Genomic DNA, 72,089 nt, shown 5'->3' on the forward strand with positions numbered 1-72,089 from the left:
CTCAGTGTATACCATGTCTGTGTCTGCTTGCACTATCTGTCCCTATGCCTACAGCCCTCCATCTTCTATCATCAGTGTGTACCATGTCTGTGTGTGTGTGCACTATCTGAGTCTCTGCTTGAACCATCTCACCCTCTCTCTGCGCCATCTTTTCTGTGACTGCACCATTTGTCCCTCTGCCTGCAGCCCTACACCATCAACGCTCTGTGTGTACCATGTCTGTGTCTGCTTGCACTAACTGACCCTCTGCCTACAGCACTCCACCATCTATCCTCTGTAGTTTCAATATTCTTTATTTCGTTGCAATTGCACCATAAAAGATATACAAAATACATAATAAACATGACCACATTATTATCAACAGATGTACAAAAAATATACACAGTCAAGAAAAGTGCTGGTGCATAACCAAATAATTACCGTAACCCTACACAGATAAATCGTGAGTTGGGGCTTGAAACACACTTCAATAAATATGGTTAAAAAGATTGTTAAAATATTTACAATGTTAAAAAAAAGCATTAAATTGAATTATAACAGCCAGTTAACAATTCTCACTAGATACGCTTAAAATGGCAGAGACAATTTTTGTCTAATGAATTTTACAGCCAAGAGAAATCTACTGATGCCAAACACAATTACTTGACTAGTGTCCGTCATTAATATTCTACCAGCTTCCTTATACGAAGTTGATCCGATATTACGGCACAATGGCACTATCCAGTTCCTTCTTGTTTCTATATAGCATGAACCAAAAAATAGAATGTGAAAAATGTCTTCTCTTGCATTATTTGTGCATAAAGTGCATTTATCGTTGCTAATTTCCCCCCATTTTGTCTCGGTTTCCCGAGTTCTTAGTATGCCATACCTATATTTTAGATACAAGGTTTTCGCCAATGGTGGCCGAATCTCATCAAGAAACATTTCAAACTGGGCCACATTTTTTACAATTAAATTTTTTTCAGTTATGGGGCCATGCGCTCCAACGTATACTGCGTCATGGCTCACAAGGGCCCAAAAAGAAAGTTTGACTATTTTCTTTGAGGACACGGTCAAAGATTCTGGCTGGCTCCAAAAATGGGATAGACCCAATTTTGTTAACCATGTTTTGACATGTTTAAACCAAGAAATCTTATTACCATTATCTAATTTCAGAACTTCAACCAGTCCATTTTTATATTCAATTAACTCAGGGGTAATCCACAACCTGACCCATAACAATAACGGTCTTAATATTGCATGTAGATCAGTGCGTCGTATGTTCATATCGAGGAGTAGGGGTAGTAATGGAGTGTTATTAGGAACCTTTAGTAATCCCCTTATGAACTTGTTCTCCAAGATTTCAAAAGTCTTTCTACACACTGGTCCCCAGAGTTCTGCCCCGTACAAAACTGCTGACTGGACCTTGCATCTAAAGAGCTCTAATGCTGGGGTAACTGCCTTATTTGCACATTTATTATGTCTTTTCAGTATCGGAAGACAATTTTGTTTGAACACAATTTTTGATTTTCTAATTGGGGTCTCCAATTTAATGATGAATCTAATAGTACCCCCAAATAAGTAAAACTTTGTTCATAATCAAGCTTTTCTCCATTCAGCGTTAGGTTTTTTTTGAAACTTTTATGAGGATTAAGAGCCATATATTTAGTCTTTTTTATATTAATTGCTAACCCTTTTGTGATACAATACTGCTGGAACCTATCTAATAGGATCTGTAGGCCCCGTGGGGTTTGTGAAATGAGAATCGTGTCATCCGCAAAGAGGAGGGACGGAACTCGTTCCCCCCCCAGGCGAGGTGAGTCGTTGTCACAATTCTCCATATAAACTGCAATATCGTTAACAAAAAGGGAAAAGAGTGTAGGCGCCAGCACGCACCCTTGGCACACTCCTCTCTTGATAGGGATTGGATCTGTGAGTTCACCATTTGGGCCCCATCTTACCCTAGCATAGTTATTCTGGTGTAACCCAATCACTAGTTTCAATAGGTCACCTGGGAACCCCTGCTTTTTCAGTGATTTCCACAGTAAATCACGAGGAATAAGGTCAAATGCTGCTCGTAGATCTACAAAGGTAACATATAAATTACCTCTGCGTATGATTACATATTTCCAATACAGGCAGCATAGCCTTAATACCTGATCGATGGTCCCTGTCTTTTCCCTGAACCCTGCCTGATACTTAGATAAAACCGAGTTTTCCTCCAGCCACGTATTTACGCGGTTTAGAATGTGCCTGGCATACATTTTCTGTGTTATATCTAAAAGACTAATGGGGTGATAGTTCGCTGGCTCATCTCTATCCCCCTTTTTAAAAATAGTGATAATTTCTGCCCCGTCCCATGTATCAGGGATATGGTCACCAGCTGCGACGACATTAAACAAATGATTTAAGTAAGGTGCCCAGATATCAGTATTATGCTTATAAAGATCACCAGGGATCTTATCCAGACCAGGGGCCTTCCCTTGCTTAACAGAAGCAATTGCTGTTTCAGTCTCTTGTATATCAAAGATAACCAATGGGTATTCCTCATTCTCTACCTGGGTTTGTATTTGATTTGGGTTTTCTGGGAGCTTTTCCTCTATAATTTGGGCTGCATATAATGATGTAAAGTGATCAACCCATATGGCTTCGTTTAAGAAAACCTCCCTCGAACCTTTATCTGGTTTGTTCCCATTGGCTACTAACTCCCAGAACTGCCTGTGATCTTTTGTTTTTGCAGCTAATAACATACTGGACCATAAATCCTCATCCCAGGATGCTTTGGCTGCAGCTATTATCTTATTGTAGCTTTTCCTTTTTGCTTTGAGTTCTACAGAGCCTTTACTTTTTACTGCATTAATCAGGTCGGTTTTGACAGCTCGGCATTCCCTGTTAAACCAGGGTTTGCCTACAGGTTTTGCATTCACCAACCCGCTCCCTTTCCTAGGTTTTTTAGTGATAAGGTCTAACAGTTTTTTACAAAAGGATTTATGCAGTCCAATGAATTCACCAGGAGTACATTCATCCACATTATAAGATTCGAATATATTCACAAATGTGGAATAAATGTTAGCCAACAGATCTTCTCTTTCAAGAATGTATGCCCATTTGACGGCCCTTCGATTATTGCTTAATACGACATTGTCGCAAATTAACGGGGCTACTGGGCTAAGTATACCCTCAGTAACACCTTGTTCATTCAGCATACTAGACAAAAAACTCATTTCCAACGGAAAGTGATCGCTCTCAAAGCGTTCTCTAACCTTTAAGTCATTTGTACATGGCCACAAATTAAAAGAAACAGAAACATAATCTATCTTGCTCCTACAATTCCCCCTACTAAAGGTAAATGCTTTCGGGGAGTCTGATGGCATGCGCCCATTACAAGCCCTTAGACCATGGCCTGTGAGCAGCCTTGTGATCTGGAGGGCTAATGTGGTCCCAGGAACAGTTCCATTAATCAGTACTGGTATCCCATTAGCAACATCCTCATCCTCGTACAATTTAACCATCCCCACAATTGGCTCAAAATTGCAATTCAGATCACCACATAAAATGATACTTCCATCTTGATCTAGAGTGTCCATAAACATTTCCAATTTCTCAATACATGGTGATTCCCTATTGGCGGGACATGGTCTGTTGTACACATCTATGAGGTTTATCACCCTCTTATCTATTGTTGTTAGTTTCAGTCCAAGTATATCTAAGGAATCGGTATTTAACATTTTTACCCCCACATCAATGGTTGTACTGATCCATATTACCAACCCTCCTGAGGCTCGCCCTCTTACTGAAGGGACGGCCGCCACTTGGTAGGTTCTATATCCTATTCTATGGACCTGGTCCGTGGCCCAGGTTTCCTGTAGCACACAGATATCAAATGTGTTCATATAGATGTTCCAATCAGGGTCACACATTTTTGTACCAACTCCAGCGATATTCCACGAAACTAATGTTATCAATGGGGGTCCCTCTTTTAAACAATGGGTACTAGATTTAATAATGGGGAGTAGATTTTCGTCAACGATAGTACAGATATTCACGTACCTATCCACTAATAGCTCGCTATTTTCACTATCTCCTTTCTTCAAATCACATGGCCTCATGGTTTCTTCGTGCCCATTCCCTACCAAGTTATTGCTATTGCAGACTTTTCCGCAGCCAATATCCTGGTGATTAAGTGGTATATTGACCCCCCACTCTCCTTAGAAAATGCTACACTAAGTTTGGGAATTACATAATGTAATGAAGATACCTCAGGTGTGATGGTCGATGGAATTACCTGTAGTCAATCGACAGACTCAAGACAATCAAACTGATTATGGGAGAAGAAATCATGAGGATGATGTGTTTGTCCTAACCAACCTCCTCCTTGGTGCCTCCTGCCACGGTGTCTTACCATGGTCCACCCATCAGTCCTAGAGTGAAAGTAACCGGGTGGGTAAAAGTATGTTAGTTTGAGTGGTTGTATGGTGGTGGCTGGGTCTGGGTTGGGATACTTCCAATTACAGATGTAATTGACTATTCTTGGATTGTCAAAATTAATAACTATGCTATCACCTTCTATGTCTTTCGCCAAGTAGCCCACCCAGGGTGCTCTCCTGATGCTTAGGATGTTACCCATCAGGCCAGGGGGTAACGGCCTATTAATATTTAGCCATTGAGTCACCCTTTTCCAGAGGAAAGTTGAGCTTTCCAACTCCTGTTTGCCTAGCTCTGGAACTCCAGTCAGGATTGCCACAAATGACAGACCTCCGGGGGAAGATTAAATACATCCTTTGCCTGGTCTTTACTTGGTCTATTTCCATTTCCATTTACCACCCCCTTACTACCTATTGCTGTGCTTGGTGCACTTTGCTCTTGTGGTTTATTAGTGGATACCTCTCTAGATGTCATGGGGTCCCCCACATTTGGTTTAGGTGTTGCTATTTCATTAGGCACTAGTATTACATCTGGGGTTTTTGCAGACATAGCTTTTGGCAATGTTAGTTGCGGATTAGTACTAGACTTCTTCTGTGGGTTATCTAATATCCCCTTTATGTCCCTTTCTATACGTTTTAAAAATATCTCTACTTTACACAATCTCTCCTCTAGTGGGCGAAGTAGGTGCCTTAGTGCTTCAAGTATGACAGTAGAAGCAGAATCCCCCCCTTCTGCACCAATCCCTGCTGGCAGCAATCCCCCTGGAACCTGTACCAGGGGCCCATGGTCTGCTATATCCTTGTTTTTACCAACAGCCGCTATGTCCAAACTAGTATTAGGTGATGCGGGCTGCTTAGGACCCTTCTTCCTCTTACCACCAATATTAGTGGTAGGCCCTTGCTTATTTTTTTTAATTGCCCCTGGGTTCACCCCTTTCTGCTGCCTAGTATTGTATACTTTAGCTGACTCAACGGGTACCGGTGCAGTACGAGCATTAGGTAAATTATTAGGTGATTGCAATATAGATTCTGAGACATTTAGAGAACTACCCTCAGAGACATTCAGTGTATCATTATAAGTATTTGTATCCACAATGATTTCATTACTTAGGGAATCATTAGTCTCTCCTGCTATTTTAATTCTGTCTTTGGGAGCAGGTGTTTGAACATGTGCCATTAGTCCAAGGAAAGATCTCCTCGCGATGACCAATTCCTGCGAAACCCTCCTTTCCATAATATTTATACTTTCATCCACCACGCAGTTCATTCTTTTAATAAATTGATCCATAGATCCCGTAAAAGCAACAGTGTCGCTCTTCCCTTTACTTTCCTTTGGAGGCATTATGCCAATGGTAGTGGGGTTTGTAAGAGCCGGTAAACAAGTTAAAAACTAATTAAATTGAAAAAGTACTCACGAAATAAAGTAAACTAAAGACAAGGGGGTTGCCCGCCCGGCCACTGCTGTCCACTGAGGGCCACAGAGGGCCCGCCCTTTGCCCGGGCTTAGCCCCGGCCGCTCCCGCGCGCGACTCGCGGGGCGATAGGGGTGTCAGCCTTTTGAGGAGCTGCCACCTGGCGCTCCGAGCGCGTCACGGGCGCGCCGCCCCTGGTGCTTCTGGGGCTTGTAGTGCCTGGTGCCAAGTTGGGATGTCTCTCGGCACTTCCCCTGTGCCCGTCGGTCCTGCCGTTTCCCTCACGGCGCTGCGGTAGGTTTACTTGCAGTTTAAGTGGTGTACCATGTCTGTGTCTGTTTGCACTATCTGACTCTCTGCTTGAACCATCTCCCCCTTCTTTCTGAACCATCTTTTCTGTGACTGCACCATCTGTCCCTCTGCCTGCAGCCCTACACCATCTACCCTCTGTGTGTACCATGTCTGTATCTCCTTGCACTATCTGCCCCTCTGCCTACAGCCCTCTATCTTCTATCCTCTGTGTGTACCATGTCTGTGTCTGCTTGTACTATCTGAGTCTCTGCTTGAACCATCTCACCCTCTCTCTGCACCATCTTTTCTGTGACTGCACCATCTGCCCCTCTGCCTGCAGCCCTACACCATCAACGCTGTGTGTACCATCTCTGTGTCTGCTTCCATTATCTGTCCCTCTGCCTGAAACCCTATTACATCTATTCTCTGTGTGTACCATGTCTGTGTCTGCTTCCACTATCTCTCACTCTGCCTGCAGCCCTATACCATCTATTCTCTGTGTGTACCATCTCTGTGTCTGCTTCCACTATCTCTCCCTCTGCCTGCAGCCCTATACCATCTATTCTCTGTGTGTACCATCTCTGTGTCTGCTTTCACTATCTCTCCCTCTGCCTGCAGCCCTATACCATCTAATCTCTGTGTGTACGATCTCTGTGTCTGCTTCCACTATCTGTCCCTCTGCCTGCAGTCCTATACCATCGATTCTCTGTGTGTACCATCTCTGTGTCTACTTCCACTATCTGTGTCTCTGGCTGCACCATATCTCTTCCGTGTGTACCATCTCTGTGTCTGCTTCCACTATCTGTCCCTCTGCCTGCAGTCCTATACCATCTATTCTCTGTGTGTACCATCTCTGTGTCTGCTTCCACTATCTGTGTCTCTGCCTACACCATCTTTCTTCTGTGTGTACCATCTCTGTGTCTGCTTCCACTATCTGTGTCTCTGCCTTTACCATCTCTCTTCCGTGTGTACCATCTCTGTGTCTGCTCCCACTATCTGTGTCTCTGCCTGCACCATCTATTCTCTGTGTGTACCATCTCTGTGTCTGCTTCCACTATCTGTACCTCTGCCTGCACAATCTATCTACTGTGTGTACCATCTCTGTGTCTGCTTCCACTATCTGTGTCTCTGCCTGCACCATCTATCCTCTGCGTGTACCATCTCTGTGTCTGCTTCCACTATCTGTGTCTCTGCCTGCACAATCTATTCTCTGTGTGTACCATCTCTATGTCTGCTTCCACTATCTCTCCCTCTGCCTGCACCATCTATCCTCTGTGTGTACCATCTCTGTGTCTGCTTCCCCTATCTGTGTCTCTGCCTGCACCATCTCTCTTCTGTGTGTACCATCTCTATGTCTGCTCCCACTATCTGTGTCTCTGCCTGCACCATCTATCCTCTGTGTGTACTATCTCTGTGTCTGGTTCCACTATCTGTGTCTCTGCCTGCACCATCTATTCTCTGTGTGTACCATCTCTATGTCTGCTTCCACTATCTCTCCCTCTGCCTGCACTATCTATCCTCTGTGTGTACCATCTCTGTGTCTGCTTCCACTATCTGTCTCTGCCTACACCATCTCTCTTCTGTGTGTACCATCTCTGTGTCTGCTTCCACTATCTCTCCCTCTGTCTGCACCATCTATCCTCTATGTGTACCATCTCTGTGTCTGCTTCCACTATCTGTCCCTCTGCCTGAAACCCTATACCATCTATTCTCTGTGTGTACCATGTCTGTGTCTGCTTCCACTATCTCTCCCTCTGCCTGCAGCCCTATTCCAGCTATTCTCTGTGTGTACCATCTCTGTGTCTGCTTCCACTATCTGTGCCTCTGCCTGCAGTCCTATACCATCTATTCTCTGTGTGTACCATCTCTGTGTCTCCTTCTACTATCTGTGTCTCTGCCTGCACCATCTCTCTTCCGTGTGTACCATCTCTGTGTCTGCTCCTACTATCTGTTTCTCTGCATGCACCATCTATCCTCTGTGTATACCATGTCTGTGTCTGCTTCCACTATCTGTGTCTATGCCTGCACCATCTATTCTCTGTATATACCATCTCTGTGTCTGCTTCCACTATCTGTGTCTCTGCCTGCACCATCTATCCTCTGTGTGTACCATCTCTGTGTATGCTTCCGTTATCTGTGTCTCTGCCTGCACCATCTATTCTCTGTGTGTACCATCTCTGTGTCTGCTTCCACTATCTGTGTCTCTGCCTCCACCATCTGTTCTCTGTGTGTACCATCTCCCTGTCTGCTTCCACTATCTATGTCTCAGCCTGCACCATCTATCATCTGTGTGTGCCATCTCTGTGTCTGCTTCCACTATCTATGTCTCTGCCTGCAATCCTATCCCATCTATTCTTCCACTATCTGTGACACTATCTTTGTCTCTGCCTGCACCATCTATTCTCTGTGTGTACCATCTCTGTGTCTGCTAAACCTAACTCATTTCATAAATACATTTCAAATATCAACCATTCGTTTTTTGCCAGCATTTCATCCAAACATGAGACATAATACAGGAACAAAAAGTCCCAATATGCTTGTAAATCTGCCCATAGTGAATACAGCACTCTATATATATTACGTTGGTCATTGCAAAAAAGAGATCTAAAAAAACAGAGAGTATTACTAAGAAAGCAGAGGAAGAAGTATAAAATGAAAACAGAACATTAGGGGATAGTAAAAACAACAACAACAAAGGAAACACAAAAAACTATTTAAAAAAAATAGAACTCTCAAAAAAGAAAAGAAAATATAAGGAAAGAGTGGAAATTCCAGAAAATAAAGTACACTATATGCAGAGAGAGGTACACTATGATGAGAGACAGGGGCGATTATAGAAAAAAATGCAAATATAATTCTTTAATTTACACAGACACTCAGTGTGATCCAGGACAAAAAGTTTAAAACCAAACTATTTTCCAAAACACATTTACCACACGAAAAAGTTTAGGAGACAGAACACAGCCTATCTATTTCAGCAGTACAATACAGTGCAGAAACCTGAGTCATTTTTAAAATACATTTCCAATTTGCAGCATTACTTTTTGCCAGAATTACATCCGAACAAAAGACAAAATATTTTCATGAAATAAAACAGTATAACCAGAGAGAGGTAGACTGTGAGAAGAGACAGGGGAGATTATAGTAAAAGGTGCAAATAAAATTCTTTAATTTACACAGACACTCTGTGTGATCCTGGACAAAAAGTTTAAAACCAAAATTTTTACCAAAACACATTTACCACACGAAAAAGTTTAGGAGACAAAACACAGCCTCTCTATTTCACCACTACAATACAATGCAGAAACCTGTGTCATTTTCAAAATACATTTCCAAATTGCAGCATTACTTTTTGCCAGCATTACATCCAAACATAAGACACAATATTTTCATGAAAGAAAGCAGTATAAACAGAGGGAGGTAGACTGTGAGAAGAGACAGGAGAGATTATATTAAAAGGTACAAATATAATTCTTTAATTTACACAGACACTCAGTGTGATCCTGGACAAAAAGTTTAAAACCAAACCTTTTACCAAAACACATTTACCACACTAAAACGATTAAGAGACAGAACACATCCTATCTATTTCTGCGCTACAATATAGTGCAGAAACCTGAGTCAATTTCAAAATACATTTCCAATTTGCAGAATTACTCTTTTGCCAGCATTATATCCAAACATGAGACTCACACTGTGACCTTAGACACATAACAGAAATCCTTGCAATTCAGTCAAATAATTACTACAGTGAAAGGGGGAGGGGGAAGACGTTCTTCCTAGTAGTGTTCTATAAAGAGAGCAAAGGTGAGGAAGACAAAAAGAGAGAGACAATGAGAGCGAAAAAATAAACAAAAGAAATTAAATCAGATGGTCAGAGAGAATTACAAAAACAGGAGTAAAGGAAAGGGATAATGATAGTGAAGAAAAAAAAGGGTCAGGAAAGGAGAGTGAGAGAAAAAAAACATATTAAGAAAAAGGCAAAAGGTGTAAGTAAAACACAAGGATTTATAGAGAAACAAGAGAAGGAAAAAGAACACTGTTGGACAGAAAGGAAGACAGTGAGAGACAGTGAAAGAGCGGGAGAGAAAGTACCTTCCACATTGCAACTCATTTTTATTATTAAAGTAAAATACACAACATATATTCCCTCACAAATTAATAACTCACCTTTAAAAATGCTTTTGAAGATTGAGAACAGTGCCAAAACACACCAGATTTTCTTCAGCAGAATTTCTGAAATGTACCTCAGACACTGCAACCACAAATGGCCCTGATTCCCTCTCATTAAACACACATATCTCTGTACATACCCAATGAAATTTCTTCCCACACAAATTCAAAACCAAACTAACATTTTAATTGGTTGTACATTTCAACACTTTCAAACTCACATAATGTTCAACCTTCCCCCACTGCTCTCTCTGCCTGTTACCATGGCAACTCTCCATAGAACACCTATCTGAACTCAAAAGGTTAAAAGTTAATCTCTCAATGTTGCAAACCAAACCAGCAAGTGTGTTTGACTTCTCAATATTCCAGCTTATCCTGTGCAATGTTCTTTTCAATGACTTTTTCTAAACCAATAGTATTATTACTTTAAAAAAACAGTAGGATGCACCCTAGTTTTCAATCTTAAATTATCAGAAACCACCAATCATTTCTTCTTTTTCAAGTGCACTGAATCTTAACCACTTTTTTTTCTAAACTCCTACTTTCAAACTGCCATTTCATTTCCACAACCCATCTGAGTACAACCACATCTGCCTTCAAGATGCTGAAAGTCTGGATAGTAGGACATAGCTATATTTTCTGGAGTGAAAGGCATGTAGCAAATAGATGCTTTCACAACCTTGATTTACCAAATGTGGATATTATGTGGATTGGCCAGAGAGGATTGAGATGTCACCAATTAATGCCATTGGTAAAATCCTTTATGCATCTACCACACCCTGGTCTCATAATTGTGCCCTGTGGTGGCAATGACCTGGGCACTTTGACTGGGGTTGGTATGGAAAGGCTTTTAAAGGACACCTTTGGGCAATTGATGTCACTTTTTCCAAAAACTGCCTCGGTATATTCTAATATATGCCAAAGGGAAAAATGGAACTGGTCCAACCAATTTTGTCCACAGATTGAGAAAGCAAGGAAACATGTGAATAAGTCTGTTTCTGCTTTCCTCAGAGACTATGGTGTGGGTTCTATATACCACAACAACTTGCGTTACAACATGCAAGGCATCTATAGGAGAGATGGTGTACATTTTACAGATGAGGGGAATATAGTCTTCCTTTTAAACTTTAGACTCTGTATCGGTACTTACCTGTAGGTACAAAAAACACCCAATGAACACAACGGCTCTTTTTAGAGCCAACCAACATCTAAACACTCTAACTTATTATTTCACTGTATTTTTTTACATTTTTCTTTCTGACGTGCGCGTACGGTGCGCGCACCTCGCGATTTTAAAAAATAAAATAAAAAATGTTTTTGTCCTTCGGGGTCCTTCAGGGACCCCCTATGTAGGCCTAGGGGGTCAGGAAGACTCTACCCTGCCCCCTTTTCACGTTCTCCACTTTTATTCCTCACTCTGTTTTAAAACTACACAAAATGGTGGCTATGGGGTGCGCGCACCAAGCGCACGCCCCGCGATTTTTTCGGAAAAAAAAAAAACAATTGGCCATTTGGGGTCCTTTAGGGACCCCCTGACACGGCCTAGGGGGTCAGGGATACTCCACCCTGGCCCTTTTCATGTTTCCCACTTTTTTTTTAGGCTCCCTTCTGCCTCGAAAACAAGATGGCGGCCAACACTTCCTGATTTCTACTGATTCGAATGTTGACAGACATCCAACAGCAAATCAAAATTCAGCTCGCGCACGGGAAGGTGCGCACACCCGTGCGCGCACCGGTGCGCGCACGGTACGCGCCTATATATATATAATTTTTTTCAAATACAATTTTCTAAAAAACTACTGGAAGAATTTACACCATTTAAACAAAAGACCGTACTGCATACCAGTCCCTACCATTTTGCCAAGTTTGGTGTAATTCCGTTCAGCCGTTCAGACTGTAGCCGTGTCTAATCGTCCTATGGAAAATAACATGGGGAAAACACGTTTTGGGACCCCCCTTTTTTCTCAGCCCCCACTTGACAAATCCACCCAAAACTTTCAAGGAAGGAGCGGAATGGAGCGGGCCATCTTCTTAGAAAAATTTGCGAAGATTCATCAACCGGCGCCAAATTTATTCCCAATGGAATGTTGCAGATTTCCTATGGAAACTAGGTCCTAACCGCCAGTAGGTAATATATATATATATATATATATATATATATATATATATATATATATATATATATATATATATATATATATATATATATCACCACACTCCTTCTCTTTTGGAAAAGAATTCGGGCGCACTCCCTTGGAAATTCCACAAATTAATTTATTTAGCTCCGTTTAAGCATGGAAAAGCAGTCGATCTACGCGTTTCGACGCTGCAAGCGTCTTGCTCACGATAAGCTTCCTGCAATTTTTTCAATACATTTAAGGCATTCAATTAGATGTTACGTCATTTCCTTGGCTTAATTACAAGTCATTGTGGGTATTGTAGTTTAAATTAAAAAGAGTCTTTGAAGGAATGAGTAAATGTTCAATTTTTCGAGAAAATAATAACCCTTATTTTCTTTTAACATCATTGAGTCCCATTCTTTTTATATTTCATTTTACGTTTTTTATTCCTATTTATTGTTTAATACCCTCTGGTGGGTTTAGTCCTTTCTTTCAGGTGCATAGTAACTCAATGTTCGTTTTGATTCCCACTAGTGGGATTATTCCTGGTTGCTGTTTTTTTGCCGTTCCTTTTCTTTCACAGTTATTTTGTTTTTCTCTTTCCTTTATTATTTAATGCCCTCCGGTGGGTTTAGTCCTTTCTTATCTTTCAGTTGCATGGCAAATGGGTATTTGCTTTGATTCCCACTAGTGGGAAGGGTTTCTTGGTTGTTATTTTTTTTCTCACAATTCCTCTTATTTTACAGTTTTCTTTTTTTCATTTTCCTCTTTCTTGATATTTCCTGTTTCAGTTTCCCTTCATGATTTTCTCATTTCTGAATTATTTCATTTTTATAAGTGAATATATAACTCCTCCGATTGGTTCAAGCCGTGCGGACTTAACGATCTGAAGTTTATAATGTGACGTGACTCTCTTCGTCTCAATGATTTCTCCCGGTCACCCCCTCGGACATGTTTCGGGATTGTCTCTATCCCAAAGAACTTTAGTTTCAGCCAGTCTCCATTATGTGTCTGCTCCATGTGCTTAGCAACAGCATTTGCCTGATCTTTATGCGTAGCTGCTCTCGCATGTTCCATAATGCGTTTCTTCAGTTCCCCCTTGGTGCTTCCCACATACAACAGTGGGCAGGGGCATTCAATTCCATACACAGTGTATTCTGTTTTGCAGGTAATTAGTTGTCTTATTTCGCACTTTTTGTTGTTTGGCATCTTAACTTCTTTTGTAGGTTTTGCAATTTGGCACATTTTGCAGTCATAACATTTTATGAATCCCGTGGTTTTGAGCCAATCCTTTTTGCTGTCTTTTTTTGTTGTTTTGAAGTGGCTGTGAATTAGACGGTCCTTTAAGTTTGGTGCTCTTCGGTAGGTTACCACCGGATGTTTTCCCACCAATTTTCCAACCGTATCATCCAAATGCAATATTTTCCAGTTTTTTCTTAGGATATCGATGAATTCCTTGCTGCCTTCCGAAAAGTCAGTGATTAGTCTGATTGGTTCATGTTCATTTTCAGTTCTAATTTTCCGTTGTAGGCATTCAGCTCTGGGTTTTGTGTTTGCTCTTCTCCAGCAGTTTTCCACATTTTCTTGATTGTATTTGCGATTTATAAATCTATTTTTGTTTCCATGCTGTGTTTTTGCCATTCCGTTTCTTCACTACATATTCTTTTGATCCGGAGGAACTCTCCATAAGGAATGCTTGAAAATAATGACCTTTGGTGAAAGCTTGTTGCTTCCAAAGTAGCGTTGGTTGCTGTGGTTTTTCTATGTAGCGTTGACTGAATGTGATTGTCCTTGATATAGATGTGCGTGTCAAGGAAAATTATTTCTTTGTTGCTGATTTCATACGTTAATTTCAGCCCTGTCATGCTTCCATTGATGATCTTGTGGTATCCCCCAAATTATTCCGAGGATCCATCCCAGATGATAAAAAGGTCATCCATGAACCTTATCCAGCATATGATTTTGCTGGTCATGTGATCATTTTCAGGTGCCCAGGCAATTTCTTTTTCCCAATAGCCCATGGTCAAGCATGCATAGTTTGGGCTAAAAGAAAAACCCACAGCGGTTCCATTGTTTTGTCTGTACAGTTCCTCTCCGAATAAAAAGATATTTTGTGACAGACATAATGAGATCATTTCCTGCAGCATTTGATTGTGATTTTTATATTGGATATTCCTCTCTTGCAAAAAATAATTGCATGCCTTTATCCCCGTTTCGTTGTTAATGTTCGTATATAGGGATACGACATCCATTGTGACTAGTTGGTAGTTTTGCTGCCATGGTGTGTTCTCCAATCTTCTCAACAAGTCATTGGTATCTTGGATGTAGGAACTTAATTGGATCACATAGGGATGCAAAAAGTGGTCTATGTAATTCGAGACCGGTTCCAATAATGAGCCTTTTGCAGATAGGTTTGGTCTGCCCGGAGGGTTCTTTCGATCTTTATGAACCTTTGGCAGGAAATAGATTGTGGCTGTAATTGGGTGACTTACTGTTAAATACTTTAGTTCTTCCTCATTGATTAGGTTTTTCAGTTTCCATTGTTTTAGATTATTGTCCAGTTTGTTTTTACCTCCATAACTGGGTTTATTTTCAATTTCTCATAATATTTAGTGTCTTTCAGTTGGCGGTGGGCCTCAATGATGTAGGCACTCTTTTCCCACACCTCTATATTTCCCCCTTTGTCTGCCATTTTTATTTCAATCTGATCATCGTTGGTTAGATTTTTTAACGCTTCTCGTTCTATTGCAGTTAGGTTGTCTTTATAATTGGAACCCTTGATTTTGTGGAGGTCTTGTATCACTGCTTCTTGGAAAATATACACCTTATTTCCCGGGGGTAATTTTGGATAAAATGTTGACTTTGGTTTTTTCTTACTTAACCCTGCCCCAGCTTGTGTAATTGCCTGGCTTAGGGTTATTTCATCTTCAATTTCCGTATCAAGATTGATTAATGTGGTCAATGCAGTAGCATCCCTTGCACTTATGTTTGGGGTTGTTTCTTCATTTAGTTGTAATTTTTTGTTGTTTTTTCCTTTGTTTTCTTCAAAGAATTTGGCCAATTAAATTTTTCTGATATATAGATAGAAATCTATTCGTGCTTGAGCCATATCCATTTTCTTTTTGGGACAGAAGCTGATTCCTCTTTTGAGCAGTGAGATTTCTGTTTCTGTGATTGGTCTTTTTGATAAGTTGATGATTTGTAATTCATTATTTATTTCCCCCTCTTCTGATGCATGCTCCGTGTTTCCGTTCCCACTTGCGGGGTTGTTTCGTTTGCTCCTTTTACCCCTTCTTGTCTTTTTTTGTTTATTGCCCATTGTCGCCCCCGTCCTCTTCCTCTTTGAGTTACTATGCACCTGAAAGAAACAAAAGACAAAATTTTATCCACAATTCCCCCCGGGAAATAAGGTGGATATTTTCCAAGAAGCAGTGATACAAGACCTCCACAAAATCAAGGGTTCCAATTATAAAGACAACCTAACTGCAAAAGAACGGGAAGCGTTAAAAAATCTAACCAACGATGATCAGATTGAAATAAAAATGGCGGACAAAGGGGGAAATATAGTGGTGTGGGAAAAGAGTGCCTACATCATTGAGGCCCACAGCCAACCCTTGATTTTGTGGAGGTCTTGTATCACTGCTTCTTGGAAAATATCCACCTTATTTCCCGGGGGTAATTGTGGATAATGGGCAATAAACAAAAAAAGACAAGAAGGGGTAAAAGGAGCAAACGAAACAACCCCGCAAGTGGGAACGGAAACACGGAGCATGCGTCAGAAGAGGGGGAAATAAATAATGAATTACAAATCATCAACTTATCAAAAAGACCAATCACAGAAACAGAAATCTCACTGCTCAAAAGAGGAATCAACTTCTGTCCCAAAAAGAAAATGGATATGGCTCAAGCACGAATAGATTTCTGTCTATATATCAGAAAAATTAAATTGGCCAAATTCTTTGAAGAAAACAAAGGAAAAAACAACAAAAATTTACAACTAAATGAAGAAACAACCCCAAACATAAGTGCAAGGGATGCTACTGCATACACCACATTAATCAATCTTGATACGGAAATTGAAGATGAAATAACCCTAAGCCAGGCAATTACACAAGCTGGGGCAGGGTTAAGTAAGAAAAAACCAAAGTCAAAATGTTATCCAAAATTACCCCCGGGAAATAAGGTGTATATTTTCCAAGAAGCAGTGATACAAGACCTCCACAAAATCAAGGGTTCCAATTATAAAGACAACCTAACTGCAAAAGAACGAGAAGCGTTAAAAAATCTAACCAACAATGATCAGATTGAAATAAAAATGGCGGACAAAGGGGGAAATATAGAGGTGTGGGAAAAGAGTGCCTACATCATTGAGGCCCACCGCCAACTGAAAGACACTAAATATTATGAGAAATTGAAAATAAACCCAGTTATGGAGGTAAAAACAAACTGGACAATAATCTAAAACAATGGAAACTGAAAAACCTAATCAATGAGGAAGAACTAAAGTATTTAACAGTAAGTCACCCAATTACAGCCACAATCTATTTCCTGCCAAAGGTTCATAAAGATCGAAAGAACCCTCCGGGCAGACCAATCCTATCTGCAAAAGGCTCATTATTGGAACCGGTCTCGAATTACATAGACCACTTTTTGCATCCCTATGTGATCCAATTAAGTTCCTACATCCAAGATACCAATAACTTGTTGAGAAGATTCGAGAACACACTGTGGCAGCAAAACTACCAACTAGTCACAATGGATGTCGTATCCCTATATACGAACATTAACAACGAAACGGGGATAAAAGCATGCAATTATTTTTTGCAAGAGAGGAATATCCAATATAAAAATCACAATCAAATGCTGCAGGAAATGATCTCATTATGTCTGTCGCAAAATATCTTTTTATTCGGAGAGGAACTGTACAGACAAAACAATGAAACCGCTATGGGTTTTTCTTTTAGCCCGAACTATGCATGCTTGACCATGGGCTATTGGGAAATAGAAATTGCCCTGACTGGATATTCTCGCCTCAGTGCCTGTTCTGATCATGGGTCCCACGCTGCAACTCTGGGCAATAGCTTGCTTAGTCTCCACAACGGCCCCAAAAGCGCTGGGATGCCTGGCTGCACCTGGGGGGTGCCCAGGAGTGGACATTTCCCAGGAAAGCCAGGAAGGGTTCCTAAGCAGTATACAGACAGCGCCGGGACACCTCCGGTGGAGGTAGCTGTGCGCTTTACAAATTCCGACATTTACATTTTTTTTTACATTTAATAAATAAAATATTTAAATATAAGCAGTAAAAAAACTGTAGAAAATCAGTACCAAAAAAATACTTATAACTAATATTACATTTAAAAATTATCATTAAAAACCCTTGAAATTCACTGAAAAAACCATAGGTTTCAGACATGTTATAGTGAGGAATTAGCATTTAAAAAACCTGTACGCAACGCTTGCGCGGTGACGGGTTCCGCGTGACGTCATATACATGTTGGGCACGGTAGGTGCGCGGCTCCCGTGATTTTTTTTTATGTCTAAAGTGATATATATATATATATGTCTTTAATATACATATTAGGGCAAGACATTATCTAAGGTATTCATAAAAATATTATATTTTTACTTGTACTAAATATATTACTTTTAAATGCACTTTCACGAAGTCGCGTAGGGTGCGTGCTGCGTGTTTGCACGGTCCGCTGATCCCATGTGACCTAAAAAAAAAAGATTTGATTTGTTCATTACATTTTCCATTGTAACTATTGAAGGACCCCACCCATTTCAATCATTCTTCTTGAAGCATCTTTGGAGAGTCATCTCTGTGCTTTGAAGAACCCTAATTTCACAATTTTTCGGGGTGTTTTAAAAAAAAAAGAAGAGCCTTGCTCAGGACAGCAGCAACAGGAGGAGGAACATTCTTCAGAAGAAGAATTTTTGCCAGAAGCTCCACGTCATCAAAGGCCAGAGTTAGTGGTATGGAAATTCTTCACCTTTCCACCAGGACAGAAGAAAGTGAATGCCACGAAGGTCACCTGCCGTATTTGTGAGCGAGTATTATCTAGAGGCAGTAGTGAGAAGTAGTATTCCTGTGGTACTGCTTCGATGTATAAACATCTAAAGACCATTCATCCGGTGACTCTGGCTCGGGAGGAGTGTAGACGAGCGGAAAGCAACCCCCCACTGCAGTTCCAAATACTTCTGGGACATCAACTGCTACATCTCCACCAGGCATATGCCCAGAGTTAGCTTTCCTTGAGCAGCACTGCGTCAAGTGCAAGAAACGTATTTGTTTTGGGGAACAGTCTGTAGAAGCAGTTGTGCTGCACAACAGAATCATCGTTGCTAGTTTTTTGTTTGCTTTGTTTTTTCAGAATGCAAAACAATTCCTGAAATTGTTCAAAAAAATATATAAAAGAAAAAAAGAAGAGAAAAGTTAATCTCAGAACGAACTTCTCTGGTTAAAGAAAGAACTATATTTGTATGATAATGTGTGAAAGTTTGGTTGAATATATGTGTAGAGCATAATTGACTGAAAGAATGCATTAGTAGTGCATGGTGAATGTATAAGTGCAGAAGTATAAGGAAGTGCTGCAGCGTGACACTGTAAGCTCTTTAGCTGCACTGTGCTGTGGTACTTCCGAAGCAGAGGGGTGTGACATATGTACATAAATATGTTGCAAGTCTATGCTTCCCTCTGCACTGCTGCACAAACTGTAGACATACAGTGACACAGGCATCCATGCACTGTGGTGCAAGGATGTTTGTGTTGTGGGGAGATTGTTTTTGTGCAGGACACCTTCCTGCACAAAAACAATCAGTAAAGGCATTTTCCTCTTTCGATGTATGCTGTGCAATGCAGCATACATTGAAAGAGGAAAAATGAGGAGAAATGAAAACAATTCTCCTTGTTGTGCCTTGCTACACCAATTGGAGGATGGTGCAGCATTCACACACATCTCCAGATTCATGATTTATGATACATCTGGAGATGTGTCTTGGTCTATGAGTGTTGCGTGGGAACACCCACAGCAACACTAATGGAACGCCTTCTCAATGCAATGTGCTATGTATGAAGAGGTCGTATTTACAAGGAGAAGAAAAGCTACGCAGGGTGCCTCTTCCTCTCCTTGTAAATATGAAGGAGTGCCTGGCGCCATCAGTATTTTGTTACAAAAATTGACATATTGGTGGTACAGGGTCCTTCTAAATCTGCCCCATAAGTGCTTAGGTATTGGCAGACTGATACAATAAGAACATATTGCTGGTTGGTTGATTGAAGAATTGCATGAGAGTGACAGGAGGTATCATACACTGTATAGGTAGTACTTCAGTATTTAATTAAGTGGACCAATAATATGTATCTGTTTAGAGATTTGCAAGGATTATGCACAAAATACTGCATCTGTACTTGTGTTGGTGCCTAGGTTATTTTATGAGAATACCACTAGTAGTTGATAGTGTTTGCATTACTTAATCTTACCTTGACAGTAGTACATATAAAAAAATGCTTAACATTTTTTTACTTTTTTTTTTACGATTTAAATTTCTTAAAATTTCGTACTTTATAATTAGGATCTATGAAAGAGAAGAAAAAGATACAGCTATAATATATGATATATTTTTTTACAACATAATATAATGTTAACAATATGTAAATTATTTTGTTTGACTTTTTTGCTGTTGTCAGAATATATTGCATTTCACTACAGATAGTGATTTCAATGTTGCTCAACACATAACAGCGGGCAAAAAAAACAATCAATAAGATTGTTTTAATAAACCCAATTATGTGTCAAAAATATTTTCAATATAGTCAACTATTTCTGCACATTCAATGAAAACAGCATCCTCAATAACATACCATATAATACAAATCACACACATATAAAATGTTTCTTTCTAAGAGAATGTTCTTACTTCAATATGAAAGAACTGAAATAATACTTCAATGAACAATTCTATACAATTTCCATATACTAAAAATGATTTTCTTCAAAAATATATGCTGTGAGAATGTCCAAGAAAAGTCCCTAATTGCAATTAATACCTTTCCTCTAGGCCACATGGTATTCCTGAAATCCTTTATACTGAAATTGTCCAATAGTAATCGTATTAACACATTTTAACATATTTCCAATAGGCCGAATTATGTTCTTAAAACTTTGGCTTTAAAAACATTAGGTATGAATTTGGTAATTCATGAGGCAAATGATGTTTAAAAACCAAATGTGCATCATTACAATATGTCTATCCTTTATTGTATTTCAAATAGACAGTGTAATGTCCAGATGATGTAGAAGGACCATCGTGAAAAATTATTGCTACTGCTACAAAAGTTCTTCCTGATATTGATAGTTGACTTGCTCCAAAATGTTTGATGAAAGTGTCCAATTTTCTTCCATCAGCTATACAACATTGTATCATTAAAATTATATATTGTCCAAATCTTTGTAAAAATAATGTTGATAACATTGCTGATTTACATTGGCAACACCCCCTGTTCTGATTTGTTGCTTTAACTAGTTTGTTGAAAGACACTGTTTTACAGTCTGGTAATGTAAAAAATAGAAATCTTTCAGCGCCTATGTTAGTGCTAGATGTAAACGTACAATTTTCACAATGATGTTCTCATTTATAACTAAGGCCAAAAATATTTTCTATTTCTACATCTTCATTTTCCAATATGGTAAGCATATACATTAGAAATTGTTGAGCATCTTGTTGGATATTTTGCGTAAATTGTGTAGATCCAGAACATACATCCAAAACATTACGAACATCAGAAACACTTTGTATTTTACTTGTACCAGTTCTCAATTTTTCATCAACAGAATGCAACCAGGAACAAAATCTTTTTTCCCGATTCTCCAAAATTTGCTGTTGCAAACCTTCAAGAAAAAAAACAACATTGACCACTATATTAGCATAGCAGTTGACACCTGAACTATTTTCAAACTGATAACCAACAATATCTTCAACAGTGTCCTTTTTCCTTTTGCTTGCAAGGACAACATTATCTTGTTTTTTTCTCTTTTCTACACCTTCAGTACAGATATTCTCATACCTTCCTTTTCAACCTACTGCACGCTTTTCAAATACAGGACATTGACCTAAATTGGGAGCATATGTTCTTCTTAACCTATTATACTCTTTTACAAAGTTTGCATCTGCAGTAACCTTTGTGTCGTCAAAATCAATCAAAAACAAACCAGATAATGTTCTGTCTCGCGACAAAGCAACATATGCCATACCCTCTTTGAACACAGTATTTCCAATGTTCACCAAAGCACTGTCAACACTTAAACCTTGAGATTTATGAATAGTCACTGCATATGCCAGAGAAAGTGGAAACTGTTTTCTGCAGACATATAAATCTTCAACAAGCAAAAAACAAACTGAACAACAACCAATTTGTTTAACTTCTTCAATCTGATCAAATTAAATTTTTGAGAATTCAATACAATCTTTATTCTGATAATTAACAAAATCCACAACTTTGCCCATTGCTCCATTAACTAAACCTTTTTTCTACATCCAAATTACGCCTTAAAATTACCCGACAATTTTTACTTACATATAGATTCTTTTCTAAACCAGCAGCTTTAGATATCGATGTTTCTAAAGAATCCAATTTTGACTGCAATTTTTCTGTCGAAATAATTGTGATTCCTTCATGCGCTATTTTATCGATGGCTCCCATTTTTATTATTTCTTCATTTTCCAGTTTCAAAAGTTGTTCGTTGAATATAGACCACTCGCGCAGTGTTGGCATTAAGCAGATGACAGATTTATTTTCTGCAATTTCCATGTATATTTTCTCAGGAACTACATTTTCATTTGGAAACAAATTGGAAAGTAATCGACTCTGCAAAGCTTGTTTGCCATGTTCTGTCAGTAGTCCAATTTTTATATCTTGGAGAAAAATTCTATAATCAACATAATTTGCCTGTTCCATATTTGTAATGAGTTCTTTGTATTCAAAATATGACCAAATGTTCACGTTTTCAACACTACACAGAGAGTTTCTGGTGTCTTCATGCGCAAGTGTTTTAAATACTGGTTGACCTTTTACAGGAGTAAGTTGCAGTAGATCTCCAAAAACGATGACGTGTTTTCCTCCAAATAACACGTTGTACTCTGTTTTAAGAATTTGCTGCATTCTGAAATGCACAAAAGCAAGCATTAAGTTTGAGACCATGTTTACCACTTAAATAATGAGATGCTTTTTTTCAGAACTCTTGAAACTTCACAACAAGCTTCGCCAGATAGCTTGTGGTATTCCAATTTGTTTTCATGCTCCATAGGTAGCATTAGTAGACGATGTAAAGTAATTCCTTTAATGTTGTGTGCTGCCAACCCAGTTGAAGCAGTGACAACACAAGACAAATGTGACTCAGTTGTTTTCTGTAAATAACTTGTAATTACTTTAATTAAGAAACTTTTTCCTGTTCCAGCTTGCCAACTCACATACATTCAGATAGGTTGAAATGATGTGCATGAGAACTCTTTCTTTTCATTAAGTAATCCATGGTCAATCTGTTGTCTCACTTGCTGATATATTTGTTTCTGTTCAACATTTAGCTATTCTTCCAAGTTTGCTAAGTTCGTTACCTCTTCTTGAGCTTGATGCATTGCTGTTTCCACCTCATTCATGGTGATTGCTGCTTCATTTTCAACAATTGGTTGTCCTAATGGATCTTGACTCAGCGCAGCAGAACTTTGATTGTCTTGAGAACTGTCTCTAGCAATCTCAGCTGCAATTGTAGCTTCTTGATCTATTTCACCGTTCAACATTTTCACATAATTTGCAAAAAATACTGCATTGTATGCTATCTTTGCAAGCATTAAAGGAATCTTCATAGCTCTGGAAATCTCCAAGTAATTCCAGTTCTGAATGCAATGGTTTAAACAGTTGCAAAAGGGCTAAATAGTAAAATTCCCTTTTATCAGTAGAGTCACGACTCCGCTTCCTGTGATTAATCAAATTTCCTTTAGTTAGTTTCACCAAACATCCTTCGAAAAAGGAAAAATCTGAATGTAAAACTTTTGAGCGTAAATGGAGAAAAAACTATTCATTGGCATCTAAAATAATCTATAAAAGTAAATTAGCCAAATACCACTCCCTTTGTAATAAAGCACGAACCAACCATGTGTGCTCCACCATCTCGGAAGCTCTAAATCAATCCAAAACCTTATTTAAGATGGTGAAAGAACTAGCAGGATCAAAAAACGTAGCCACACCACCAGACCTAAACAAACAGCAATGCGATTTGCTGGCCACCTATTTTGTACACAAAGTAGATAAGATCTACCAAGGTATTGCAGCCGCCCAAAGCAATGGCCCTTCAGCAGTAGAAATTCCACAATGCCCTATCATGCACACCTTTACTGATAACTCTGATATGCATGTTCCTCAGCGTTCCAGAGGCACTCTGATTAGTTGGCCCAAGATCAACACAGATACTTTCCTCAAACTACTTAATGTCATAAAATCTGGATCCCTAAAAACCCTATTCTCTGTGACAAAAAAAACTTGGCCCGTTATCTCTGGACATTATTATGGACCTTCTGAATACCTCCTTAAAAGAAGAGACGGTTCCAGCTGAATGGAAACACGCAATGATTCACCCCTTGTTAAAAAAGGCTGGAACTGACCCTGATGAACCATCTAACTTCCGGCCCATCTCCTTACTCCCGGTGTTTTAAAAAATCCTGGAAAAACATGTTCACCATTCTCTTACCGAATTTGTTGCCGCACACAATCTGCTGCCCTCTGGCCAATCAGGTTTTAGAACTGCTTTTTCAACAGAAACCACCCTGCTAGGAGTTACCGAAAGCATTCGAGGCCAGCTGGACAGGGGTGAGACAGTGGCCCTTGTACTGTTGGACTTGAGTGCTGCATTTGATACGGTGTCACATACTGTATTCATTAAAACACTGAGTTCCTTAGGCATTCGTGACTCAGCTCTCAACTGGCTCATCTCCTTTTTGACTGATCATACTTTCCAAGTTTTTTCCCAATCAGCCTGCTCAGATACACATGTTTTTAAACATGGTGTTCCTCAGGGCTCTATACTCAGTCCATTACTATTCAACTTGTACATGAGCCCTCTGGCCAAAGTGGTGGAAGATTCTGGCCTTTTGATGTATTCATATGCAGATGATTCCCAGTTGATTTTCTCCCTTTCCTCTGAGAACAATACTACCTCCTCCATACTCAAAGAAGGCCTCATCAACATAGCAGGTTGGATGAAGGATAACCTTCTTAAATTAAACGGAGAAAAAAACGAAGTTATCATTCTCTGCAAAGATAAGCACCTATGGGGACCTCATCATTGGCCTCAGGAAATGGGCATTTGCCCTATCCCAGTCTCACAAGCACGCAACCTCGGCATCATCATTCATGATTCCCTTAATATGCAAAAGCAAGTTGTAAAAACTGCAGCTACGTGCTTTAACATTCTTAGATGACTAAAAAAGTGCTGCTGGATGCTGCCTGAATCCACAAAGAAAACAGTAGTCAATGCCTTGATTACTTCCAGGATCGACTACGGTAATGTGCTCTATTTGGGCTCAAATAAAGCAACCCTCCGTAAGCTACTGGTAATTCAAAATTCAGCTGTGAGATTGATCTGCAAAATCCCTAGATCCACTCCAACTACTCGTTACCTTCAAAATCTCCACTGGCTTAAAGTTGAGAACCGAATCAAATTTAAAACACTCTGTTTCATGCACAAAATCTATGCTAGCAAAGCCCCAAAATATCTTCATTCACTTGTCACCCCTTACCACCCTGCCCGCACTCTCCGTTCCTCCACATCAAAAAAATGTGTGATCCCCAAAATTAAACTCTCACGTATGGGTGGCAGATCCTTTTCATACTTAGGGCCTTCTTTATGGAACTCCCTGCCTTTTGAAATACGAAATGAGACGAACTACATGAGCTTCCGTAAAACCTTAAAAACTTGGCTATTTACCATCTAGCAACATTTTCTCTCCCTCCCTACTTACATAAACTCCGCAATTCGCGTCGGGAAACCCTTTGTGGGTAGCTGCTGCGCGTTACAAATGCAATAAATAAATAAATAAATAAATAAACCAATGACTCCATATTTTCCATCATTGATGTTCTCTGTAGTATTCCGTTTAAAAGTTTAGTTTTGCAGCTCTTCATAAAGACACATGTCCTCAAGATGATGACTTCTGTTTGGGTAATATGTGTCCAACATATTCGTTTTCAAAATATCTGTACTTTCTGGATCTTTTTCTGCTAAATATTCAAGTTCTTGAACAGATTTCAGTACCCGATTTCACATTTCTGCAAGACCATGACTCAGCCAAATGATTCTTCTATATTGGAGTATAGACTTGCAGAATATAACCGATCTGAGCATTCATATGCTCCGATTTCTCGATGCGATAACATCTTCAAACTGAAACTGTATAATTTCTTACTTAGAGTCTTCTCGTGAGAAATCTCTTCCCACATTTCCTTCAATTCCGTCTTTTCTGATTTCGTAATATAGGACATTATATATCGAGCAACAGTAATGGAATTGTCCGCAACGTACTGAATATGCATGTTAGCATTCCACATGGACAGAATAACTGGGTTGTAGTCATTTATATATTTTGACTCTTTATTTCTTCTTAAGTTGTAGGTATTTTTGGGAGATTTTCTTGTGATGGTATGTCACAAAGATGACATAAAACTGTTCACTCTTCCTTTGGATATTACAGGACATGGAAATGCAAAACGACATTTGGTGTAGAACTTATCCTTAAATGTGTAATTTCGTTGACAGTATTTTCCACATTGGTGGCTTTGGAATTGTAAGACTTGTTCTCATAAGTTGTTTTCTTCTTTGCTTTTGGGTACAGTACATGTGGCATATTGTTCAATGAAAGACAAAACTGTATCATCCGCATCTGTTCCAAATTTGGGGGCGTCCTTGAGCCATAACAGCATATGTATATGAGGAGCACCTCTTGCTTGATACTCATTTCTCCAAAAGAAATCCACAACTTCTCCAAGAGGAGGATTTTTTTCTTGCAGATAAAAATAAATCTATGATATTTTTTATATTGGAATTTGCCTCTCGAAGAAATTCAAGTAAATCATCCCAAGCGTACTCAGCACAGCTTAGGGTAAGGAACCATGTAGGAGTTCCTAAGTTCCGTAGCATACATTTCAGTTCTCCATAATGATGGTACTAATATTCATTAGTTCCACGCTGACATGCCATCAGATTAATAAGCTGAGATTCTAAATGATCATCTCTCTGGTGCACTTTATCCATAAAATATTTTGCAGATACATTTTGCAGATGTATTCCAGTTTTTAAAATGTGATTGACTGCATATGAAAGTCCAGACAAGCCACTTTCAAACAAAAGATGAAATATATAAGGGATACCATGTCGAAATCTTGGATCTTCTGCATATAATCTTGTTGTCTGATATTCAGATGCATGAATCTGCACAGGACGTTCATTATATTGTCCTCCATTTCCAGTTGGGAACAACTGCGGAAAACAATGAGCTTCCAAGCTCTCTTCCCATACACTCATGGGACTTCCTTTTGGTTTTTTCATTTGGAACAACTCAATAGTGTTCCCCATCACTTCTTTTGAATGAAGTGGATGCACACTGTAATGTTCATGGATGTCTTCACATAACATAGCCACTTTTTCGATTTGTCCACTTGACGTTTCAGTATCTTCTGTTAAAAGTATTTCTTCTTCTCCCATAAAAACATTTTTATAGTATGTATTGTATTTTTATCAAATACAAAGTTACCTTCTGTACTTTCCTAACATCAACTAACTCCTTCTAGATTTTCTTATTCTTAGTCGGCACACCATTAACAAGAGTAACTAGTGGTTCCCTATCTACACTCGCCACACCAATAGTTTCAATATTATAGCCTTATAGCCCGCCGTAGCTGGCTATACCGGCTATTAAAGGACCTCTCCCACCTTCAACAAGGGAATAGGAATTCAATAGCCGGTATAGCCCAACTACGAAGGGCTATAAGGCTATTAGAACATTCTGCCACTAGAGAGCAGAATGTTCTAACAAATAAAACAAAGCCTTCAGGGAGCGCGAGGATTGAAATTCCGTCAGGCTCCCTGAAGCCTGTGGTCACAGCCAGAGCTGTGAACAAAGAAACATTGGAATGTTGGAGCTCCCGGCTGATACCAGCCATTATAAGCACGTAGCACTCCATTGTTTTCAATGGAACTACCAACATTCCAATGTTCTACTTTTCTTTAAATCTAACGGTAAATACACAACTCTTCCTTTTAATCCTCTTTGTGAATCTGAAGGAGGCAATTTACCTGTTTTATGCTCCATTCGAACAATAGCCTGAAATGGGTGCACACATTGAATGAGAATAGACTCATAGGTGTTTAAATCTATCAATTCTGGAGGAATAGCAACTAACTCTAAATTATTATGCACAGCTCTAGCGGGCATTTTATTCTCATCTAATTTGTTATAACAATATTTACAAATACGCTGATCAGAACCCAAATCAAAAAAATACTCTACCAACAAACAAGTTGCAAATTCCTTCCATTTATCATTATTTTCTTTTTCACTTTTTAAATACAGATCAACACTCCTAGTCTGATTTTTATAATAAGTTCACCGACAACAAATACAAGAAAAATGTGGCCTTTCACCTGAAATAACCTTAAACTTTGTAATTTCACTTTAAACATTTTTGTACAACTATGTTCAACATTTTCTACAACATTTTCTTCTGTTAATGTCTGACTCAATATCATCACAAACCTTTTTCACATCTGATACTGACCCACGCAAAAGAGCACTGTTCAACTCATTTAACTTTTTGCATAATAATACAATCTTCTCACTAACTTCCACATTTGAGTATGATGTACTACTGCCAACATCCTGAAATGGGGAAAAACAATTTGACATACTTTCTTAGAAAGACAAGCCAGAGAATGCCCTTGCAAACCAGTATTTTTTCTCACTCTGTAAGGGTCTAGTCCTTGCAACACCTTAATCTTTTGTTTAACACTTGTTTTACTATATGCTTATAAGAAATTGCATAATTTATCAATAGATTCTTGTCGTACCCTACAAATACTACTGCAAACCCAAGTGTACACTGGGGCTTTAGGACGTCTGCCTAGAACTTCATCATCTATCACTTCTTCTGCATTTCTGGGAACCATTTTCTCTTTGTCAATTGGACAACCATTTCTAACCTCATAAGCTCAACCACTGGTGTCAACTACATGCAATAAATCATTGGTCTGAAAATAACTCTCTTCATTAAAAAAGGCTCAGAACTTGAACTGTGTTTCCATTCCCCTACAAAAATATCACAAAACTTACTTCTGTTAATTACTCTTTTCCTCTTACTTTTGGCCTTCATTAGATGGATTGGTTTATCTAGTGATCGAATTCTGTTTAATACTAAAATGAATAGTTTCCTTTTTACTTTAAAAGCGTTTTCAACAATGGATTGGATATGCTTCTTCTTTTTATAAAATAGTGTTCTCTTTTTATATTTCTTTGTATCTTTCATCAAATTATGTACTACTCTGTTGTAAAATAATTTTTGGCGGATTTCTTTATACTGATTTTCTCTTCTTTTACCATACATCGTGTCCTTTGACTGTCCATTTGCTTTTTTTCCTTTCCTATTTTTTTGACTATTTTCTCTAGTTGAAGCATTGTCAGTAGTTTCAGCGTTCTGTACATTCTGTCTGCCCTACAAACATTTTTAATAAATTGCTTTGTGGTCTTACCAGAAGTTTTTATCTTTTTAGCCACATTATGTCGGACATCCAATACTTGTGGTTGAGTTTTCTTCAAGTAACTGTCCTTTTCCTGTTCTTTTCTTTGTCTTATTTTGTCTGGCATGATAACTTTATTTTAATGATGATAAATAATCATAAATAAATGTATATTAATAACTTTATAAATTATACTTTTCTATTACTATACAAACACATTTTATATAAATTCTGAATAAGAAATTGTAGGCCTGAAGCACAAGTGTGAAGGTGGTTAGACCGCTACATGCATAGTGCATAGCAGTTTGAAGCACTCCATACCCTAAAGCCTGGCTCACTGCATTAGTACCTGCTTACTGACTGAATGTTGATAGTACTATAAGGAGAGACACTGGGTGAATTCATAATTGGTTGAGTTTTACTTTAGTGAATAGATTACTATATGGCACAGAAAGAGTCAGTATGGGATTGCAACAGCAGTATCAGTGTGTTTGCTGGAGTGTATGGATAGTGACTGGGGAATTGTAGGCCTGAAGCAGAAGTGTAAAGGTGCGTAGACCACTACATGCATAGTGCATAGCAGTTTGAGGCACTTCATGCCCTAAAGCCTCGCTCACTGCATATGTACATGCTTACTGACTGAATGATTACAGTACTATAGGGAGAGACACTGGGTGAATTTATACTTGGTTGAGTTTTACTTTGGTGAATGCATTACTACATGGTACTGAAAGAGTCACTATAGGAATACAAGAGCACTCACAGGGTGTTTGCAGAGTGTATGGATACTAACTGGGGAATTGTAGGCCTTAAACACAAGTGTGGAGGTGGTTAGACTTATTCATGCATAGTGCATATGAGTTTCAAGCACTCTCTATCCTAAATCCTGGCTCACTGCATGAGTACATGCATACTGACTGAATAATTACAGTAGTATAAGAACAGACAGTGGGTCAATTCATAATTGATTGTGTTTTACTTTACTAAAAGGATTACTACATGGTACTGAAAGAGTCATTATGGGATTGCAAGAGCAGTCACAAGGTATTTGTTGGAGTGTATGGATACTGACTGGGGAATTGTAGGCCTAAACAGAAGTGTGAAGGTGGTTAGGCCAGTACATGCATAGTGCATAGGAGTTTCAAGTACTGTGTGCCTTAAAACACATCATGCAACCAAATGATTCTCTCTCAGATTTCCCAAATGCACACTAACTCACAGTGTGATTCTAGACAAATAAAAGTATCCCTTGCACTTACTGAAAGGATTACTACATGCTACTGAAAGAGTCACTATGGTTTTGCAAGAGCACGCACAGGGTGTTTTCTGGAGTGTATCAATACTAACTGGGGAATTGTAGGCCTGAAACACAAGTTTGAAGGTGATTAGACTACTCCATGCATAGTGCATAGGATTTTCAAGTACTACGTGCTCTAAAGCCTAGCTCACTGCATGAGTACATGTACTTATGTGTCTGCAAACACATCAAGCAACCAAATGATTTTCTCTCAGTTTTCCTAAATGCACACTGGCTCACAGTGTGATTCTAGACAAATAACAGTATCCCTTGCACTTTCCTGAAAGGATTACTACATGCTACTGAAAGAGTCTCTATAGGATTACAAGTGCACTCACAGGGTGTTTGCTGGAATGTAAAGATACTAACTGGGGAATTGTAGGCCTGAAACACAAGTGTGGAGGTGGTTAGACTACTACATGCATAGTGCATAGGAGTTTCAAGTACTCTCTATCCTAAATCCTGGCTCACTGCATGAGTACATGCATACTGACTGAAAAATTACAGTAGTATAAGAACAGACAGTGGGTGAATTCATAATTGGTTGAGTTTTACTTTAGTGAATAGATTACTATATGGCACAGAAAGAGTCAGTATGGGATTGCAACAGCAGTATCAGTGTGTTTGCTGGAGTGTATGGATAGTGACTGGGGAATTGTAGGCCTGAAGCAGAAGTGTAAAGGTGCGTAGACCACTACATGCATAGTGCATAGCAGTTTGAGGCACTTCATGCCCTAAAGCCTCGCTCACTGCATATGTACATGCTTACTGACTGAATGATTACAGTACTATAGGGAGAGACACTGGGTGAATTTATACTTGGTTGAGTTTTACTTTGGTGAATGCATTACTACATGGTACTGAAAGAGTCACTATAGGAATACAAGAGCACTCACAGGGTGTTTGCAGAGTGTATGGATACTAACTGGGGAATTGTAGGCCTTAAACACAAGTGTGGAGGTGGTTAGACTTATTCATGCATAGTGCATATGAGTTTCAAGCACTCTCTATCCTAAATCCTGGCTCACTGCATGAGTACATGCATACTGACTGAATAATTACAGTAGTATAAGAACAGACAGTGGGTCAATTCATAATTGATTGTGTTTTACTTTACTAAAAGGATTACTACATGGTACTGAAAGAGTCATTATGGGATTGCAAGAGCAGTCACAAAGTATTTGTTGGAGTGTATGGATACTGACTGGGGAATTGTAGGCCTGAAACAGAAGTGTGAAGGTGGTTAGGCCAGTACATGCATAGTGCATAGGAGTTTCAAGTACTGTGTGCCTTAAAACACATCATGCAACCAAATGATTCTCTCTCAGATTTCCCAAATGCACACTAACTCACAGTGTGATTCTAGACAAATAAAAGTATCCCTTGCACTTACTGAAAGGATTACTACATGCTACTGAAAGAGTCACTATGGTTTTGCAAGAGCACGCACAGGGTGTTTTCTGGAGTGTATCAATACTAACTGGGGAATTGTAGGCCTGAAACACAAGTTTGAAGGTGATTAGACTACTCCATGCATAGTGCATAGGATTTTCAAGTACTACGTGCTCTAAAGCCTAGCTCACTGCATGAGTACATGTACTTATGTGTCTGCAAACACATCAAGCAACCAAATGATTTTCTCTCAGTTTTCCTAAATGCACACTGGCTCACAGTGTGATTCTAGACAAATAACAGTATCCCTTGCACTTTCCTGAAAGGATTACTACATGCTACTGAAAGAGTCTCTATAGGATTACAAGTGCACTCACAGGGTGTTTGCTGGAATGTAAAGATACTAACTGGGGAATTGTAGGCCTGAAACACAAGTGTGGAGGTGGTTAGACTACTACATGCATAGTGCATAGGAGTTTCAAGTACTCTCTATCCTAAATCCTGGCTCACTGCATGAGTACATGCATACTGACTGAATAATTACAGTAGTATAAGAACAGACAGTGGGTGAATTCATAATTGATTGAGTTTTTCTTTACTAAAAGGATTACTACATGGTACTGAAAGAGTCACTATGGGATTGCAAGAGCACTCATAGGGTGTTTGCTGGAGTATATGGATACTAACTGGGGAATTGTAGGCCTGACACACAAGTGTGAAGGTGAATAGACCACTACATGCATAGTGCATAGATGTTTGAAGCACTCCATGCCCCAAAGCCTGCCTCACTGTATGAGTACATGCATACTGACTGACTGATTATAGTACGATAAGGAGAGACAGTTGGTGAATTCATAATTGATTGAGTTTTACTTTAGTGAAAGGATTAGTACATGGTACTGAAAGAGTCACTATGGGATTTCCAGAGCAGTCACAGGATGTTTGTTGGAGTGTATGGATACTAACTGGGGAATTGTAGCCTGAAACAGAAGTGTGAAGGTAGTTAGACCAGTACATGCATAGTGCATAGGAGTTTCAAGTACTGCGTGCCATAAAGCCTGGCTCACTGCATCAGTACATGTACTTATGTGTCTGCAAACACATCAAGCAACCAAATGATTCTCTCTCAATTTTCCCAAATGCACACTGACTCACAGTGTGATTCTAGACAAATAACAGTATCCCTTGCACTTTATTGAAAGGATTTCTACATGCTACTGAAAGAGTCACTATAGGATTGCAAGAGCACTCAGCGGGTGTTTTCTGGAGTGTATGGATACTAACTGGGGAATTGTAGGCCTGAAACATAAGTGTGAAGGTGGTTAGACTACTACATGCATAGTGCATAGGAGTTTCAAGCACTCTCTATCCTAAATCCTGGCTCACTGCATGAGTACATGCATACTGACTGAATAATTACAGTAGTATAAGAACAGACAGTGGGTGAATTCATAATTGATTGAGTTTTACTTTAATCAAAGAATTACTACATGGTACTGAAAGAGTCACTATGGGATTGTAAGAGCACTCATAGGGTGTTTGCTGGAGTGTATGGATACGAACTGGGGAATTGTAGGTCTGAAACACAAGTGTGAAGCTGAATAGACCACTACATGCATAGTGCATAGATGTTTGAAGCACTCCGTGCCCCAAAGCCTGCCTCACTGTATGAGTACATGCATACTGACTGAATGATTATAGTACTATAAGGAGAGACAGTTGATGAATTCATAATTGATTGAGTTTTACTTTAGTGAAAGGATTAGTACATGGTACTGAAAGAGTCACTATGGGATTGCCATAGCAGTCACAGGGTGTTTGTTGGAGTGTATGGATACTAACTGGGGAATTGTAGCCTGAAACAGAGCTGTGAAGGTTTTTAGACCAGTACATGCATAGTGCATAGGAGTTTCAAGTACTGCGTGCCCTAAAGCCTGGCTCACTGCATCAGTACATGTACTTATGTGTCTGCAAACACATCAAGCAACCAAATGATTCTCTCTCAAGTTTCCCAAATGCACACTGACTCACAGTGTGATTATAGACAAATAACAGTATCCCTTGCACTTTACTGAAAGGATTACTACATGTTATTAAATGAGTTACTATGGGATTGCAAGATCACTCACAGGGTGTTTGCTGGGGTGTATGGATACTAACTGGGGAATTGTAGGCCTGAAATGGAAGTGTGAAGGTGGTTAGAACAGTACATGCATAGTACGTAGGAGTTTGAAGCACTGCTTCCCCTAAAGCTGGGCTCACTGCTTCGGTACATGTACTTATGAATCTACAAACACATCAAGCAACCATTCCACATATTTCAGTACTGCATTTTACTGTTAAAGCCTAACTCATTTTGCAAATACATAACCAATGACTATTTTCTAATTCTACCAAAATGTGAAAACACAATAGTTTTGTAATCAATGATATGTCTGCAAACACATGAAGTACCAAAATGCTTCTCTCAGAGTGATTCCTAAATGCACACACACTCACAGTGTGATTCTAGACAAGAAACACTATCCCTGGGATATTACCAAAACACATTTAGTAGCCTGGAAGGAGTACTCCATGTTACTATAGTACCTGACTCATTTTGCAAATACATAAGCAATGACTGGTTTGTAATTCTACCAAATTGAAAGAATAGGATAGGTTTTTAATCAGATATATGTCTACAAACACATAAAATACCGAAATGCTTCTCTCAGAATCATTCCTAAATACACACAGACTCACAGTGTGATTCTAGACAATAAACACTATACCTTGGAAAATACCAAAACATATTTAGTAGTCTGGAAGGGGTACTCCATATTAGTGTAGGAGCCTGACTCATTTTGCAAATACATAAACAATGACTAGTTTCTAATCCTAGCAAAATGTGAGAACAGAATAGGTTTTTAATCAGTTATATGTCTGCAAACACATGAAATACCAAAATGCTTCTCTCAGAATGATTCCTAAATGCACTCAGACTCTGACTGTGTGATTCTAGACAAGCAACACTATCCCTTACATTTTACCAAAACACATTTACTAGTCTATAAGACATAATGTGACTGCACACATTCCACAATTTGTTCGACTACATATTAGTACCAAAATGCTTCTCTCAGAATGATTCCTAAATGCACACAGACTCACTGTGTGATTCTAGACAAGCAACACTATCCCTTACATTTTACAAAAACACATTTACTAGTCTATACGACATAAGGTGACTGTACACATTCCACATTTTCGACTACACATTAATATAGAGTGCTTCTCGCGGAATGATTCCTAAATAAACACAGACTTACTGTCTGATTCTAGACAAGCAACACTATCCCTTACACTTTACCAAAACACATTCACTAGCCTATAAGACATAAGGTGACTGCACACATTCCACAACATTTTCTACTACACATGAGTATAGAGTGCTTCTCTCAGAATGATTCCCAAAGGCACACAGACTCACTATGTGATTCTAGACAAGCAACGCTATCCCTTGGACTTTACCAAAACACATTTACTAGTCTACAAGACGTAAGTTGACTGCACACATTCCACAACATTTTCTACTACACATGAGTATAGAGTGCTTCTCTCAGAATGATTCCTAAAGGCACACAGACTCACTATGTGATTCTAGACAAACAACACTATCCCTTGCATTTTACCAAAACACATTTCATAGTCTAGAAGGAGTTTTGCATTTTAGTGTAGAAACTTGACTCATTTTGCAAATACATAAACAGTGACTGGTTTCTAATTCTACCAAAACATGAGAACAGCACATATTTTTAAACAGTTATCTCTCTGCAAACACATGAAATATACAAATGCTTATCTCAGAATTGTTTCTAAATGCACCCACACTCACAATAAGATTCTAGACAAAAAATAGAACTTCCTGAACTTTAGCAGGAGAAATACATTCGTCTGATTAAAATCAAAATACACCACATACATCCCCTCACACATTAATAACTCACCTTTCAAATTGTTTTGTAGATTAAGAAGTATGTCAGTCACAAACCAGATTTTCTTATACAGAATATCTGTACTGTGCACCTGTCAGCAAAACCAAAGAATGGCAAGGTTTCCCTCTCATGTTGCACACATATACATGTTAACATCAAATCGCATTGCTTCCCACATTACATCAAAAGCAAACACACATTTCTATTGGTTTCACATTTCAACCCTTTCCAAATGACATACATTTCAAACGTACCCCCAATCTGCCTTCTACCTGTTACCATAGAAACAGTTCATGGAACACTTACCTGAGCACACAGGTCAAAAGTTTACCACACAATGTTTCTAATCAAAACAGCAAGTGTGCTTGACATTTCAACATATCAGCTTATCCTATGTAATGTTCCTTTCAATCAGATTTTGTTAACAAATAAGAATCATGCTTTTAAAAAACAGAAACATGCACCCTAGTTTTCAGTGTAAAATGTTGTAAAATAACCAATCATTTCTTTTCTTTTTTCAAAACTGCATCTTATCCTCCATTTTAGAAAAGTCTTACTTTTCAAACTGCCATTTCATTTACAAAGACCATCTGAGTGCATCCAGAACTCCCTTCAAGATGCTTAGAGTGTGGATTGTGGGACACAGCTATATTTTCTGGAGCCAAAGGTATGCAGAAAACAAAGGCATTCACAAAAACCTAGGTTTACCAAATGTAGACATTAAATGGATTGGACAAAGAGGGTTAAAGTGGCACCAATTGATGCCATTGGTTAAATCATTTTTGCATCTCCAACACCCTGACCTCATACTTGTGCACTGTGGTGGCAATGACCTAGGCACTTTGACTGGGGTAGGTCTGGAAATGCTTATGAAGGACACCTTTGGAGAATTTATGTCACTTTTCCCCAAACTGCCTTTGTATATTCTAACATATGCCAAAGGCAGAAATGGAACTGGTCCAATCAATTTTGTCTTAGAAACATAGACAGAGCACAGCACCAAGTATAAAGACAGCTGATTGATCCCAACCAGTAAAATTATTTTAATACAAAATTCATAGAATAATTTGTGTTCAGCCAGCAATCTTCATGACAGTTGTTTCTGTAGTTGCAATATTGATACAGCCACAACCGACACGTGTTTTGTCGCCATTTGTGACTTTTTCAAGGCTTCTAATGAAGTGTAGTCAGAGTTCAGATATCAATTCTAATTGGATGGATCAAAGCACCAAAAGTCCGGATATGATGGTCCAGAACAAGAAGAGAATTGTGGCTTGATATTTGTGAATCCCGTCCACACGTAGTTTTTTTCGTATTTCGAAGTCGATATGGTTGCAAGGTGGGAAAGTTTCTTGTCACAAAGTCCTCAAAGTCAAGTTTTTGAGAGTAAAGAACTGCCAAATACATTCTCTCATGAGTAGAATTGACACGGAATTGGCATCCAACAATTAAGAATCGAGTCTATCAGCAGGGCACCATACCGCTAAAAGAACCAGACCGTCCAAAAGTGTCCTGACTCCAAAGAAATGTGTAAGGTCCGGTCCCCACCAGCTATATTGTGTGCGTGCACTTTGACTGGGGTAAGTCTGGAAATGTTTATTAAGGACACCTTTACTGAACTGATGTCACTTTTCCCCAAAACTGCCTTTGTCTATTCTAACATATGCCAAAGGCAGAAATGGAACTGGTTCAATCAATTTTGTCCATAGATTGAGAAAGTTAGGAAACATGTGAATAAATCTGTTTCGGCTTTTCTCAGAGACCATAGAATGGGATCCATTTACCACAACAATCTGCGTTTCAATATGCATGGCATCTATAGGAGAGATGGTGTACATTTTACAGATGAGGGAAACAGAGTCTTCCTCTAGAACTTTAGACTCTGCATAGGTACTTACTTGTAGGTACTAAAATCTCTCAATAAACACAAGGGCTCTTTTTAGAGACACATAAGAACTAAACACATTAGCTTGATGTATATCTGAAAAATATTATTTGTTTTTTGGCTTGGAGTCACGTACCCAAAGCGCCAAAGTCGTTATGCACCCAACACATACAAGTCGTGCACCAAATGCTCTGGAGCCGCGCACACTATGGGTTAGAAGCCGTGCATCCAACACGTGCACCCCAGAGGGCTGCACTGAGCGCTGGGTGCGCGACTCCTAATTGTACCGTAAAAGAAATAGCCCCTATCACTAATTAACATTATCCCCCGGGACGCCATCCCCCGGGGCTTATAAAAAACATTGGGAACGATGGGGGGAGCCCCAAAGCCCCCACGGTCCCAGCCGCTCCCCGCGTCCTTCAGGAGCCGGCATTGCTTTTCCACATGGGGAGCTGCTAAGATGCAACTCCCTTTGTGGAAAAGCAATATGGTTTGGATTTTGAAAGAGAGAGCAGGTTTCCCTGCTCTATCTTTCAAAATACAAACCAAGTTTGTTATGCGAGGGCAGGACACTTCCACCCTCTCACAGCAAACAGCAGTGTCCCGGGGTGGGCACCCCAGAATACTGCAGGAGCCAGCACTGGGGCATGGTGATCCCCAGGGCCCTCGAGAGCTCCAGGAGGGGGCCATACAGCCCCGCTCCCACATTACATAAAGGTGGTGGTCCCCGGGGCTTGGGGGGGCCGTTGAGCCCCCCCACCCACAAATGATACTGGGAGGGGCCTTCGAGCCCTTCCCAACAATTGATTTTGTAGCCCCGGGGGTGGCGGTCCCCGGGGCTGGGGGGGCCCTCTGAATCTCTTAAAATGTAATAATTTTGCCCCCGGGATTTGGCCCCCCCACGGGGGCTAATTATAAAAAAAGCTCAGTTTTATTTATTTTTTCTTTTTACAGCAGGATCCGCGCACCCTGCGCGCACTTGCCGTTTTAAAAAACAAAATTATAATTTGGGCCGTAGGAGTCCTTGTGGGACCCCCTAAGCAGTTCTAGAAGGTCAGGATATTTCCACCCTGCCCCTTTGTACCTTTTGCACAATTATTCCACTGACTTCTTCAACCTCGCTTCAACCGAGGCACAAAATGGCTGCCAACAGTTCCTGGTTTCGAATGTTGACAACCACTTGACAGCCAATTAGCATTCAGTACGTGATCGGAAGGGTACGCTCAGGATGCGCTCAGGCTGCGCTCATGGTATATAAATGCTTTTAACTGTAATTTTCTCAGGAACTACTGAACAGATTGACACCATGGAAGAAAAAGGCACGAGTCTGAACTGAGGACTACATCTTTGCCAAATTTGTCGTAATTCCGTTCAGTAGTTCGGACTGTAGCTGCGGCTATAGGTCCTATGGGAAATTGCATGGGAAAACACGTTTTGGGTCCCCATTTTTTCTCGCCCCTGCTGCATGAATCATCCCAAGACTTCTGGGAAAGGAGCGGAACGGAGCTGGCCATTACTTTTGAAAATTTCGCGAAGATTCATCAACCGGCGCCAAAGTTATTGGGAATGGAATGTTGTGGATTTCCTATGGAAAATAGGTCCTAACTATAACTACCTACTGGTGACCACCAGTAGGTAATATATATATATATATATTCACAGAAAAAACCATAGGTTATAGACCATATATAGTTAGGAATTAGCATTTACAAAACCTTGAAAATTCACTGAAAAAACCATAGGTTATAGACCATATATAGTTAGGAATTAGCATTTAGAAAACCTTATTTTACTCACACAAAACCATTGAAATTCCATATATAGTTAGTTGCACTAACTATATATCGCGCACCCGCAATCCACTGCTGATGATGTCACATATTACATCATTCATGACATGGTCAGTGACATCACTGATGACATCACTGATGACATCTCAAATGACATCACTGATGACATAACTGATGACATCTCATTTGACATCATTCTTGTGCTAATACGATAAACCTCTTCAGACTCTAATATAACCTTAGATACACTCAGTGTATACAGACACTCACACACTGTCACTCATCCATGGAGTTACTCACACACCTAGTCAGTCATGCAAAGAAACAATCTCACCTCCATTTCCTCAACTATACAGTTATACACACCTTACTTATTCAAACATATACTAACACATATTTACTCTCTTATACAATCCCTGATACAAGTTCACAATGATCCATACAGCCACTCACACATTCAGTGGCTCTCATGCACAGTTATTTATAGATGCCAACTCTCACATGTACTGTGTTTTACATATGTACTTACTATGACATGTAGCATTGAGATATCCATTCACTCATCAATACACTCATGCACACAGTCAACCGCCCATGTAGCTTTTTCCACATGCACTCTTGAACTCATACACCTAGTGAATCAACTGCTCACACATCTATGCACAGAGTCACACACCTCCCAGCCACCCCCACACAAACTCAATCTCCCATAGAAATACTTGGGCAACCAATTAATAACACATATAGCCTCTCGTATAGCTAATGATCAACACATGCAGCAGTTTACATCACAACAGACATAATGATGCACAAATTAAGACAGTTTAGTCACTAACCCATGCATTCAGTGAGACACATTTAATCACTCACTCATACAGTCAGTCACGCACCTACTAAATCCTTCATCCAGACACTTATACATCCACTCATTCTTCAATATCTAAGACATATTTTAACTTTACAGAAACATACAGTCACTGGATGTTGTCATCAGTGATGTCATTTGAGATGTCATCAGTGATGTCATCAGTGATGTCACTGACCATGTCATGAATGATGTAATATGTGACATCATCAGCAGTGGATTGCGGGTGCGCGATATATAGTTAGTGCAACTAACTATATATGGAATTTCAATGGTTTTGTGTGAGTAAAATAAGGTTTTCTAAATGCTAATTCCTAACTATATATGGTCTATAACCTATGGTTTTTTCAGTGAATTTTCAAGGTTTTGTAAATGCTAATTCCTAACTATATATGGTCTATAACCTATGGTTTTTTCTGTGAATTTCATTGGTTTTTTAACAGCTAATATCTGTAGCTGTAAAATGTATTCTTCTTTAAATCCAAAAATATATTTTATATGTTTATGAATAATTTTTTTTTTAAATATTTTTTTTTCTTCGTTCCCGCTTCGCGAATCGGGAAGCTTCCCGTTAGCTGACCTTGATGCCGCGAAATAGACCGCGAGCCGGTAAACGTTTCTTTACCGCAAGTGCCGCGTTAGAAAACAACATCGTGACGCCTCCCGTCCGCATGACGTTTCACGTTGTCGCGTGATACGTCATATGACGTGCTACGTTAGCGAACTGGTACGCGAAGCGAGTCGCAAAGCGCAGGTTTCTGGAAGCAAACCGGGAGGCCCTGCAAAGCGCTTAACGTAAACACAGCAAGTCATGTGACTTGGTAATAACACTTTTCATTGGTTCATTTCACTTTTGGTTTCCTAATGATGTAAGACTAGGTCATATAATCTAAAATGAACACTTTTGATTGGTTGAGAACTCTTGTTTTTCCCAAATGATGAAAATCCCTCCTTCTTTCCTCACTCTGACTTTCATCATTGTGAGAGAAAGACCCTTTGTGATCACTGAGCAATGGCTTCTTTAGTAGCTTCAGCTGGTGCTTCCCCACCACCTCCACCACATCCAAGGAAGAGTGGACCACCTGCTCAAGTTGTAATTCAACAAGAAGAAGAAGAAGAGGAACAGGAGGACGAGCACGAAGAGAGGCAGTTTTTGCCTGAGCAGCCCAAGACGTCTCACCGGAAAGAAAACTTCATTTGGCAATTTTTTAAAATTCCCAAAGGTCAGAAAAAAGTAAATGCAAGATACGTAACTTGCCTTATATGTCAAGATAGACTGTCCAGAGGGACCGACAAAAAATACAGTTTCGGAAACTACACAATGCATCGCCATATGACTAGGTGGCATCCTAACAACTACAGTGCTGCACAGTTTCGGAACGACCTAGATAATCTCCCTATTATGGCCAGAAGATCTGTTGTACCGGAAGTAACGGGACCAGAGGGCAGGGAGATGGTGCCAAATATACAAATGAGATTTGGTGATGTAAAACACACCTGCGCATTTTGCGATGGATTCATTTCCTACGGAGAAAAAAGCATCACTCTGATCAACAGAGCTATTGACTATCATATGCAAGTTTGTCCGAAACGCCCAAAATAATAAATACTTCTTTTTTTTGTTTTGTTGCTCCTGTTGAGCCCTTTACAATGAATCGTTTTCATTGCCCCCTCCAAGAAAAACCCAAAAAAATATAAAACTGTTCCGAAAAATTCAAAAACAGTAAAAAAATGTTCAGAAAAATAAAAAAAAAAGTTATTTTCAGAACTACCTCCCCGTTATTAAAAAATTGGTACAATATTTGGAACTGTGCCAACCTCTATTTCTCTTAGTTCGCTTCCTAGTTCGCTCGCTGGTACGCGAACTGGAAGCGAACCAAAAACAGTAAGTATAAGGGAAGGAAACACACACTTATGTTAAAAGAAAGACAGCTATAGGGGAGTAAACTAGAGATACCATTACCCATAATCCACTGCTGATGATGTCACATATTACATCATTCATGACATGCTCAGTGACATCATCAGCAGAGGATTGCGGGTTTTTTGGCAACATGCCTTATCCACGGTTTAATAACGCTGCCTTTTGCTTTATATAAGTTTTCAAATTGTATGAAATATATACCAATAGGTCGTTATGAACCTTTAGGTAGTGCTTTTCTTCATGAGGTCTGGTCGCTTCCATACACATACAGATGTTTCAAAGATGATCAAGAAGTTTATCTGAATGGAGAGGAATGCACTGAGACGCCAGATCATTCACTAATGTGTAGGCACATACAGTTACACGATTCATGCAACAAACACCGACCAAATATGGCTTGCGTGTTGCAAGGCACGCCAGTTCCTGCTATCATCCCCACGTTCAAGTTGTTGGAAAATGGTAGTTATTTGATGCTCAATAATGAAGATTGTTCTGAGTTAATTAAAAGTATTCCTTTTATCGTAACAGTAAGTGAACGGGTTATTTGCTGCAGAAATGTTCTATTTCCTCCCACACATGAACATAGGGAGTTTTCAATCTGGCCACAAATACCAACCTTGGGACACGTTTCAACGGCATGGCAAGAATAAGAGCTCTTTTGTCTCAGAGAGAGGTGGCCTTGAGTTCGGCCCGTGAAACTTTCGTACTTCACATAGCGAACACCCGTACACAGGTTTGCCTTTCAATTTCAGCAACATGTTTCCGACTATCTTTAACGCATCCTCCACAAAATCCCTGGCACACTTTTTTAAAGTTGTTACCAGTGGTCTCGTGACTTCATTTGAGAAAATCTTTGGAGTCATCCCTGCTTCTTTTCATTGTATTTTCTGCACTCTGGTTTGTGGATTGGCATTTTTACTTGCATTACCAGCGGACGCTCTTGTGCTTTTTTACATTTTTAAATATGGATGTCCCTCCTATGCAACCTCCGACCCTGCAGCTGCTGACACTGTTCCGCAATCGCATGCTAGAATATTATGGCACAATGCCGTTGGCGATATTAAGCACGGCATATGGATTATCTTTTCGGTTCTCCTACTTCACCTGTGTCCAGCCTGTATTTCACTGCCTGACCTGTGATTTCGATTGGGCCATTGATTTGTGTCTCTGCGGACCGGTTTCTCCTGACGTCGACTTTAATCAGCTGATGACTCCTATCATTACTCACGAGTTGGTTTGTCCTGGCGAAAGGATTATGGCTGTGGCATTGATGCATGGACTACTTGGTCCCTGGAATTTACTGGCGGCAGCACAGTCTTTCTTGGAACAGAGCTTTCTTGAAAACCCACCGAGCTGTCCTCTGATGGTGATAGAGGATCCGGTGCTGGGAGAGCACGTATGTTCTTTTCCGCTTTTAAATTGGATGGCTGAACTGTTTTCGGATGAAGACGGTGACTTCCTATTGGAGGCTGTTGCAGCTTATTTTGCATACACAGTTATGTCATAGACCTTTTTCATGTTTGATATGCTGAGTACTAGCATTTCATTGACAATTCATTGACTTATTTGTCAAGTTTTTATTATTTACCTTGCCTATTGGCTTAAGACTCGATAAAGTACTTGGCTGTTTTATTTTTCTTTAGCATTGAATTTTCCTAGTTTTTAATGCTTTACCTTGCGGACCGTCCACATATAAACTTGCAATCTGCTCTCATGAGATGGCACTTCTATTATCTTATTCAGTTCGTTTCCGGATCATGAGGAGGTGTCATCTAGGTCCTGGATATCTTTACACCGTGTTAAGTTAGCATGGGCTCATTACCGGTTTAAACGCCATTTTTCCTTTTTTGCAACTTCTGCACACGACACTTAGTTGTTGCTTTAGCTTTCCACCTAGTAGTTCATCGTGGTTTACATGAGAATAATATGTTATTGGTCTACTATCTGCTTTACTTGTTAAACTATATCTGTACAGCGAGTGCTAAAGTTTCAAGAACAACACGATACAGAATTGTTATGAGGTCTGATCTCCACGACTTCATACTCATAACATAAGTGCAACTTCTGCCAATTCTGGGCATGAGGCGGGTTTTATATTGCTTTGCCGAACACACATACACAACAGTTGATGCGGTTCACATGAAGAGAGAGCTGGTGTATGCTGATGTGATTCCTTCAAATCTAAGACACTAAAGTATGGGCACGCCCTAAACCAACACAAAGAGACCTTCTTAGCAAATAATATAATATGTGTATTAGGGAGGGTGAGATATAAGCAGCCGCGGGCCGTGGAGGGAGTTACGATGGGGCAGGGAGGCGGGGAGGGGGAGAAGCAGGGTGGAGCCCTCTCTACCTTGCCCCTCCCCGCCTCCCTGCCCCACCGTAACTCCCTCCACGGCCCGCGGCTGCTTATAAGTGTTGCTAACTCTTATTCATTTACAGCATGTTAACATACTGTCACCATTCGCTTTTTATGTACTAGTAACTATGCTGGTAATTTTGCTACTGATAATATGTGTACTTGTATTCTCCACCCTGCTTCTCCCCCTCCCCGCCTCCCTGCCTCACCGTAACTCCCTCCACGGCCCGCGGCTGCTTATAAGTGTTGCTAACTCTTATTCATTTACAGCATGTTAACATACTATCACCATTCACTTTTTATGTACTAGTAACTATGCTGGTAATTTTGCTACTGATAATATGTGTACTTTTATTATCTAAGGTACTACGCCTGAGAAGAAGGCATTAGTAAATAAACATTTCAAATACACATCTGTTCTTCTTAACTCCATGTTCTGGTTTCTAAGAAATCTATAACGACCGACTGTTCATGAGTTCCACGTATCCTGAGGTACTATAAGTTCATATTCTGGATTGTCTAAACATTGAGAGTTTGTTATATCCAATGTGACACTGTACCTAGCTTGCTAAATAGTTTTTGATTACTAACGTGAGTTTTGGGACACCCTAATTCGCCGAGGTTCCAATCCTCTGTCCACAGTTCTGTGTGAGAACAGAAACCCTGCGACAGGGGCACCCCCGACCCTTGCTGGAGCTTCATCACACTTGCGATACAACTCCAGCAATGCATTCGCCGAGGTTCCAATCCTCTGTCCACAGTTCTGTGTGAGAACAGAAACCCTGCGACAGGGGCACCCCCGACCCTTGCTGGAGCTTCATCACACTTGCGATACAACTCCAGCAATGCGCCACCTTTACGGCACAGATACATCACGCATCTGTGCTGTTTTTGCCCCATGATGCGCCGCATTGTAAATGCAGCACACCATAGGTGACGGAACAGCGGCACAGAATGACTAACACATCCCTGGTGATGCGCCAGTCATCATAAATGTATCCCTATGCTTCTTATCTTGTTAGAGATGAACCGCCATATGTATCATCAAAGTTATTTGCATTTCCTAAATAGCGAACTTTAAGGAATAAATAGCGATTCTTTACCATTCCTAGTTTGCGATGAGCTATTTGCTAATTAGCCGAATGTAGCCCAATGAAGCCCAATGTAGCCCAATGTAGCCCAAAGATGGCCGCCAGACACACAAAAAAACAAATGTAGCCCAAATATCAGCCAGATGTAGCCCAACTATAGCCCAGTGACAGAATGACCAATCAGCTTCGCAAACCTCCGTTACGCGAAGCGGAGCGCTGTTACAGATATATATCTTTTTTTGAACGTTAATTTCTCAAAATCCACTGGAGCACATATATTGAGACCTAGCAAAGGCCCATCGGGCTACCAGTCCCTAATATTTTGCCAAGTTTCGTGCAAATCCATTCAGCCGTTCAATTATTATTTTTTATTTTTTTTTTTGCCCCGCGGGGCCCTTTTAAAACCTCCACATCAAACCTAGGGGGTCAGCGAGGATCTACTATGCCCCCTTATAGTTATTTCCCCCTTTGTTTTGACCTCCTCTTGTCTCTCGATCCTACCGAGAGACAAGATGGCGGCCGCTACGGACTGTTTGGAATGTTGACAGACGCCGGAGAACCAATCAGCTTCGCTTCACAAAGCTCCGTTGCGCGAAAAGTCCGCGAACCAGAGCGCTGCCTGGTCCGCGCTTACAGATATATATCTTTTTTTAAACGTTAATTTCTCAAAATCCACTGGAGCACATATATTGAGACCTACAAAAGGCACATCGGGCTACCAGTCCCTACAATCTTGCCAAGTTTCGTGCAAATCCATTCAGCCGTTCGGGCTAAAAGTGAGGCCAACCGCCCTATGGAAAACTCAATGTTAAAAACACGTTTTGGGACCCCCCTTTTTTCTCGGCCCCCACTGGACGAACCCCCCCCAAATTTTCAAGGGCTGCTCAGAAACAGAATGTGCCATTTTCCTGAAAATTTCAGCCAATTCCGTCCACAAACGCCAAAGTTATTAGACATATAATTTTCAAAAAACCCATAGAGAAAAAATCCTAACTATATATACCTACTGGCGACCGCCAGTAGGTAATATATATATATATATATATATATATATATATATATATATATATTACCTACTGGCGGTCGCCAGTAGGTATATATAGTTAGGATTTTTTCTCTATGGGATTTTTGAAAATTCTATGTCTAATAACTTTGGCGTTTGTGGACGGAATTGGCTGAAATTTTCAGGAAAATGGCACATTTTGTTTCTGAGCAGCCCTTGAAAATTTGGGGGGGGGTTCGTCAAGGGGGGGCCGAGAAAAAAGGGGGGTCCCAAAACGTGTTTTTAACATTGAGTTTTCCATAGGGCGGTTGGCCTCACTTTTAGCCCGAACGGCTGAATGGATTTGCACGAAACTTGGCAAAATTGTAGGGACTGGTAGCCCGATGTGCCTTTTGTAGGTCTCAATATATGTGCTCCAGTGGATTTTGAGAAATTAACGTTTAAAAAAAGATATATATCTGTAACAGCGGACCTGGCAGCGTGCGTCCCAGGACGCGTACTTTTCGCGCAACGGAGCTTTGTGAAGCGAAGCTGATTGGTTCTCCGGCGTCTGTCAACATTCCAAAAAGTCCGTAGCGGCCGCCATCTTGTCTCTCGGTAGGATCGAGAGACAAGAGGAGGTCAAAACAAAGGGGGAAATAACTATAAGGGGGCATAGTAGATCCTCGCTGACCCCCTAGGTTTGATGTGGAGGTTTTAAAAGGGCCCCGCGGGGCAAAAAAAAATAATAATAATAATAATCGAACGGCTGAATGGATTTGCACGAAACTTGGCGAAATATTAGGGACTGGTAGCCCGATGTGCCTTTGCTAGGTCTCAATATATGTGCTCCAGTGGATTTTGAGAAGTTAACGTTAAAAAAAAGATATATATCTGTAACAGCGCTCCGCTTCGCGTAACGGAGGTTTGCGAAGCTGATTGGTCATTCTGTCACTGGGCTATAGTTGGGCTACATCTGGCTGATATTTGGGCTACATTTGTTTTTTTGGGTGTCTGGCGGCCATCTTTGGGCTACATTGGGCTACATTGGGCTTCATTGGGCTACATTGGGCTACATTTGGGCTCCAACATATATATAGGCCAATGTAGCCCAATATATATTTTTCAAAGTTAATTTTCGTAAAAACCACTGGAGCATATATCTTGAGACATAGCAAAGGCACATCGGGCTACGAGTCCCTACAATTTTGCCAAGTTTCGTGGAAATCCATTCAGCCGTTCGAGCTAAAAGTGAGTCCAACCGCCCTATGGAAATGAAGGAAATGAATGGGTAATTTGTAATTAGCAAATAGCTAATCGCAAACTAGGAATGGTAAAGAATCGCTATTCATTCCTTAAAGTTCGCTATTTAGGAAATGCAAAAAACTTTGATGATACATATGGCGGTTCATCTCTAACAAGATAAGAAGCATAGGGATACATTTATGATGACTGGCGCATCACCAGGGATGTGTTAGTCATTCTGTGCCGCTGTTCCGTCACCTATGGTGTGCTGCATTTACAATGCGGCGCATCATGGGGCAAAAACAGCACAGATGCGTGATGTATCTGTGCCGTAAAGGTGGCGCATTGCTGGAGTTGTATCGCAAGTGTGATGAAGCTCCAGCAAGGGTCGGGGGTGCCCCTGTCGCAGGGTTTCTGTTCTCACACAGAACTGTGGACAGAGGATTGGAACCTCGGCGAATTAGGGTGTCCCAAAACTCACGTTAGTAATCAAAAACTCCTTAGCAAGCTAGGTACAGTGTCACATTGGATATAACAAACTCTCAATGTTTAGACAATCCAGAATATGAACTTATAGTACCTCAGGATACGTGGAACTCATGAACAGTCGGTCGTTATATATTTCTTAGAAACCAGAACATGGAGTTAAGAAGAACACATGTGTATTTGAAATGTTTATTTACTAATGCCGTCTTCTCAGGCGTAGTATCTTAGATAATACAAGTACACATATTATCAGTAGCAAAATTACCAGCATAGTTACTAGTACATAAAAAGCGAATGGTGATAGTATGTTAACATGCTGTAAATGAATAAGAGTTAGCAACACTTATAAGCAGCCGCGGGCCGTGGAGGGAGTTACGGTGAGGCAGGGAGGCGGGGAGGGGGAGAAGCAGGGTGGAGAATACAAGTACACATATTATCAGTAGCAAAATTACCAGCATAGTTACTAGTACATAAAAAGCGAATGGTGACAGTATGTTAACATGCTGTAAATGAATAAGAGTTAGCAACACTTATAAGCAGCCGCGGTCCGTGGAGGGAGTTACGGTGGGGCAGGGAGGCGGGGAGGGGGAGGGGCAAGGTAGAGAGGGCTCCACCCTGCTTCTCCCCCTCCCCGCCTCCCTGCCTCACCGTAACTCCCTCCACGGCCCGCGGCTGCTTATATCTCACCCTCCCTAATACACATATTATATTATTTGCTAAGAAGGTCTCTTTGTGTTGGTTTAGGGCGTGCCCATACTTTAGTGTCTTAGATTTGAAGGAATCACATCAGCATACACCAGCTCTCTCTTCATGTGAACCGCATCAACTGTTGTGTATGTGTGTTCGGCAAAGCAATATAAAACCCGCCTCATGCCCAGAATTGGCAGAAGTTGCACTTATGTTATGAGTATGAAGTCGTGGAGATCAGACCTCATAACAATTCTGTATCGTGTTGTTCTTGAAACTTTAGCACTCGCTGTACAGATATAGTTTAACAAGCAAAGCAGATAGTAGAGCAATAACATATTATTCTCATGTAAACCACGATGAACTACTAGGTGGAAAGCTAAAGCAACAACTAAGTGTCGTGTGCAGAAGTTTCAAAAAAGGAAAAATGGCGTTTAAACCGGTAATGAGCCCATGCTAACTTAACACGGTGTAAAGATATCCAGGACCTAGATGACACCTCCCCATGATCCGGAAACGAACTGAATAAGATAATAGAAGTGCCATCTCATGAGAGCAGATTGCAAGTTTATATGTGGACGGTCCGCAAGGTAAAGCATTAAAAACTAGGAAAATTTAATGCTAAAGAAAAATAAAACAGCCAAGTACTTTATCGAGTCTTAAGCCAATAGGCAAGGTAAATAATAAAAACTTGACAAATAAGTCAATGAATTGTCAATGAAATGCTAGTACTCAGCATATCAAACATGAAAAAGGTCTATGACATAACTGTGTATGCAAAATAAGCTGCAACAGCCTCCAATAGGAAGTCACCGTCTTCATCCGAAAACAGTTCAGCCATCCAATTTAAAAGCGGAAAAGAACATACGTGCTCTCCCAGCACCGGATCCTCTATCACCATCAGAGGACAGCTCGGTGGGTTTTCAAGAAAGCTCTGTTCCAAGAAAGACTGTGCTGCCGCCAGTAAATTCCAGGGACCAAGTAGTCCATGCATCAATGCCACAGCCATAATCCTTTCGCCAGGACAAACCAACTCGTGAGTAATGATAGGAGTCATCAGCTGATTAAAGTCGATGTCAGGAGAAACCGGTCCACAGAGACACAAATCAATGGCCCAATCGAAATCACAGGTCAGGCAGTGAAATACAGGCTGGACACAGGTGAAGTAGGAGAATCGAAAAGATAATCCATATGCCGTGCTTAATATCGCCAACGGCATTGTGCCATAATATTCTAGCATGCGATTGTGGAACAGTGTCAGCAGCTGCAGGGTGGGAGGTTGCATAGGAGGGACATCCATATTTAAAAATGTAAAAAAGCACAAGAGCGTCCGCAGGTAATGCAAGTAAAAATGCCAATCCACGAACCAGAGTGGAGAAAATAGAATGAAAGGAAGCAGGGATGACTCCAAAGATTTTCTCAAATGAAGTCACGAGACCACTGGTAACAACTTTAAAAAAGTGCGCCAGGGTCTTTGTGGAGGATGCGTTAAAGATAGTCGGAACCATCTTGCTGAAATTGAAAGGCAAATCTGAATTGAAAAGGGTCTGCACCTCTGTACGGGTGTTCGCTATGTGAAGCACGAAAGTTTCACGGGCCGAACTCAAGGCCACCTCTCTCTGAGACAAAAGAGCTCTTATTCTTGCCATGCCGTTGAAATCTGTCCCAAGGTTGGTATTTGTGGCCAGATTGAAAACTCCCTATGTTCATGTGTGGGAGGAAATAGAACATTTCTGCAGCAAATAACCCGTTCACTTACTGTTACGATAAAAGGAATACTTTTAATTAACTCAGAACAATCTTCATTATTGAGCATCAAATAACTACCATTTTCCAACAACTTGAACGTGGGGATGATAGCAGGAACTGGCGTGCCTTGCAACACGCAAGCCATATTTGGTCGGTGTTTGTTGCATGAACCGTGTAACTGTATGTGCCTACACATTAGTGAATGATCTGGCGTCTCAGTGCATTCCTCTCCATTCAGATAAACTTCTTGATCATCTTTGAAACATCTGTATGTGTATGGAAGCGACCAGACCTCATGAAGAAAAGCACTACCTAAAGGTTCATAACGACCTATTGGTATATATTTCATACAATTTGAAAACTTATATAAAGCAAAAGGCAGCGTTATTAAACCGTGGATAAGGCACGTTGCCAAAAAACCCGCAATCCTCTGCTGATGATGTCACTGAGCATGTCATGAATGATGTAATATGTGACATCATCAGCAGTGGATTACGGGTAATAGTATCTCTAGTTTACTCCCCTATAGCTGTCTTTCTTTTAACATAAGTGTCTGTTTCCTTCCCTTATACTTACTGTTTTTGGTTCGCTTCCGGTTCGCGTACCGGCGAGCGAACTGGGAAGCGAACTAAGAGAAATAGAGGTTGGCACAGTTCCAAATATTGTACCAATTTTTTAATAACGGGGAGGTAGTTCTGAAAAGAACTTTTTTTTTAATTGTTTTTGTTGTTTTATATTTTTTTTATTATTTTTCGGAATTTTTTTTTACTTTTTTTGAACTTTTCTGAACAGTTTTATATTTTTTGGGGTTTTTCTTGGAGGGGGCAATGAAAACGATTCATTGTAAAGGGCTCAACAGGAGCAACAAAACAAAAAAAGAAGTATTTATTATTTTGGGCGTTTCGTACAAACTTGCATATGATAGTCAATAGCTCTGTTGATCAGAGTGATGCTTCTTTCTCCGTAGCAAATGAATCCATCGCAAAATACGCAGATGTGTTTTACTTCACCAAATCTCATTTGTATATTTGGCACCATCTCCCTGCCCTCTGGTCCCGTTACTTCCGGTACAACAGATCTTCTGGCCATAATAGGGAGATTATCTAGGTCGTTCCGAAACTGTGCAGCACTGTAGTTGTTAGGATGCCACCTAGTCATATGGCGATGCATTGTGTAGTTTCCGAAACTGTATTTTTTCTCGGTTCCTCTGGACAGTCTATCTTGACATATGAGGCAAGTTACGTATCTTGCATTTACTTTTTTCTGACCTTTGGGAATTTTAAAAAATTGCCAAATGAAGTTTTCTTTCCGGTGAGACGTCCTGGGCTGCTCAGGCAAAAACTGCCTCTCTTCGTGCTCGTCGTCCTGTTCCTCTTCTTCCTCTTCTTGTTGAATTATAACTTGAGCAGGTGGTCCACTCTTCCTTGGATGTGGTGGAGGTGGTGGGGAAGCACCAGCTGAAGCTACTAAAGAAGCCATTGCTCAGTGATCACAAAGGGTCTTTCTCTCACAATGATGAAAGTCAGAGTGAGGAAAGAAGGAGGGATTTTCATCATTTGGGAAAAACAAGAGTTCTCAACCAATCAAAAGTGTTCATTTTAGATTATATGACCTAGTCTTACATCATTAGGAAACCAAAAGTGAAATGAACCAATGAAAAGTGTTATTACCAAGTCACATGACTTGCTGTGTTTACGTTAAGCGCTTTGCAGGGCCTCCCGGTTTGCTTCCAGAAACCTGCGCTTTGCGACTCGCTTCGCGTACCAGTTCACTAACGTAGCACGTCATATGACGTATCACGCGAGAACGTGAAACGTCATGCGGACGGGAGGCGTCACGATGTTGTTTTCTAACGCGGCACTTGCGGTAAAGAAACGTTTACCGGCTCGCGGTCTATTTCGCGGCATCAAGGTCAGCTAACGGGAAGCTTCCCGATTCGCGAAGCGGGAACGAAGAAAAAAAAATATTTAAAAAAAAAATTATTCATAAACATATAAAATATATTTTTGGATTTAAAGAAGAATACATTTTACAGCTTCAGATATTAGCTGTTAAAAAACCAATGAAATTCACAGAAAAAACCATAGGTTATAGACCATATATAGTTAGGAATTAGCATTTACAAAACCTTGAAAATTCACTGAAAAAACCATAGGTTATAGACCATATATAGTTAGGAATTAGCATTTAGAAAACCTTATTTTACTCACACAAAACCATTGAAATTCCATATATAGTTAGTTGCACTAACTATATATCGCGCACCCGCAATCCACTGCTGATGATGTTACATATTACATCATTCATGACATGGTCAGTGACATCACTGATGACATCACTGATGACATCTCAAATGACATCACTGATGACATCATCTAGTGTCTGTGTGTTTTTGTAAAGTTTAAATACGTTTTACATATTGAAGAATGAGTGGATGTATGGAAGACTGAGTGTGTGTGTGGCTGGCTGGGAGGTGTGTGACTCTGTGCATATCAATGTGTACTTGTATCAGTGATTGTATAAGAGAGTAAGTATGTGTTAGTATATGTGTGAAAAGTATGGTGTTCTGTGTTTAACTATAGATGAGGAAATCGAAGTGTGATTGATTCTTCACAGGACTGACTAGGTGTATGAGTGCATATGATAGTGTTCTAATAATAACTGACTGTATGTATGAGTAATTGTATGGGTGAATGAGTGAATGTGTGTGTAGACGTACGAATCAGTGAGTGCGTATGTAGTAACTGGTATTGGTGTGTCATGATGTCATCAGTGATGTCATTTGAGATGTCATCAGTGATGTCATTTCAGATGTCATTAGTGATGTCATCAGTGATGTCACTGAAGTATGGTGTTCTGTGTTTAACTGTATAGATGAAGAAATGGAAGTGTGATTGATTCTTTACAGGACTGACTTGGTGTGTGAGTAACTCCATGGATGAGTGGCAGTGTGTGACTGTCTGCATAGGTGTATGAGTGCATATGATAGTGTTGTAATAACGAGTGACTGTATGTATGAGTGATTGTATGGGTGAATGAGTGAATGTGTGTGTAGACGTAGGAATCAGTGAGTGCGTATGTAGTAACTGGTATTGGTGTGTCATGATGTCATCAGTGATGTCATTTGAGATGTCATCAGTGATGTCATCAGTGATGTCATTTGAGATGTCATCAGTGATGTCATCAGTGATGTCACTGACCATGTCATGAATGATGTAATATGTGACATCATCAGCAGTGGATTGCGGGTGCGCGATATATAGTTAGTGCAACTAACTATATATGGAATTTCAATGGTTTTGTGTGAGTAAAATAAGGTTTTCTAAATGCTAATTCCTAACTATATATGGTCTATAACCTATGGTTTTTTCAGTGAATATATATATATTTATATATAAACGCTACCAAGGTTTCCAACCCGTAAGGAGCACTCTTGACCCAGCACAAGGTTAAATCCTTTAATGTATGGAAGGCAATCCCCGTCCCGATATCTTTCACAGTTCACATCATCATGTTGCCTGACGCGTTTCGAAGCCGATAGCTTCTTCCTCAGAGGCTGATGAGAGAAAGTTGCACATCACGGCACTGCCGACTCTCCAATCCTCATGAATCACATGTCCCTTGATGGGCTGTCCTTATAGAACTATGCAGGGGATTGTGGGTCATGTAGTCCCGTGAAAATAAAGTTATAGTGAGTCCAACTAACTATAACGTGGGAATTTCAATGGTTTTATGCGAGTAAAATTTCCACTTAACTATAACTGGTGTGAAACCTATGGTTTTTTCAGTGAATTTAATAGGTTTTTTAAATGCTAATTCCTAACTATAACTGGTGTGAAACCTATGGTTTTTTCAGTGAATATATATATATATATATATATATATATATATATATATATATATATATATATATATATATATATATATATATATATATATATATATATATATATATCAAATTTCTATGGCAGATATGAAACCCCTCATTTTGTTCCTTTTCAAATTAAATGTATTAAGTGTTACCACTTTATTCCAATCAAGATGACTTCAGGTGTGCCATACTCACTTTATTCCAATCAAGATGACTTCAGGTGTGCCATACTTTTGTCATAAGTAAGACTGTTAGCGCTCTAGTTGTTCTTTAGAACACTCTGGGACATTCTGTCATTGGGCTATAGTTGGGCTACATCTGGCTGATTTTTGGGCTACATTTGTTTTTTTTTGTCTCTGGTGGCCATCTTTGGGCTACATTGGGCTACATTTGGGCTCTAACATATATATATAGCCCAATGTAGCCCAATATATATTTTTTCAAAGTTAATTTTCGTAAAAACCACTGGAGCATATATCTTGAGACATAGCAAAGGCATTGTCATAAGTAAGACTGTTAGCGCTCTAGTTGTTCTTTAGAACACTCTGGGACATTCTGTCATTGGGCTATAGTTGGGCTACATCTGGCTGATTTTTGGGCTACATTTGTTTTTTTTTGTCTCTGGTGGCCATCTTTGGGCTACATTGGGCGACATTGGGCTACATTTGGGCTCTAACATATATATAGCCCAATGTAGCCCAATATATATTTTTTCAAAGTTAATTTTCGTAAAAACCACTGGAGCATATATCTTGAGACATAGCAAAGGCAGTCCCTACAATTATGCCAAGTTTGGTGGAAATCCATTCAGCCGTTCGGGCTAAAAGTGAGTCCAACCGCCCTATGGAAATTAACATGGGAAAAACATGTTTTGGGACCCCCCTTTTATCTCGGCCCCCGCTTGACGGATCCCCCCGAGACTTTCAGGGAAGGAGCGGAGCGCAGCGAGGCAAAGTTAAGGAAAATTACAGGCAGATCCCTCATTCGGCGCCAAAGTTATTCCCAATAGAATGTTGCGGATTTCCTATGGAAAACGATCCTAACTATAACTACCTACTCGTGACCAAGAGACAAGGTCTCGAAACGCGTTGAGTGAGTGTTGCCGCTTTGAAATAAATATCACTGCATATGCATTTGGAGTCCGTAGTGGTTGTTTTCCAAGGAGTTTTTGGGACAAAATACAACGTTTTGTAAAGATATATATATATATATATTCACTGAAAAAACCATAGGTTATAGACCATATATAGTTAGGAATTAGCATTTACAAAACCGTGAAAATTCACTGAAAAAACCATGGGTTATAGACCATATATATTTAGGAATTAGCATTTACAAAACCTTATTTTACTCACACAAAACCATTGAAATTCCATATATAGTTAGTTGCACTAACTATATATCGCGCACACGCAATCCACTGCTGATGATGTCACATATTACATCATTCATGACATGGTCAGTGACATCACTGATGACATCACTGATGACATCTCAAATGACATCACTGATGACATCACTGATGACATCATCCAGTGACTGTGTGTTTCTGTAAAGTTTAAATATGTTTTACATATTGAAAAATGAGTAGATGTAGAAGTGTCTAAATAAAAGATTTAGTAGGTGCGTGACTGACTGTATGAGTGAGTGATTAAATGTGTCTCACTGAGTGCATGGGTTAGTGACTAAACTGTCTTAATTTGTGCATCATTATGTCTGTTGTTCTGTAAACTGCTGCATGTGTTGATCAGTAGCTATATGAGTAACTATATGGGTTATTGATTGATTGTTATGTTATGTTATGTTAGGGCTATTTGTATTGCGCACGGCTGCTCCAGCGAAGGAGCGTCCCGGCGCACCGACAAGGTGGCGAACACAACACAACAGAAAACAGAAAATATTATTTAAAAATGGGGGTATGGATTTTAACATAACTCAGAGAACAGAAGGGTTTTAGCGGCCTTGCGGAAGGAAAGCAAGTCGCCAAGGATCCGGAGTTTCAAGGGGAGAGCGTTCCAGAGCGCGGCTGCCCGCACCCTAAAAGAGCGACCCCCCGCCCGACTGAGTTTGAACCGAGGGGCTAATATTTGTATGGGAGACTGAGTGTGTGTGTGGGTGGCTGGGAGATGTGTGACTCTGTGCAGATCAATGTGTTCTTGTATCAATGATTGTATTTTGAGAGTAAGAATGTGTTAGTATATGTTTGAAAATGTAAGGTACTCTATTTTTAACTGTATAGATTAGAAAATGGAAGTGTGATTGATTCTTTACAGGACTGACTAGGTGTGTGAGTAACTCCATGGATGAGTGGCAGAGTGTGAGTGTCTGTATAGGTGTATGAGTGCATATGATTGTGGTGTAAAGATGAGTGATTGTATGTATGAATGATTGTATAGGTGAATCAGTGAATGTGTGTGTAGTCGTAGGAATCAGTGAGTGCGTATGTAGTAACTAGTATTGGTGTGTCAATGGTTTAAAAAATTATATTCTGTATTTAACACTGGGAACTTTTAGCCTTTTGGTGACTCTTCCATTCTGGACCTTGTCCCACAATCCATTTGACCTGAAGACACGTCCTGCGGTGCCCTCGCAATGCGGCCTGGTCCCTGAATGTGTGCAGGGGGACGGTATTGATTGGATCAAGATGGCGGCATCACACAAAGCTGACTCAAGTGTTGCTGCTGATGCTATGCAGACAAAAACTGGTTTTCAGTTTGTACATTCTTCAGGATTTTTCCATCCAAGGCTGGTTGAGAGTTTGTAGAACGATGGCTTCAGATTTTCAACATACTACTCTTCAACATTCTTCATAAATGTAACAATGTGAGACTCACTAGGAGAACGGCCGTTTATCTTTCCTTTCAAAATGCTGCCAACAATATTTTCTGAATGGAAGACACCATCTTGTAGCATAAAGGGCTGCGTCAAGGGTGGTATTGCCCAGAATGTCTTGTTTTCTAGTGCTCGTAATGATGAAGCCAGAACTGCCGAAAGGGATTCTGGTCCTGCCGCTACTTATTAGAGACATTGAACTATACTCTGGACCTGCCTGGCCTCGACCAAAATGGCGCCAGTATGGGAGCGACTTGCAACTCCTTATGACGTTCTAGTTACTTAGCCTTGACGTTATGGGGGATGTATGCGGTCTTTGTGCACATGGCGGGCGGGGAAGGGTACTGACTAGGAATACGGACAACCCTATATACTTTCAATTATAAAATCAACCTTCACTGATCCTGCAACCGTTTGTCACGTTTATTTTTTTCAATTAAATGGCTCGCTTGTTACATTCTCCTATACCCCTGGCTTTTGACCCTTTCCTACGCGCGGTCTGTACTACCACCCTCGGGCGATCTATGTAATGAACAGACTACCATTGCCGAAACACAAGGGAATGCATCTCAGAGAGATAAGTAAAGTACGTGGTAGATAAAAACATTTTCGTGTTTATGCACGCTGATGTGCTTTGAACGCTACCCCCCCCCCCTCATCATTTAGATTACCACCGCCCATTGCACAAAAGCATACCGGGCGCTCCCCACGCAAAAAAAAACGTTTTTTTTTTGTTTTTGTTTTTTTGACCCGCGGGGCCCTTTTAAAGCCTCCACATCAAACCTAGGGGGTCAGGGAGGATCTACTATGCCCCCTTATGGTCATTTCCCCCTTTGTTTTGGCCTCCTCTTGTCTCTCGATCCTACCGAGAGACAAGATGGCGGCCGCCCGGACTGTTTAGAATGTTGACAGACACCGGAGAGCCAATCAGCTTCGCTTCGCGAAGTTCCGTTACGCGTCAAGTACGCGAACCGGAGCGCTACCCGGAGCGCGCTTACAGATATATATATTTTTTTGAACGTTAATTTCTCAAAATCCACTGGAGCACATATATTGAGACCTAGCAAAGGCACATCGGGCTACCAGTCCCTACAATTTTGCCAAAAATCAAAGGGGGAAATGAGCAAAAGGGGGCAGGGTACACCCCCCCTGACCCCCTAGGTTTGATGTGGGGATGTGGGGGCCATAAAAGGGTCCCGTGGGACGAAATTATTATTATTTTTTTTCGATTTTCGCGGGGGGAGCGCCCGGTACGCGCACCGGGGAGCGTACCAGGGAGCGTACTTAGGTGAAAAATAGTGAAAATAATAGTGTAAAATAATCATTTTGAGTGATTACATGTAGGGTAGCTCTGAAAAGAGCTTTTGGGTTCTGTGGCTGTTTTAGGTACCTACAAGTGTGTCCCACACACACCCACATGCACACAACCCCACACTCACACACCCACACACTCCCCACACACACTTCACACATGCACACTTCCACCCACAGTCAAACACCACACACCCCCACATCGACACCTTACACATCCACAGCTGCACCCACATCCCACACACCCACACTCAAATACACACCTCACCCCCCTTCCACCACACACACACACACATGCACATACACACAAATATCTCACAGACACACCACACACATCCCACACACACATCTCCCCCCCAACACACACACAGAGAACTCACAGACACATCCACACATCTCATACATACATACACATCATAAACACATACCTCCCACACCCTCACACACCCCACACACACCTCACACACCCACACTCCCACCTACACTCAAACACCCCACACACCCACGCCCACACACACACCTTACATACCAATATCCCCACCCACATCCATATACCCCACACACCTATACACCTCATCCCCCCTAGACACACAGACACACACATACACACCTCACAGACACCCCCCGCACATCCCCTACACACACCTCCCCCACCCCCACACATGGGGAAAACTCAGTGAAACACTAAAATAATAATTTAAAGTGCTTAGAGGTAGGGTATCTCTGAATAGAGTTGTTGTGTTGTGTGGGTGATTTAAGTACCAACATGTAGGTACCAATGCAGAGTCTTAAATTCAATGTACACCATTTCCTCTGTAGATAATTTGCATGTTGTTATAGAAGTTAGTGTGGTATGTATATGGAATCTATACCATAGTCTGTCAGGGAAGCAGAAACAACATGGAGGCAGGAGATGAAAAAGAGATGTCAAATACACATTGGAGATAATATAGTGGGAGAAAGGAAGTAACTATGAGCAAAATTACTAGGTAACACAAATACGTTGCACAGTATACTATAAGTCTGACTTTATATTGTAATCAATTTGGTAATAGTTTATGAATTACATATAATAATGAATAATGTCTCGAACAATTTTTGATTATTAAATATACATTTATTTTTCTGATTCTTTTTCAAAATGTAATAAAACTTCTAACAATATATTGTCTGGAATGTCCTCATTTTCATTCTGTGATTCTATTGCTTCCACAAACTGAACTAATTCATGGTCCAGTGACTCATCCATAAAATCAAAGTCATCATTCTCATCAATAATTTCTTCAGGGTTGTTCTCCAGAACAATTTCGAAAGAAATATTCTGTTCTCCTTCCATTTTCTTGCTGTAAATTGCATAACAAATAAATATATCAGTAGAGATAGGGCACTGTTGGGTTTAAGTTCAGACAGGTAGTTTTGATTTTTTAACAGTGAAGTTATGTTTGGGCAGTGTATGGTATCAGGTTGGAAGTAGATATATAAAAAAAGTGTATGTGATAAAGCCTAAGTAAATTCATAATTATACAAGACAAGCCTAACTCCATCCATAACTATAAAAGAGAAGCCTATCTCAATCTATAACTATTACAGAGGGATAGTATATAACTATCAGAAAATGTTTTCCAAATTACCTTTAAGCATGGGCGGATCTAGCGGATCTCGCGTACGCGAAATTGCGGATTTACGGATTCGCAATCCGCGAAGATACGCGAACTCTAGCGGATTTGCGGATTTTCCCGTTTTTTGTGTTGGCGCGCGTTCGCGACGATTTTGGGACAATTTCGCAATTGCGAACTTACTTTTCGGCACGCAACGGCCGCGACTATGTTGTTTCTACGTCTGGTTTATCATCACAGGTTCACAGCACCCTCTGCTTCACCACTGCCACCCTCTGGGACACCCATGCCACCCTCTGGTACATCCTCACTGCCACCCATTAGGTTTGTTTATCACTGTAGTTTATGGGGGGTGAAAAAAGCAAGCACACCTCCCCTACTTCAACTGCCATGAATTAATTGGGGGTTGATTAATGTGTCAGTTATTTAGAAAGTTCCAGTCTGGCTGGCACCTGCTTCCTTCCTTATCTGTAATTTGCTTTCTGTTGCAGTGAAATTTTTTTTCACAGGACCTTTATGGTCTACTTGTAGCTATTCTATGAGCCTGCTGTTTGGGTCATAGCAGGGTCATAGAATAGTTGCAAACTCTGGAGGGGCCCCTCAGGAAGCACTACAGTGAATGTTACAAATGTTAAGTTTGAACTTTTGCACCTGCTCATTGCTTTCAGTTTAGCAAAAACTGTTTTTTCAGCAATTTCGCGCGTTTTTTGGGGCGCGAATCCGTGCGAGATCGATTTCGGGAGCCGCGAATGCTTGCGAATACACTTTTTTTTTTTTTGCGACGTGTATGTTCGCGGGCTTTTGCGCGTGTTCGCGAGGCGCTTGTAGCTATACGTTTGCCAAGTTACCCTAGCGGTCGTACACGGGCGCGGCCATCTTGTTTGCGTGACGTAATTCCGTTTCCGGCCGCTATGTGTAATCTCGCAAACTGTGCTGCTCGCTAGTACAATTTTGCGCGTGCTCACGAGGAAAATCTCGCGCGAAGTTACCCACGCGGTTGTGAACGGGCGCGGCCATCTTGTTTCTCATTCATTGCTATGGTTCTGGGCATGCTTTCTGTATCCTCTCTGAATCTCTGCCATCCTTTGCTTGTTTGAAGTTTATTTAATCTATTTTACTTATTATCTATCCCTCTATTTTTCTAGCTGTATATTTTTGTGTTTTCTGCTACTTTTAGTTACTTTTAAACTACTTTTTTAAACTCTTTTCTTTTCTTCTTCACTATTCTATTTCTTCTTTATCATTTAAGTTTATTTCTGCCCAGACCATGGTAAAGGGAGCCGGGAAGCACCCTGAGAAGGGGAAGGGTCCCGCACCCCGTGCCTGGCTCCCGTGCGGGCGTTTGAGGGGGGAGCAAGTGGTGCCGCGGGAGATCTTCAGCGCGGAGGAAGTGGCGGCACTCATCTTCCACGTCCAGCGCCGCCTCCCCAAGACGATCCTGGGAGGCGGCAAGATCGCGACTGGCTATGGCATCCGGGAGCGCCGGAAGCGGTGGGAGAAGGTGTGCCGGGCCATGTTTCAGCTCTCTGGGGTCCGGCGCACATATAACCAGGCCACCCACCGCTGGACCGATGTCATGGACCGGGAACGGGACTTGCTGGACGCGCTCGGCGTAGAGGTCCCCGGGCTTGGTGAGTAGTAGTAGCTATTCATCACTACTGTTTTATCCGGCTCTGTTATTTGCAAATCTTTGTTCTTTACCAAGAGCAATAATGCTGCCGATTACATTGTAGGTAAATTATATTTCAAAATCTTCTATGCATTTCAGGTGCACTGCTCTCCTTCTCAGTAGCCTTGCTTGCTACTATGCTTATTTGTTTTGTACATTGTGTTCATTTCATTTGCCTGAGAAATTATGTATGAGTGTAGTGTAAAGATAAGAACTGCGTAATGCTAGACACTAAGGGTCATATTTTCAATTAACGGCGCATCCCTGCAAAGTAGCAGGAATGCGGCAGTAATTGTGTGCCATGCCACCATCACCACCCATTGGCCCAAAACGTCACAGAAGCCTTACGCATCTGTGCCGTAAAGGCGGCGCATTGCTGGAGTTGCGTGCCAACGATGGCGCAGCTCCAGCAATGCTCTGGGGTACCCTATCTCCCCAATGCTGCATCAAGCCGTACGTCGGCTTCAAGCGCGCAGGGTTTGACTCATGCATCATTGTCTTAAAAGTGACTGATTGACATCTTGTAGATTTCCCTCAGCCACTTTTAGGATTCGTCCCTGCGCAGGTACGCCCTCCCTTGCGCCGGAACGCCCCCTGATGGCGCAGGGCTTTACAACGTGATGCATCGCCCATAATTTCTTTTTTTTAAATATATACGCCGCACCAACACCATGGCGAGTCTTTTGTTCTGCCGCAGCGTCACAAAAGTCACGCAACAATGGAGGAAAATGAGCCGCAAGGGACTTCTAAATCAGCCCCAACAGACTGAAGTCCACTCCTTCCTTTAGACACATGGCTATAAGAAGAAATAGTGGTGGTGGTGGGTGGATTGATAGTTTGAGTATTCACTGATCTGCAAGCAGGATGGACTTTGTCTGTCACTTCGCGTGCTGCGGACTGCTGCCTGCAGTGCCAGACCTAGGCAAACCTCTTTAGTAGTCTGTTTATTGAGTTACATAGGAACTTTCTAAGTCAACGTTCCGCAAATCAGGCAATACGAATAACGTAGTATACCACATGAGATAGATCCCGTGGAATAGTTGTCTATCTATTTGCTATTTCTCCAAAAAATGTTGTTATTGTTCTTTTGAAATGGTTGATTTGGTTGACAAATCTCATCCATGTTTTGTGGTCTTTCTTTCTTTCATGTTGTACATCAGCTCCCCCCAAGGGCAAGAGGACACATGAGGAGGAGGGTGCTCAGGATGCAGGCCAGGATCGGGCAGGCGAGGGCTCCTTTGCTGGCCCCAGTAAGTTTTAATTGTAATAAAGAGTACCTATTTTTTCCTAGCGTTCCTCATTCGATTTTTTCTAAATCATCTTTGATCTTCTTGTACACTGGATATAAATTCTTATCCTGGCTCTAATATGACTCCCTGTGGTATTACTAGATTATTCTTATTAGTCTGTCTGTGTAGCTAACTAAGATTGGACATTTGGCAATTCCATTGGACTCCCATTCTATTCAGCAATAGCTCTATGCACTGTCTCCTTACTGACTAGATAGTGTGGCAGAGTCATTCAGCTCTGTAGTCACCGATTATTGATCCCCAATGATCTCTAGATTATCGTACGCAGGACAAGAGAGTACGGAGTCACAGCACAGTCAAGAAGTGTCAGAGGCACTCATGCTTGCAAAAATTCCAAAACCTTTAGCTCATCCACTCTAGTCTGGAGGACCAAAAACCACAGAGTCTATTTAAGTTTAAAAGCTTTATTAAAAGTAAACACATTTATTAAAATCTACTTTGTCATAAAACTATTTAACTGAAAACGGAAAAGTGGTTAGTGCTGAAGATTAATTGGACACATTTCTTGTGGTCGAGCCGAGCTCTCACCTGGTTTGAACTTGATCCTGGTCGTGTTCTTAGGAGTCAAGCTTCTGTCTGTTAGGAGAAAAAGTGGTGCGTGTTAAAAATAAAAAGCAAGCATTCATCAGTTGTGCATAAAAGTGCAGCAAGACAACAGCCTTCCCTGGAAAAAGGGACATTTTTACTTTGGAGTAGACAGTCACAAATTATTACATTGTATTGAGTTTTTTTAACATTTCTCCTAGACCAAATATTATATAGTAGTGAGTGGTGTATTCTAACATTCTTAAATGTACTTTGTAGGTGTAACATCTGGTGACGGGGCCAGCGCGGAGGTGGCTGTGTTGGGCGAGGACTCGGAGGACTCTGGGGAGGAGGCGGTGCAAGAGCCGGCGGACGGTCCTGTGGGGGTTCAAACAGTGGTGGCGGAAACAGGTAAGCTATATATTCCTTACTTATTGAGATTGAAGACTGCATAGTGTGCTTTCTGCACGGGTGTATTACAAATCAACCAGGTAGTAGCCTCCTCGAAATGTACTTCGACTTAGCTGAGAAGTTTTTGGTGAGAAGAATCCCAATAAGTTCTTAGACGAACGTGATGGATGGGATGAACGAAAAGCGAAAGAAGGGTGTAAGTAAGTGGGACACGAAATTGTATGATGGCTGGCAAAGAAGAACGATATGTGTTTGCTTGGCCCCCGAGGTGGCTTGGAAGGAAAGAATATGGTATGGTGCATGGCTGGGTCAATGATGAAGCAAGGATGGGTGGAAGGACAGCAGCCTGGGTGGGTGAAACAGAAACTGTATGTGTGCGTATACTTTGACTGAATGGATGCCTGGAGCATGGTATTCTCTGACTCTTAGATAGCACATGTGTATCTAGAGAGAGTAGATGGTCGCCAGATGTACTAAGTGTTACCTTGAAGAGCATGTACCACCGCACCCGCACGTCCGTTCCAGTGCAGGGAAGGAAAGGAAAAGGAATTGTAAATGTGTCCAATACTACCATGAATAGTAGCAGTACTTTGTATTGCGTCTGCAATCACAGCATATATCTGGTTATTACGGTGGACACTCCGTACCTCTCTTAATAACTTTAGTTTGCTTGTAGTACGTCATTCATGTGTGGGTGTATCACTGTTCACTCAATATTAAGCAAAGCACCTAAAGTCATCCCATATGTCATCAAATACGTCCCATGTGAAGTGATAGATAATCAAATTAGTTAGCTTCTTCATTGTCCTTTTCTAGTACTCATTTGCACTGTAGGGTGAAAGGTAAATTAATTAAGCAGTAGCCCTTGTAACAGAGTATTCTCAGTGCCACCCATAATAGAAAAGTAATAGCTTCACCACCTGCATGTACTGGACCGGTACAGTAACGCAAGTCTGTCTCACTCATCATGGTGTGCAACTTTTTTTCTCGGGTGCAAGTTCACTGTGCTGTCCATGTCATTCTGCCGGCTTGCCTAAGATAAAGTACCAATTTTCCTAAACAAGAGAGAAGAAGAAGAATAAGACTGGTGTACTGTCATAGTCGACTGTAATGGAAGTCCATAGTGGTCGTAGAATTTGTTCATTAAAGTACCACTAATGTTAGAGCAAGGATGCAGGAGTGGGAGGTTACATAGATACTGTCCTCAATAGTTATGTACTGTGCTTTCAATTTGCTACTTGTACTGTGACCCAACTTTCGGCTCAATCACTTTGTGTTATTAATGCTAAGGAGCATTGGTTACAGACTATGTCTTTCTTTCTTCATATAGTTGCTCCTTCCAAATCAACAACACGGAGGGAGCAGGCTAGAATGGCCCGGCAACGGAGGCTGGAGGCCACTGTCGCCGAATATCGGTGGCTGGTGGCCCTGGAGGAGGAGGAGGACACGCAGTCGAGCGGTGCAACAACAACATCCTCGGCTGGGACCGCTGCATCCTCCTCCAGGTCCCGCAGTGCTCCAGCGGGACCGAGCCGGGCTAACAAAGCCAACCGCCACCGCCAAGCAACAGAAAAACCAGCTGCCCCCCACAGGAGCTGCAAGGAACGCCAACGCCACCTACGAGTCCGAATGTCCAACCTGGAGCAGGAGGTCCAGAAGTATAAGAACTTGGTGAAGGGCCTCCGCTCCGAGCTTGCCACCCTCCGCAAGGAGTATGATGCCCATGCGGCAAAATGCACCAGCACCAGCACCCTCCAGTAGTGGAGTGTCCCTTGCCCTTTTTTTATAGACTTTTGGGGGGTGGGATTTGGGAGTTGGGATCGTTTTGGGACGTTTCAAAGACAATCGTTGGGGTTAGGGTGGGTCTTGAGGGAGATTATTTTGTTAGGGCTACATAAATATACATTTTTAAACTTTATCTGACCATACCTGTTTTTTACTGCTTTTCAGTCTGGTGGGTGGGGGACGGGGGTGTAACAGTAACTTTGTTTTCCTGAACAGTCGTAGGACTTTAGTAGTACAACCGTCAATCTCTTGTCTACTCCGAAATAATACTCCATTATACTACCTCCCACCAAACGCTTATCTTACCTGTAATTAGTGTTAGAAATTAGGGCTAGGCCCAGGGCTGGCTCCACGTGAAATGGGGATTAACGTTGTCAATCCTGGGCGGGTGACATTTCCTCATTGCGGTGGTACTAGTGGTGTGACACAGTGGCAGTTGCATGCGTATGGAAAAAAAGAAAACTAAACCTTGTTTGTCCTTACTGTAGCATTACAACGGTTACGGTACGATCGAGAATATAGCAGGTGACAGTACACTAGAACAGTGCCATAATGTAGCCTAACAAATGGTAAAGTATTTGCTTGCAAGTATAAGTAACTAGTACTTGCGTTGAATTTATTTGACATTGGCTACTACTACTAGAAGATATAGTACTGAAGCTGAGTAAGTCTAGAAGATATCCTCGTATTCCTTCACCAGCCTGTTGCTATGACCTTATCCTCCCCAGCAAGTGTGTGGAATTATTGATGTCATTTTAGTCAGACATCAAGCAAAACAACACAGCCCGGGGGAAGAGGGTTAGGGTTTGTAAAATGGATGGGAATGGGGGTTTCTTTTTGGGTAGGTTTTGTTGAGAGAAGAAAAAAAAAGCAGAGCATGGACAAACAATAATTGAAGATAAAGACAATCTTTGGTTACAAACTAAAGCTAAGCACATGCAGTCACACTCATAGAATAAAACAATGGATACTGTATCTGTATTGCGTATGTTGTTGGAGTTGTCCTGTTGAATTTGGTAAGTAAGTTGCATGCAGCAAACAATTCCTCTTATTGGCGGCACTCCTCCATTCCAGCTGACGCTTCGTCCATCAATGTTGGTGACCACTGACAGAAGACACCCTGTCCACTGCCTGCCTGGCGGATGTTGACTGAAACCCGGCCTGTAATTATTGAACGGAAAACAGGAAGTGCTATTACAATACCACTGATAAATAAATAAAAGGTATGTACGCTGTGTGGTTCAAAAAGTGACACTTTGATTTCCCTAATAGACAGTACAATATTTTTGAAATTGCGTGCTCTGTCTGAGTCACCTTTTTAAGGATAAATAAGTATGGCCAAAATATTATAGCGGATCTTTCCCCTCAAGGTAGGTGTACTGTAAACTGTGTTTTAGAACAAAATTTGACCTTCCCAGCAATGCTCCCACCAAGACCCTTACTAAAGCCAGTCGCAAAAATGTAGAAGAACACCAATCAGATCTCCAAAAACGATGCCTAGCAGAAAAATGGTTACAAAACGTACTTTGAAAGTAACAGTAGGCCCAAATACAGACCGTGCATTGTATTCAAACCACTTGCAAGCAAGCAAAAGTATCCATAGCCAGCATCGCTCCAACAGTGCTCTACAACACCAGAACTGCGTTGCAATAGAACCCCCCGAAACACATGCAATCCTGCTGCTAGGGCTAACCCTAACGAACCCTAACTTACAAAAAGTGCCAAAACTGGTGTTTCCTTATGGATTTTGTCCAAAACACTTCTATCCGGTATTAGACCTTCCCAGGAATGCCCCAGGCAAGACCCGCCAACCCACCCGGAAAAAACCACCCGACAACACCCCCAAACAGCGAAAAAGCTAAATCTCATACTTACAATATCTCTCGGCCTTCGGTCCAAACGCGGCGCTGTGCAGCTAGGTCATCATCATCATCAATCATCATAACTCCTGTTTACCACCACGGATTTCCTGAAAAGCAAATGCAATCAAGATTAGATTGTCGCAGCAGTGCTTCGACAGAGACCCCGGCCGCAACCCACCCACGAACAGCAGGAAGCCCCCCAAAACGCTACATTGAGCAAGATGACAGAAGAAATAGCAAAAAAAAGGCTGTTCCTTAAGGATTTTGTCCAAAACACTTCTATCCGGTATTAGACCTTCCCAGGAATGCCCCAGGCAAGACCCGCCAACCCACCCGGAAAAAACCACCCGACAACACCCCCAAACAGCGAAAAAGCTAAATCTCATACTTACAATATCTCTCGGCCTTCGGTCCAATCGCGGCGCTGTGCAGCTAGGTCATCATCATCAATCATCATAACTCCTGTTTTCCACCACGGATTTCCTGAAAAGCAAATGCAATCAAGATTAGACTGTCGCAGCAGTGCTCCCAGACACCAAAAATCACCCACAAACACCCGGAACCCCGCCAAAGAGCACCCCAAAGGCAAGCAAGTCAGCAAAAACGGCAAGAAATTTCCACCTCATATTTGGTCCAAAACACTTTTGTCCATTATTAGAGCTTCACAGCAATGGGCCCAAATCCGTCAACTCACCCGCAAAGAAGTACAACACCCCCACAAGTGCTGAGTCTTTCTTCATTGGGCGTAATCCAGCACTCTGCTTTGAGGGAAATCGCAGTCTGGAGGAGGAGGATAGAGGAGCATGTTCTTCCGAACTTGTGAACCTGAGGAATGTAGACTGCGGCACCTTCAAATCAATAAGCAAACAAGTGAAGACAGTTCTGCTGATGGTCTTGTTTTTGGGATTAGGTGATTAAAGTTTGAATTAAATTAACTGTGCAAACCAAAGAAAGAGAGACAAACAGGAATAAAAGTGAATAAGGACGAAAAAGAAAGTTCTTGATTCATTGTCTCATTTTCAGGGCTCGGTGTCAGGGAATAAGAAGAAGATTTCGTCATCATACTCTGCGAATTCAGGCAGGATGAGGTCAGTGCCACCGAACAGAGAACAAATCCCCTCATCTACGTTGCCGTCCTCCTCGTCTTCATGCGGCGTGCTTTCTCGTACTTTGTAATCTGGTGGTATGAGGTGCTGATTCATCTTGATCATTGTCAGCCGCTCCACATTTTTGGGCGAGAGGCGGCTCCGTTTGGGAGTTACAATGCCACCAGCAGCACTGAAAACACGTTCAGAAGACACACTTGCGAGTGGGCAAGACAAATAGTTTATAGCCAGGTTGGAGAGCTGTGGCCACAATTGTTTTTTGCCATGCCAATACTGCAATGGCTCATCATTAAGAAAGACCTCTGTTGAGTCATTCATATAGTCCTGCACCATCGACTCAAGGTCATCAACGGTTCCTCCACTTTGCTTACTTTTTGCTGTGCCTTTGACATTTTTTCGAGAACCATACCCAAGCAAACTTAGCCAATCCTCTACAACAGCCACTGATACTGTTGTGTGTGGTGCAGATGATCCAGTTGCCTTTAACGGCTGAGAGGTCACTTGTGCCCCAGCCACAGGTGCAGAAGTGGATTCTTGTGACTGGGGATGGCCTGCTGATGCTGATGCTGATGTACTGTCTTCTCCTTCAATAACCTGCCGTTCTTTTTCAAACCTCTTGGCTGACAAGGCTAACCAATTTTTGTACTTTTGAACATCTGCATCAGCAAAAGGAAAGAATGCTTCGCCTGCCAGTGCCTTTTTGTAGCGTGGATCCAGAATAGTAGCACAAATGTAATGCTGTTCTGACTTGATGTTTTTAAGACGTTCATCAACACGTAGGCGCTCTAATAATTTCTCAGACAAAATAAAATGGTCTTTTTTTTATCATCTTTTTCAAACTCAGAAGACACCGCCATCAGTTGGTGCTCCAGCATGCACAACAATGGGATAGCTTTTCCCAAATTACAGTCCTCCTGGCTGACTGCGCACGTGAAGAACTCAAAAGGACGAAGCATGTCTGTCAGGCTTTTAACTATGTCCCATTGCGCCGCACCCAACCGCATGTCCTCCTTCTGAGATGTACCCTCTGTGAAGAAATAGTGATCGAGTACCGTATACTGCTCATACAGACGCTCAAGCATGTAGAAGGTTGAGTTCCAACGTGTTGCCACCTCCTGGATGAGTGCTTTCACTGGCATTTGACGTTCAAGTAGCAGTCTCCTCAGATGCTTCCGGGCCTTAAAAGAATGGCTGAAATGGTTGCACATTTTGCGGCAGGTGGCCATTACCTCGAACGCTGGACTGTGTTTATCACTCAAGAATTTTTGAACTACCAGGTTGATACAGTGCGCCAAACACGGCATTCTAAAATAGTCACCCTGAAACATGGCCTTAACTACATTGGCGCCATTATCCGTGGAAACATAACCAATCATGCGTTTTGGGGGGATAGCATTTTCAAGACCTTTTTGTTAAACTCTTCCAAAAGGTTTTCTGCTGTGTGACTTTTCTCCAAGCCAAACATGGCTAGTGTTGCATGTTTCCGAGCAGCTTTAAAAACTTGGTCCGGGTCAACACCTGCGTTTAGCTTTGCTTTAACACCTGAAAAAGCGACCCAGTGTGCAGTGATGCACATGTAATCAGCGCCTGCGCCACTGGTCCACATGTCTGTTGTCAGATGTATTGTGTGAACAGCACTCTTCTGCAAAGCTGCCCCAATCGCCTCCAGCACATCTTCATGTAGTGCTGGAACCGCAACTCTGGCAAAATAGAACCGGCTAGGAACCTTCCATTTAGGGCAGAGCGTTGCCACTAATTCTAGAAAACCTACCGCTTCTACAAAAGAAAAAGGGAGAAGGTCCACAGCTAGCATTTTAGCCAGCTTAGTGTTATACAGACGCGTCAGTGGGTGGTTGCGTTCATATGGCACGTCTGAAGTAAGCATTGTTCTAATGTTGCCCTGGACCAAGCATTTACGGGCTGATAATGACTTCGTTGACCCAATTTTGCTCGCTGGTGAACTTTTGTGCGTTGGTGTCTCAGTCGCTCCAACACTCTTAGTGTGCCTCACATTGGGTGTGCTGCTGACAGGGGTACTGGGTGTAAGGGAAGTGTTTGACACGTCTTCTTCCTCCTCGTCATCATCAGATGAAACATCAACGTTTCCTTGAATTCGGCCTTTCTTGATCGCATCTAGGTGCGCAAACCATTTGACAGTGTGCTGTCTCCTAAGATGACCTCTCTGGCCTCCGGTACCATAGTTGGTACCTGGCTTACCACGACTAACTGCTTGCTTACAAATGGTACAAATGGCAAACTTTGGATTTTTTGGACAAACAGTAAAGAAGTCCCAAACTGGGGACTTGAAGTGTCTGTGGGACATGGAGGAGGCGGCGCCGGCGATACTGGTGGTGGTGGTCATGAAGCTAATGCCAGATGAAGTGGAGGATCTGGATTGCCCAACTTTTGTACGTTTTGCACTTTCACCGCCACTAATTAAGGTCGAGGTTGACGGAGGTCTCTTCTTGCCAGAAAGAAATATGGAAGCGGGACGAGTTGGTGTACTACTTAACTCCAATGATTGTGGTGTTTCCACTGCCTCCTCATCGACAACATCATCATCATCATCACGCTCAGCAGCTCTTCGGGCTAGGGTCAAAATGTCTGTTTGCTGCATGCCCGCTGGGGCTGCAGTGACCTTTATGATGACTGGGTCGTCGTTGGCAGAGTCTTCATCAGCAGCAGTATCCGCCACTTCTTGTTGAGCCTCATCACACTCCATAACTCTGAGACTTTGGACGAGCTTCCTTTTACGCTTAACTACCTTTGTCGGATCATGGTGTGCCTCACTCTCAGACGGCTGTGGTGCTGGTTCCCAAGTTTGATCCGTATCATCAGAAGGAGGTGTGCTTGAAGAAGATGTAGACACCACCCTTGATCTCTTC

The sequence above is a fragment of the Lissotriton helveticus genome, chromosome 6 (assembly GCF_964261635.1).
Source record: "Lissotriton helveticus chromosome 6, aLisHel1.1, whole genome shotgun sequence".
NCBI lineage: Eukaryota > Metazoa > Chordata > Amphibia > Caudata > Salamandridae > Lissotriton > Lissotriton helveticus.